Source organism: Ixodes scapularis, unplaced genomic scaffold (assembly GCF_016920785.2).
Source record: "Ixodes scapularis isolate PalLabHiFi unplaced genomic scaffold, ASM1692078v2 PGA_scaffold2__306_contigs__length_199485367, whole genome shotgun sequence".
Lineage (NCBI taxonomy): Eukaryota > Metazoa > Arthropoda > Arachnida > Ixodida > Ixodidae > Ixodes > Ixodes scapularis.
Window position 1 is genome coordinate 20,868,456 of NW_024609857.1, and position 72,089 is coordinate 20,940,544.

The 72,089-nt window shown below is 45.7% G+C and overlaps 2 protein-coding genes across 2 annotated transcripts; one reads left to right on the forward strand and one right to left on the reverse strand.

The window, feature by feature from the left end:
- The first annotated feature begins 42,639 nt into the window (after window positions 1-42,639).
- Window positions 42,640-45,669, forward strand: LOC8024595. The gene is made up of 3 exons (XM_002406305.5): window positions 42,640-42,722; window positions 44,238-44,633; window positions 45,474-45,669. The coding sequence occupies exons 1-2, from the start codon at window positions 42,714-42,716 to the stop codon at window positions 44,568-44,570; spliced, it is 342 nt and encodes a 113-aa protein (XP_002406349.1). The 5' UTR covers window positions 42,640-42,713; the 3' UTR covers window positions 44,571-44,633; window positions 45,474-45,669.
- An 11,054-nt stretch (window positions 45,670-56,723) lies between these two features.
- Window positions 56,724-58,893, reverse strand: LOC8024594 (shematrin-like protein 1). Its single transcript, XM_029980696.3, has 2 exons — window positions 58,876-58,893; window positions 56,724-57,899 (listed from the first exon to the last, which is right to left on the reverse strand). The coding sequence occupies exons 1-2, from the start codon at window positions 58,891-58,893 to the stop codon at window positions 56,724-56,726; spliced, it is 1,194 nt and encodes a 397-aa protein (XP_029836556.1).
- Window positions 58,894-72,089: the final 13,196 nt, after the last annotated feature.

The window sequence follows — 72,089 nt, forward strand, 5'->3', positions numbered from 1 at the left end:
TCGTCATGGCAACATACCCCCCCCCCCCCATACACATCCCACACATCTAAACCGCTATTGCATGCCATTATAAATAGGGTGCTATGGCAACTATTTAGGCATCTCTCTTGACTTGTAACATAGCAGACATTGTAACATATCACGGCACAGGCAAGACCGTGAATTTCAAACATTACTAAATCTTAGGCGCAGGAAGACCGAAAGGAGAAGACACAAAAAAGTGACAACACTGAACGGGATGGTGTGTGTGTTGCTCCTCTTTTTTTTTATCTCCTCTCTGTCCCCTTGCACCTAGGTTTACTGATGCTATGACATGTTCCAATCAATATATCAAGACTTAATAATTTCTAAATTGAGAAATATAACATGCAAAGCATACTGCAAGATCATAGGCGTGCACAGGGTCCTCCTATAGGGGGGGCCAAATTCACTGCAGCGCCCCCCCACCCCCGTCTCACCGAGACCCTTACGCCGTAGGGGTAAGGTGTTCTAGTGTACCCTAGTAGGAGTGCTCTAGAACACCATATTTTAACCACGAAATATGACTTCCAAGTTTACTTCAGTGTCACTATAAAACTACCCTTCAGTTTACTTTCCCGCAGATTACTTGGAAGTCTAATTATTGCGGTTTACGAATGGAGCCCGGAGAATAATAAGGCTTCAAATATGTTTGAACCTAAAAATTAAATCTGAGCTGTGACACCGAACATGACGTAATGCCACAAAACGTCATACTTGCCACTGTTACGTGTCATCGTATCCATATCCTCGTAGACCGCAGTAATTGGATTTGCGAGTGCTCTGCGTGAAAGTGGGCTTACTTGCGCTTTGAAGTGTGGGAGAAATGAGAAGATGAGATAACTTTTCTAACAACAAAAACGATTTATTGCCAAACAAAAGTGGAGACCCCCACGATAAAGAAACCACAGCTTGCACTTGTAGGGCACAAGCGCCATCACAAAACACAGAAAGAAAATGAATCGCACGAGGGCTCAGACGATACACAATTTCAATTCACAAACGGTAGACTCTAAAAAAAAAATGTAACACAACACAACAACAGGGGTGGTGCAAATGAAAACAGTAACACACAGTAAAATTAACTACACTATACAAAAGTACTATTCAAGCTAAGCTGTGCAAAAATACTATTGGTGTGAGAGGCGAACCTTAGTTCAGACGGAATCGGCTGTAAAGCACCCTCTTCCGCCGGCTGTCAACCAATTAAGGATGAAGTAGAATTATGTGACATTGTAGGTTAATGCGATAGCATATCCTGCGAAATTAAAACACATTCATAACAAAAGTTTGCGCGTTTCAGTCGTAAAATGCTTTAAGATATTATCAAAACTGATGGATGTTGCTAGGTCCTGCTCCACAAAGGGCAGCATCAGCCAACGAAGCCGTTCCTGCGACATCATGGATCTTAACTTGGTCTTTACATGTGCGAGCTTCGAAAATGTCCTTTCGCACGAGCAACTGGTTACAGGAATCGTGGAAAAAAGTCGAAGAGCGCGAGAAAAGTCCTTGAATACTGACTTGTCCAACCCATTTTCTTTGAGTGAATCCAGCCAGTCATAGGCGGTCATGCTGTTTGTTTTTTCGTCGCTGGTTCGGGACTTCAGGAGTTGCATTTCAGCACCCAAGCTGTCGGGATCTACCTCAAAAAGCTACAAATAAGAGATATTTGTTCGTCGCTCGCAGAGAGGCCCAAAAGGTTCTGGACAGCACACACAAGCTCAAAAGTTTCTTGTGTGAACCTTTCCTCGATCCCTCGAACACAGGAGTCAAGCATCGGAAAGAAAACACCGACACAAAATTCCTCCTCTTTTGTCGCATAGAAACATTCATTCGCCCAGTTTTGGTCAAATCGCTTCGATACCTTTCTTCTTCGAACTTCGGGAATCTCGATTTCATTCATCTCGCAGATCGAAGAAGCTTCCGCAAACATCTTTTTAAAGAATGTCCCATCTTGCCTCATCTCTCGCAGCGCTTTTTGCAGATGCCTGACTTCATTGAGTGCAGTGGTAAGGTTAATTTTAGGGTCCTGAAGAGCTCGGCTAACCTTCAAAATAAGCTGTAGAATAGGGTGAGCTATTTCCATGCTGCAGACAAAGTCAAAGCTGATCACCTGGGAAAGGAGTCCCTTGCCTTTTGCTTTCGTCTCCGGGTGCTTTGTGGAGTCCACAATCGTTCTTACTGCACTCGACAGTTCGCTGTAGCTCTCACAGCGAACTGGCCTTTACTGCTTCAGCACGACATGCCCATCTGGTTGTAGACAAAGACTTCAAAGTTTTCAGCTGTGTGCCGACAGTTTGGAAAATTCGCTCAAAAACAGCATGGCGCACAACACTGTTTTCAATAAAGTTGTACGCAAGTTGCACAACGCCAAAGAAATCAAACATCATTCTGTTTTCTGCTCAAGACAAGCATGCATCGACAAGCACCAGGTTTAAGCTGTGGGCATAGCAGTGAACGTAGACGAGCTTGTTGTTCTGCTCTTTGCACTTTGCTTGAACGCCAGCAACGTGCCCTGACATAGTAGAAGCCCCGTCAAAGCAGACGGAACTCACAGAATTCCAGGAAACATTGATGGTGATGAGAACTGCTTGCAATGTGGAAAACACAGAGTCGCTGTCTAAATTTTTAAGCCTGTCGAGAGTAAGGAAGACCTCCACTGGCCTGTTCTTAATTTCGCAGAAGTACCTAATAACAACGGAGAGTTGTTCATGATGACTGCAGTCACTTGTTTCGTCGCACATGAGCGAGACTCTTTTACCTTCTATGCGGTGGACAATCGAAGAAAAAATGGCTGCATGCAGTGACTCTAGGATGTCATTTTGTATTCTGTTGCTGATGTAGGAGGTGTTTTTTGGGCCTGACTCTAAGTGGCCCCGTAAAACGGGGTCGTACTTCTTTAAGATATTAACTATCTCTAAATATAGACCTTGCTCTGCGCTTTCCTTATTTTCACTGTGCCCTCTGAATGGCCTTCCTCCCTTTGAGAGAAGAACAACAATGTCAGTAAGGCGCTTTAGCACCTCAAGATTTTGTTTTCGTTTTTCTTCAACTTGAGACGCTCGTCGTTCAAAGCTTTCATCCAGCATTGAAGCAATCGATCTGTTTGCTTTGGAGCAATTCCATGACACAACACTGCTAAGATGGCCCTGAGACTTTTCATGCTGATTAAACCTTTCTATCGCTTTCTTCCAAGTTCGAAACCCAGTTGAAACAAAGGATGGGTCTAAATGTGCTTTGTATATACCACTGCCCGGCGGAAACGCCCGACAACAAAAGCAAAAGGCTGCATCTTTTGCTGAACTGTATTCAAGCCAGCTGAACTTTGCAAACCAGTGTTCACAAAAGCTGCGCTTTCGATTATTCGTTTCTGTTTGGGCATAGCTGCCCAGATGAGGCTGAAAGGGACCCCGTGTTTGCCTGGCTTGCTTGTCCAGGTCGTTAGTCGGCATTGGCAGCGACGGGTCGTCGTCAGACATTTGGTTCTGGTTGGTGGAAAGCGTTGAGCAAAATCTCGGAGGCTCATCTGGTGCATCAGCAATGTGGCTTGGCGTCGTGGCACAGCTTGGCGTCGTGGCACAGCATGGTGAAGTGGCGCAGTCGTCAGCTTGCTGGTGGCTGGACATCTTTTCCGGTTCATTTTGTTCATGCTGCTCTTTGCAGCTTGTTGACTGTGCTGCAAACAAATAAGAGAAGTATAACTTTTTAGTTTTCTTTTTACCTGTTAACATGGCTCTTAGAACACGCTCGAAAAGAAGTCTGAGTAAACAATTACAGAACCAACTGGACCAATAATAAATATATATTTTTGGAAATTTCACGACAGCTTTCTCATCGACAGCTCAGCATAGTCTCTCCAAGCTAACAACAGCAACCGCTGCTCGGAGGCGAGCCAAACACGGCCTGCTGATTGTGTTTTCTACGTTTTAACGTAAACAACCTTTTTGAAAAAACTAGGTTGCTAAAAAGCTAGTTTTTTTTTTTATGTCGGTGATGTTAGTCGCGCTAGAGTTGCTAGTCTGGCCGAGGAGCACTACCTTCTTTGTTCATCGCGACAGAAGTTCGCGCCCTTCTCGTATAGTTAATAATTTCTAGAGAGATAATCCTGCACAGAGCGAATACCCGACTCAAACATTTTAAGACTGCGTTTTATTAATGGGGAGCACTGGCGCTGGGCACGGAAATGCCCAGAGTTGCTGAGTACGTCAGTGAAGACAGACGGGGCTCTAATAGAAACGTTGCTAAATTCGTTAGACACATTTTCCTTTGTGAGGACTTAAACATTCGTGAGTGGGTGCGTCTCTCACTCTCACTGTTGCCTTCGTTCATGAGGCACTTCATTCACCTCAACAAGATCAGTCATTTTGCTCAACGAGGTCCTGTTGAGGTGCCACGCTATCGACTACGAAAAGACTTCATAGAATGATACCGACACGTGCTGCTATATAGAGACCTTTAATGAAAAGGATATGAATAATTTAACCAACTAAACTGAGCTCTGGAATGAATTTAATTGTGCCTTCAACAACGAAGAAAAATACTACAAGGTCAGTTTACTCGTTTTTTTCTTGGAAGGATCACATTATGTGAATGAAACTGCCTCTAGGAAGCCTTCATACAAGCACTGAACGTCCCTGAAGTGACGCATCCAATCACCAAACCAGTACCGATGTGCACGGTGGACCCCTTCTTTCGTTTCTAATAAATTGCACTGTTCTCTCTTTCTATACTGCTCCGGCAATTTATGGGGTTCTAAAATAGCGGTGTCGTTTGCATGGGCACCGACAGGACCTTCTTTCTAACATTTGTCACACATTCAGTTTTAATATCCAGCCACTAAACTACCAGTATATACCATGGAAAAGATCAAAATATTTTCACAATTTGGACACTCAAAAAAACTTCAAATTAATTAATCAGATAGCATGAATGATGTGAAATGACAGAAATCTGATCTTCGTCCACCCGAGTAAGTTACCAAGCTTTCACCTAATTACGAAAGATAAAGGCAATGTCACTGATGGGTCCGGCTACCAGAGGGCCAGTACTTCTGAGGACTTTCCTGCGAGCTTGGATGCAAGCAAGTCAGTCGTTCAGCTCGATCACTAGGTAGATAGACTTACCTACTTATCTCAACAAGCTGAAAGCCAACCTGAAGGTTCCTGCTCCATGGAATTGCCATGCACTTTGTTATTTCTCAGGATTCATCATCTATAGCATGCAAGCTGCCTGCCTCAAATGTTTCAGCTATTGGCTCCATTCAACCACCTGCACCGGAAAAATGTGAAATAGAGGTGTGTATTAAAGGAAGACGACGGCTTTAACAAGGCAAAGCAGACACTGCTGCGTCAGGCTCCTGGTGTATCGCAACCACACTGAGGAACTGATCCTGAATGTGCCACACCTCCAGAGGCAGTTGGACCGGTGTCGTCACACAACATCCACGGAGTCAAAAGGCCCATAGGAGGTTAACCTTCTTCCAAGAATTCCATGACACACGCATGGGTATCGACGCAATGAGGTAAGGCAATGGTTGATGCCGTACAACCTTGAACAATATGCCAACAGGCTGCATTAATGCCACCAGAAGCAGAGCCACAAGCTTGGCCAGAACCCACGGCTCCATGGACAAGAATTTACATGGACTGCACTGCACCTATCGAAGGTAAAACGGTGCTAATTGTGGTAAACAGTTACCAAGATTGAAAGAAACCACTGGCATCTGCAGCCAGCCAACTCCACTGCAACAGTCGAATATCTGAGGAACACGGTCGCCTGGTTAGGACTTCCTGTTTGCTTGGTGTCCAATAATGGAACACCATTCCCCGGCATGCTGTTTACCGACTTCATTACTCAGAATGGAATTGGCCACCTAAGGACTGCACCTAACTATCCACAGTCAAACAGACTTCCCGAGAGAGCTGTCAGAACGATCAAGGACAGTCTAAAGAAACTCTCGGGTGGTTCTTTGGCCGCATACTTGCCAAGATGGCTCCTTGTGTACCGTCGCACACCGCCTACCACAGGAAGACAATCTCCAACAGAGCTCGTGTTCAACTTTTGTCCTAGAGTTTGCTGCATGGACCTCATCACTGAGACCCAGGAGCCAAAGGTAAACCTGGAAAGACCTAGCAACCTCAAAGAAAGCAGCCCTGTTTTTGAAAGAAACATGGGAGCTGTAGAACAATGGGGACCAAGATCATCTTCCAGGTTGTCGAAAACTGCATGACTTCCAGGAACTGAGCAGGCATTTTAAGCAGTGCAAGGATGCCCCACTCAGGCACGGGGGACACCAACCAAGATGAACCTTTAGCTTGTGCGGCAAAGTGTTGGATCAGGCCACCACCAGGGGTCAGTGTTTCTGGGGGCTTCCCTGTGCAATGGCCATGGGCTTTCTCTCTTTTCCCAAACTTTCCAGTGACCATGTAACAAACATGTATGACACGGCCATGCCAATTATTCCCTAATAAACAAATAGGTATGATCCTTGCACTCCATGGATGAAGCAGCCACCAACAATTTCAACATTGGTCTGTATGGAGTCAAAAAACAAGGAAATAAAGGAACTTCTGACACACAACTATTCTTGATGCATGCACACAATAGACTACTTCCATAAAGCCCTGCATGCAACACGGCGCGGGTTGCACTCTGGGAACTAGTTGGCCAGGGAGGAGAGTGGCATGGTTTCGGTTTCGATCGACACGTCGACCAGAGATTACACACAGAGCGTGGACTATAAACGGCCATTATCTCATGTTTTCTGGTCCCGAGAGCGTCATTTGTGGTCTATAAACTAACCTAAATGGCCAGACCTCGAAGCTTTAGCACAAGCCCGAGACGTATATAGCTTCTCTTAACACATGCTTGTTCTATTTTTGTACTTTAGCCTTTTTGTTAGCGTTTCGAGGTATCTGGACGAGCCAGTGCTGGGAATCTCGACGCTGCGAAGCTCGGGGATCTTGCTTATGTACGAATCAACAGGCTGTAGCAACCAATAAGTATGCATACATCGAGCTCGCGCCTTTACATTTTATGTTGTTGATCAGGAAGTTTGTTCGTTTCGTGCGTCCATAGAAGAAATATTACTTTTTGCAATTACTGTTTTCTTAATACGCCTGCGAAGTAAAACTCGGAGGTGCCATTGAAAAGCTCAATTATAACACACTTCTTATCTCTTATCTGTACTGACCCGCAGCGCTGCACGAAGCGAAGTCCCCACCCACTTGCATTTTACTAATATTCAACATCGCGTATGCACGTAAAGTTGTCCTGCAATCGTATAGGCACATTCGCGCATACAAACCGTTTTAAGAAAGCAAAAGTCGAGCACTTGTGTGAAAAATGTTGCACCATTCGCCAGAAGTACGCCGGACGGGTATGAACCCTTATGCGGTGCGCCAAACGAACGAAATTATTCAAAGTGCATTTGACGGTTGCTAATGGCCATAATATTTGTCATGTGTTAGCTTTCTTCCTGCCTGAGTATGCCGCGATAATTTCGGACACACCGTTCAGGCACAGATCTTGGGCGTCAGTAAAAGCTCGTCCAAAAAGGCTTAGCGAGGAGTAGGGGACGCTTGTTAGGGCCTCCGTCGTAGCTAGCCCATCTCCGCGTTTGCGAAAACTTAATCTTCTATCAGCATAAAATTTGAGTGGGAGATATATGATGACACGAGGAAGACATCATAGTAACTTTGGTGCAGTAGTGAGGTCGAATTTATTGCGTTTCCTTAAAAGTTTACGCGTCAACGCTGGGCTCAACTTTGATACTCCTGTGAGAATGCGGCTTGCTTTTTGCCCAATGAAGTAACAAGAAGCGGACGTTTGGCAAACAAAATAGGTGAAAGGCTCCAGGTGAACAAATTTCAGTTCTACTTCACTGGTACTAGACGGGATTATTGAAATTGAACTCAAAGATGCACTCGTTAAGGTGACTAAGCCACGTCTTACTACGTTTGCATACGCACTCAAATATCCGGTGTTTCGGGTACCAAAAAAAGTGCCCCGGCCTTCGTTTTGTATCGCTCGAGAATGAGTATATTGTACATTCGTAAAAAAGTCAGATAATCGAAAACGCAAGCAGTGCGTTCGGTGGCGGCGTGATAGCATGAGATGAATCTGCTCAGTCGAAACCGAAACTGAGTGGCCAACTAGTTCCCAGAATGCACTGCATGGTATTTCGCCGCAATGGGGCGCGTCGGTTTTGGAAGAAGTCCATTGGCCAGCAGTCTCCTTGCAACATCCTGGACACAGCAACAAAACCCAGCCCTTGCACCTGTTACACTGAGTACGAGCGTCCGACAAAAACTAACTCACGGAAAGGAAATGGCGGCAGTTAGGTCTACTGCAAACGAACTAACACACAGATACCTGACAATAATTAAGTCTGCAACTACAATGAAATAAAATGAGACAGACCCAAAAGCTGCAGCCGATGACCATGGAGGGGACATGGGTCTCGTGCCTCTGCAAGAAAAAACACAGAAACTGCAAAATTAAAATAGGCAAGTGGATAAACCAAAAGGGTCGGAGGCAAAGCATAGGCTCCCAGAAGCGTAAAGGTGCTGCACGGTGAAGGCTCACATGGAAAGCTCATGAAGTAAAGGGATGGCTTGCAAATGTCTTAAGCAAGTGCAGAAGTGAAAAACTTGAGGATACAGAGAGAGTGCATATTTCGAGGTGTGCGAATGACACGAGGAAAGTGAACAGAAGAATGACAGGGGAAAAGACAAGCTAACATGGGCAGGAAGTCTCTGCATAGGCTTTCATGCAAGACACCAGGAAGGAAAGTGTAGGCTACAAACATCCACATGAAGCAAAAAGGGATGAGTGAAACATAAGCAGTGCACAGCACAAGGAGGAGGACAAGAAAAAAAAAACATGATACAGAAGAGCAAGATTGCATGACAGCGAAAGCTTCACATAGGCCTACACGTAGAGCAGAAGAAAAATTGCTCCCCACAAAGAACCGTAGCAAGCGTAAAAAAATTCAGAGGCTTCATGCAGCCATACGCACAGAGCACAATAAAAAAAAAAGCTTCCCACAAACATCCGAAGCAAGCGTAAAAGTAAAAGAATATTCTGGGACCTCACTCAGGCTTACATGCAGAGCATAAGAAAAAGCAAGCTTCCCACAAAGAGCTGAAGAAAGTGTGAAAAAAATTTAGATGCTTCACGCAAACTTACACGCAGAGCACAAGAAAAAGAAAGGGTTCCCACAAACATCTGAAGCAAGCATGAAAAAAATCCAGAGGCTTCATGCAGGCTTGCACATAGAGCATAAGAAAAAGAGCTTCCCACAAACATCTCTAGTAAGCGTAAAAAAAATTCAGAGGCGTCACACAGGTTTACAGGCAGAGCCTAACAAAAAAAGCGTTCCGCAAAGACCCATAGCAAGCGTAAAAAAAATTCAGAGGCCTCAGGCAGAGCACAAAAAAATGGGCTTCTCACAGACCCGTAGCAAGCATAAAAAAGTACAGATGCTTACAAGCACAGCACAAGAAACTTCCCACAAACATGTGTAGCAAGCATAAAAAAAAATGCAGAGGCTTCACGTAGGCTTACATGGAGATCACAAGAAAAAGGGCCTCGCACAGACAACCGTTGCAAGAGTAAAAAAAATTCAGAAGTGCCTCGGTAAACAAGGAACGCAAAAAATGAAAGCTGCCCTTAACACAAAGAAGAAAGCAAAGTAAAAACAAAATGAGAACAGGACAACAGTTTCATCAACTAAGGCAATCTAAAACACTAATTAGTTTTCCGAGGTCCTGCCATCGACTGCCGAAGTCCCTGCGTTCAGCTGCCCCAGCCGCCAACTCGCGACTTTTTTCCCGCAGGAACAGTTGCAGCCGTGCATGGCAGAATCGCCTGATGAGCTTCATTTTGATTTCATGGCGGTCGGGCAGCTGAACACATTGGCTCTCTGCAGCCATCCTCGCCGATAGGCCGTCCAAGATGCCCCGTGCATGCATCAAATCCGCAATGAGGCTGCGAAAGACACTTTCACAAATTGTGAAGGGGGCGCGTGCAGCTTCAGAGGGGCAGGTCAGAGCGTCAGGGACATAACTCTTTAGCCTGAGGAGGCTATTTGCAGGTGCCATGGGGACTTGAACAGCTGCAGCACACGTGTCACATGTAGCATTATGTTTTACAACTCTTCGTACCACATACCCGCGTAATAGTCAAAGCTATTCTCCTCAGGTTGTGACATGGTGAGTTCTACCTCCTCAAGAAAAATGTCGGTGGCCACAGCAGGTTGTACATCCAAGTCTGCGAGGTCAGCCAGGTAAAAGGAGGCATCGTCCAGTTCGTAGGACCCTGCCTTGGACGCCTTCAGGTACTGCGAGTGTGTGATGATTTTCAAGGTCATCTTAAACTCCAAGAAGTTGGGATAGGGTTGTCCTGTCGCATTACCGAAAACAAGTTTTCATGGCAGTCCTGCGTGAATCTGGATGTGAGCACAAATGAAAAAGAATGTCCCTCAATGAGACTTTGCTGCAGGTCTAGAATGGACTTGGTAGAGAGGATTACCCCCGCCTGCACTGGCTTGAACGCCCCATCCCCAATAGTGAGGTGGAGAAAAAGATCCTTAAATTTGACCAAAAAGTCAAGGGTGTTCTTGTAGCAGGCCTCATTTTGCCTGCTGATCGCAAGGACTGGGTGCCTGCTGCTCATAAGATCAAACCATTTGTTGACCTGTTCCAAGAACCAAGCCGTGGTGAGGAAGTTGGTGCTCCAGCCATGTTTCTCCACCAGGAAGCGTAGGGCAGTGGCCGTGGAGTGACTGAGGACCCGTAGGGCAGTGCTCACCTACAAACACAGAACTGCTTTAGATCATCAAGTGTATGCAATGTTTGGTAAACTCGACTGAAGGAATCAATGATTTGAAACTTCCCCCTCAGTCAATAAAAGAACAGCATGGGCACTAAACGAAGAAAAGGCTGCTAACTTCCATTATTGTTGTCCATACGAATGGTTTTTGCTGGTTTTTTACGAGTTTTTGCCACTCTCTTAAAGTTGGCAGTTCCACTTCATGAGCAAAGGTGATGAATGCCAGCACTGAAGTAAAGTACACTCCATGGTTACTTTGGTAGCTGTGCGTTGCTAAAAGTGTCACAGACTCCGATTTGTGAACCACTGACTGATTTTGTTGAAAACACTTTAAGGGAAGCTAAAGAGGTTCTCCAAAAAAAAATGAGTTAGAGGTAAATTCTTCCGTATTTGTATCCTGCAAATTTGAATATGCACTATTTGCTCAAGAAGTATCACCCAACGCAAAGAAATATTTAAAAAATTCACTCGGCATGATGTCACGTCAAGAACTTTCACCTGGCCACCGAAGCTCAAGCACCATCTCTCGTGCAGTGTTCCGGCACATGTGACCAGCCTTGCCCAATGCAGCGTTTTTTTTCTCTCGTCAAATGGTGCGTCATCTGCTACAGACGCCTAGTTCCCGCTACAATCTTTCACGCCTGACCAACATCCGCTAAATCTTTTATGGAAGTCTATAGGTGTACTAAACTTACGTCAAAACAAACAGGCGAGTGAAAATCGTGAGCATGAGGTGAATCGCACACAATTTGTCGACCACTCAAATAAGCTTGCAATAGCTGCAGAGATTCCGAGGATCCTTGTTGCGACGCTGCTGTCTCTCAGAAATTTCCTCCTAGCTTCTTACACCTCGGGAGGGCGGGGCTTCAGCGCTATGGTCAAAATGCTTTGATGGCTACTCCGGGCCTCAAATTGACAAATAATTTTAATATTCGTGATACTGGAGGCCATATGAAGATGATGCAAGTGTTTTTTAAAGGTACAAAACCGCTTTAGTTTCCCCTTAAGCAGGCACGTGCGAATAGCGAATTTTATGTTTCAAGCGAATAAGAAGCTAATAGTGACTTGGGTCGAATAATTTCGAATCGCATATTGAATACTTGCTGTGCCTTTCTGATACTGCCATTGCGCTCAGCTTCCGCCATCTTGACAGTGTTGATGTCAAGATGGCGGAAGGTAGCTTAGCTTAATGGAAGCTAACCTAAGTTAGCTTCCAGTCGTGTGTAACTAGCTTAGCTAGCTACAAACAAGCTAAGCTACATGCTAACTTAGCTTAGCACTCTTACCTTAGTACACATTTTTCAAAACATTATAGTATTTGGGTGATGGATAAGTGTGAACGAGTATAAATAAAAAGTCATTTTAGATATGATATAAAGACTATCATACCTAAAACACCTAATATCAAGGGGCACACAGTAATCCACTGAAATGAGGTTAGACAAGAGTAATTTTGAGTATGTTTTGTTCACGTTCTCAAGGATGTGCGTAAATTCTGCAGTTGCTAATCGAAGCAACAAATGAAGCTTGTCATTTAGTTCTCCTTGTCAACAGCATTTTTCCTGTAGATATAGCTTTCTAGTGCACAAACTCAGCATGTGAGCAATGATTATACTTTGTAAAGGAAAATCTAGCTGGTTTCATTTAGGTTATTCTCAAGTATCTGCCTACCCACTGCCAAGGCTCAGTTAATTCTGATCTAAATTACTGAATGACTCTCGCTTCAAATAAATCAAGCCCTACATAGAGATTGTAAGTAGATGAGAGATTTGTCAGTCCTCTTGCTATACCCAAATATTCGTTTTAAATCTTAGACTAAAGAAATGATGAGCAATGATGCACACTGCTTGACGGCACCTCAATTGTAGAGTAACACATATTCATGGTAAAAGCCAGTTTTTTTTTTTTTTTGGCTGTAGGTAAGCACTCATATTGACCAGGAACATGAACAATCATTACGCTACATTACAATGTTTTCCTGAATTCGTCGCACATGCGCGTGACCTCTTCTTCTCTGGAGGTGTGCCTTCCACTCAATGCACAATCGCAGTGCCTGCGAAATAAGCACAATCACGGTGTTTTCTCTGTAAGTGTCGCTTCTGCACAGCACACCGGTGCTCGTTAAGAAGCGCACTCAACTGCGCTAACTCGCTGCAATCGCGACTTTGCCAGCACTTAGAAAGTGTGCACATCACCGAATGAACGGCACGCGGCCAACTCATCGCGAGTCCCAAGGGCAACTGATAAGAGCGCTAGAGCGATATCGACATCACAGGACACAGGACACACACGATTGGTAGGTGAGATGATGACGTTTCATTCTAGTAGGGCCGCGCCAATCACAGGGTGCAGATTAGACCTACCTTCCACTACATTAATGGGACGCTTAGTACCTGGGAATGGTGACTAGAATGACGTCACGTGAGAACTGTGTATAGCCATAGGCTGGGGATGGCAACATGTGCAGCATGTGCTGAGCTGTAAACAATGTTTAATTTTGGTCATTCGTGTGCAGAGATTAGTCATGAGCTGCCCAAATGTTTGCCGAGGCACTTATTGTCACGAACCCAAGTCAAGTGTTCATGCAGTGCTCGTATGGAATCCATAAGCCTCATTCGACCATCATCACCACAGGGTGCTCTCCTAGACACCGTCAGCATAATTACCTCCATGGTCGCATCAGCAAGGTTACAAAAATTGGGAGTGAAGGAAACACTCCCCCTCTAAACTTGAATTCACATCTCGACGAGTGCAAGATACTGAGGTCAAAGTAGTGCTGTATGCCTGCGATGAGAGAATCATTCCAACACAATATCAATAATCTACCCCTTCATACCACACTGCAACTAAGTGAAAAAGGAACCATGACACCAACTTACCATTTAAAAATAAATTGTGTAAAATACAAAAACACTACAGTTACTAACAAGGATATTATACCTGCAAATAATCAACAGGGAGCTTTGAAGCATTTGAGTAGCCTGACAACAAACTTGCCTTCAAGCCGCCGCCCTAGAGTTCTAGACGACGGCAATGGGAAGCTCCCCTCCAGTAGCAAGTCGTAGCCCAAGCTGCCACATGCAGATCGCATCTGCAGCGACTTCTTCACCGTCTCATTAGACCACTTGGACCCCCTGTTGCTGGATCTCGATAGAGCTGCCAGTTGGTCCACAGTGAAGAACTCGTGCAAGTGAAACCGAAATGTTGCTTCCCTTGTCTTTTGTAAGGCAGCCAAGTGCCTTACAAAAGCCTCACCAAGTGATGATTCTCGTTCTCCAGCTGCTTGATCTTCCGACTCATCTGAAGAAAGACATCTTCAGTGAGCCTAGGTGAAACGGGTGATGGAGAAAGAGGCTGTAGGGTTCGCTCAGAGGTCTTGGCCGCTGGTTGCCACAAACACGGTACAAGAATTGGGTGTCGCCCACCTCATGAGATCACTCCAAGCAGTGCAAGAACCATGACACATACCCAGCTGGTGGAGGCCGCCGACACCAAGGTGCCGAGGGCAGCTGCGCTGGCCTGGCCGCGCTGGTTGTCACTGGTCACCTGCAGCGAAGGGTGCGGTGGTATTGCTACACGAGGGTACGCAGGACCTTGGAAGATGCTTACGAAGCACGCCCCGCTGGTGGTGGGGAGCGGCTGCGTCAGCAGACCGCCCTGCAGGGCCGCTCCAGAGGTCCTGGCTGCTGGTTGCTGCAAACACGGTACGAGAATCGGGTGATTCCCACCTCACAAGATCACTCCAAGCCGTGCAAGAACCACATACCCAGCTGATGGTGTCTGCCGACACCAAGGTGCCGAGGGCAGCTGCGCTGGACTGGCCGCGCTGGTTGTCACTGGTCACCTGCAGCGAAGGGTGCGGTGGTATTGCTACACGGGGGTACGCAGGACCCTGGAAGATGCTTACGAAGCACGCCCCGCTGGTGGTGGGGAGCGGCTGCGTTAGCAGGCCGCCCTGCAGGGCCGCTCCAGAGGTCCTGGCTGCTGGTTGCTGCAAACACGGTATGAGAATCGGGTGATTCCCACCTCACAAGATCACTCCAAGCCGTGCAAGAACCACATACCCAGCTGGTGGAGTCTGCCGACACCAAGGTGCCGCGGGCAGCTGAGCTGGCCTGGCCGCGCTGGTTGTCACTGGTCACCTGCGGCGAAGAGCGTGGTGGTATTGCTACACGGGGGTACGCAGGACCCTGGAAGATGCTTACGAAGCACGCCCCGCTGGTGGTGGGGAGCGGCTGCGTTAGCAGGCCGCCCTGCAGGGCCGCTCCAGAGGTCCTGGCTGCTGGTTGCTGCAAACACGGTACGAGAATCGGGTGATTCCCACCTCACAAGATCACTCCAAGCCGTGCAAGAACCACATACCCAGCTGATGGTGTCTGCCGACACCAAGGTGCCGCGGGCAGCTGAGCTGGCCTGGCTGCGCTGGTTGTCACTGGTCACCTGCGGCGAAGAGCGTGGTGGTATTGCTACACGGGGGTACGCAGGACCCTGGAAGATGCTTACGAAGCACGCCCCACTGGTGGTGGGGAGCGGCTGCGTTAGCAGGCCGACCTGCAGGGTCGCTCCGGAGGTCCTGGCCGCTGGTTGCTGCAAACACGGTACGAGAATCCTCAATTTGCAGAAATATGGGTTCGAGAATAAATGGATTTGTCGCCCTTTCTCTCTTCATGCTGGCCGAGCGGAGAGGGACGAAGGCTTCTTTGTATTTACCTCGGGGTGAAAGATAATCCCCAAGGGGGACAAAAGTGGTTTTGGGGGAGCTCTATCTAAGTCAATGCGACACAATAAGCCAACGGGACGCAGTGGACGTGCCTGCGGCCAGGGAACTCTCGTCTTTTAGCCATGCACTCTCGAACCACTAATTCTGCAAATGGTCCACTGGGTGTTGCCCACCTCACGAGATCACTCCAAGCCATGCAAGAACCATGACAGATACTTAGCTGGTGAGGCTGTCATAACATTACAAGGCAGCTGAGAGTGATGAATGCCTCATGCATTAACTTAATAGAAGCAACAGAATGAGTTATTGGGTTTTGACTTACATTTCCATGAGGCGGGGTTTTGTGCCGTGTCAGGCTGCAACACTGAATGATGGTGTCTCATGCACTCTTGCACAAGGACCATTCCGATTTAAAAAAAAAAGAAAAGGTCTCTGACATGGAACAGAGATGTCAACAGCCTACCAAGTCCACATTATTATAGGTCACCTGTGCCTCTTTCAAATCATATCAGTAAAAACATCTTAACACAAGATAAATTATTGCTTTTAATTCACTCTCATAATCTAGGTGAATACCAAAAGAACAAAAATCTCACTTATCCTCGTTACACACACTCACTTGACTTTCAGAATGCAGAAACAAGCTCGGAACAGCTGTGGCTTTTAGTCTCCTCCAGCCGTCAGAGCACCTCCTCTGGAACTGGGAGGGCTCGAAGTGGTCCTGCAGCGAATAACGTTTTGGTAGACGCCAAAACTGTGTATTCAGCCGCTCGCGTCACAGTACAGTTATTCCGCTGACGAGAGGCTCAAGCTTTCAAAATACGCGATCTTACAAATCCATCATCGCACGACCGCCACAGGCCTGAACCACTCGTCTTTCTGCGGTGAAGCGAAAGCGCACAGGACGCTTCCGCGGCAGTAGAGAATAGATCACAAAATACACGGTTTCGTCACAGTGCACTCGCGTCCACCGTGCTCGCGTCACAATATTAACAATGAACAATACCTCACCTCGCAAAGGTACGTTCTGTCGGGAGGTTTCCACCCCGCGCCACGCCTGATTCCTGAAAGCCACAGTTTCCGTCTCCTCGGGGATTTCGGCAGCTTGAACAAGCGAATTCCCCTGGAAGCTCTGTTCCGGCACTTCAAAGCACAACAACGACCCATTTTTCAAACAAGACCGGAACGGCGGAACTCCCGCGGCTACACAAACTTTTGTTTACGTTATTTCAACGCACGTGTCCGCGTGCGCATTCGTTTATTCTACCATTAAAGAAGGCTATGACGAAAAGCTCACATGCACCAAGTTTTCAGTCACCAAGCGTTAACTTTTTTAACTCTAGCGACGCTAAAATGAAATTACCGAACCCTGCTTTACTTTTGAGGCTCACGACCACCGCTAGGGGAGGTTTTGCGGCTTGTGATTGGCCACGAGCGGCCTGTCAATCAACTATTCGACCAATAGATTTTCGCCCCATTGATACCAATGAATGGCCAAACTCTCCCAATATACGGCTCTGATCAGGGGGGTAAAGGTGGGTGAGGAGGAGTGGCAAATCCCGTGCGCCGACACCCGGGGTCCCGAGTGAAAGATCGCGAAAGAGAGCGACAGAACACGAGAGAAAGACAGCAACGTTGCCATGGTAAACGCGAAGAGTGAAAACTCTCAGCAATATAAACAGTAATAATTTAACGTTGTAAACTAAAAATGAGCTATTCTAACGCTTATAAAAAGCAATAAAGTCATTACGCTGCATTAACTTCCCTTCTGTCGAAATCTCGGAAATCTGGTGGTTGCAAGTTTCGTATTCCTCAACCGCGCCCAGCCGCGCCCCACCGGCGAAGCCGGGTATATGGTTTAGTTTAGCGTTAACGCGAGGCCGTACATCTGCGCGCTATGCAAAAAGAAAGCTTCGAAAGGAACGCGAATATCTTTCCACCGGTAAGTTCGTGGATTGTTGAAGTTCACGAAACTGCTCTGATGATGTAACCGTGTTTGGGACCCCGAGGGTCTGCCTGCATGATCCGCCGCTTGCGGCAGCCAGAATGTATGGGAAAATGGCGGACCTTTTCCTCTAGAGTTAGTATGTATGATCTCTATGGTTTCCATAGGAGCTAAGCCTTTTTCTTTCTTTACTTTTTCCTCAGGTAACTTCGCACTTTGCAAACTTTACAAAAAAAAAAGAAAAAAAAAAAAGCACCATCTGTGGGCAATGCTGCACAAAGTCGTAGCACGATAGGTTAAAAAACCGAATTTTGCGGTCGATTTAAAGAGCCTGGCGTCTCTTTGAATCACCCTGTATATATATATATTTATATATATATATATATATGTTTATACAACCGGAAGTTAGTCAGCCTCAATGGCCGTCTGGCGTCTCAGCTGTAGATGAGAAATTTCGCCAATGCAATGCAACCGCTAGCCTGGGTTCTTTAACATGCACCACGCAGTAGTGACACACAACCGCACGCCGGTACGATGCTCATCCAGATCAAAACGGGCAGGGGTGGGGATCGAACCCATAAGCCGTGGGTCCTGCAACGCAAGCTTTCGCTCCACGCTGCATATATAATGTAAATTCCATAATGAGCTGCTTCTTTTTTCTTCTTCTGCCCGAGGCTTTGTCCCACCCTTCCTATTTGCATTTGAACCCTCAGCTACCGGAGGACTCTGCCGGCTCCTAAAAAAAGCACAACGCTGCCAGGTGAAGGGTTCCAGAATTCTACGGGTGTTAATTGCCACCATTTTATGGCGCTGCGAGAATTTTACTTGCAGTCCACGGCTGTTGTTTTTGATGAACAGTTCTACGTACAGAAGAATGGAATTTGTATTGGTTCTTTGGCGGTACCCGTTTTTTGTGACATTTATCTTTCTGCTATGGACCAGTGAATATCGGGGGAAATTGACGAAATCAATGTGATCAAGATTTTTCGCTATGTGGATGATGTTTCGGTTATTTTTAGGGAATGTACAGTAAATTGTGCAGAGCCTACTGTGGCATAAATTGATAATTTGTTTAGATCACTGTCGTGCCGACTAAGCGTCTCTTAAGAAATGCCTAATGATGGCAGTATTTAGCTTCTGGACTTGCAGCTCATTTTTACTAAGGATCATTTGTACTGGAGCTATTACTGGCAAGATGTTTTGGTGGCGCCCTCCAACCGCTCCCTCTCGTGACGTCATTACCTTCCGAATAACAAGTTCGATGGTGTTTGTAATTAGCATGGTGGAATCTTGAAATCATTGCACTCTCAAAGCAAGACTGCCAACACCGTCAAAATTTAATTTTAATCATTCCTCTTATTTCCGTCGATGAGAAATTTGTTGCTAACGTTATTGTCAGCATTCGACCAATCGTGGCAGGCTGACCCCAGCGACGGTTTCGATCGCGCTTGTCGCCAATACTCTTCGATGAACAAAAAAATAAATAAATTGGGAGCCATTCAACTTAGTGAAGGTGGATAACCAGCGAAGCTGTTCAGCACACGACACAGACGTGACCCAAAATTTTTAACAAAGGTACGAACACATTTATTGTCTTAATCAGGGGTCATCGTGACGAAAGGTACGCACACACGTGCCACCCGCCGTCGCCGCTGACATTCTCATGGCGCTTCCCGCCGTTGCTCTTCACAGGCGCGTTGCTCTTCGGGATTCCGAACTATACGCGGCCTCCCCATTGCGAAGAGAGAAGGGAAATTGAAAATGGAGAACGGCAACCACCCTCACAAGAGCCTCCCTAGAAGGGACTCGATTCTTTGGCGCCATCTATCCCTTGCGAGTGAAGCGCTCGGTGCGCCGAACATAATGGGGTCGCCGCGTCGGACAGAGAGTCATCACCTGAATGCATTTCTTTCACCGTGCTCCCTGTCTGACCTGGGGTGCTATGTTGCGCTTTTTGCACTCCCAGGAGACTTGGAAGAGGGAAGTGACGTCAACGACACAGCAAACGCAGATTGGATATTGACAGAAGAAAACGAAATCAACACCCAATCTGCGTTTGCCGTGTCGTTGACGTCACTTCCCTCTCCCTAGTCTCCTGGGAGTGCAAAAAGCGCAACATAGCCCCCCTGGCCACCACATTACGTTCACGGCACCGAGCGCTTCACTCGCACGGGGATAGATAGCGCCAAAGTATCGGTAAGTATCGGGTCCCTCCCAAACCGACCGTTCCGATTGTTTCTCCCAGCAATGGTCCCGCATTCCCTCGATCACCGCTTCTTGTTGTACCCACGGTGGAAGAAACACTTTTAGGTGATGACTCCCTGTCCGACGCGGCGGCAACATTATGTTTTGCGCACCGAACGCGCTTCACTCGCACGGGGATAGATGGCGCCCACGTATGGAATCCCCCCCAACCGACCGCTCCATTTATTGCTCCCAGCGGTGATCACCCCATTCCCTCGCTCACCGCTTCTTGTAGTACCTCACCGCCGCCACCAAGTCGCCAGAGTCCGTAAATCTGTGTTCTCTTCCTTCTTCTTCTTCTTCTGGGGGGTAAGGCTCACTATCGTGCACGATGGCGGCACCTGTGATCGACACAGCACCAAAGCAAAACACGAGGCCAGCCACTGGCCGCACACCACCACCACACCGCGAAAAAGGTGAGCACGCTACGCCGCCGACACCGTGGCCGCCGAGGAGGGACCTCACACCCAGGATACCTCAGCGCCCTTCGCGGAGGCGCAGAACTAACTACTCCTGGTTCGAGGCTAGCACTGAACACGATGTGGTCGCCTGCTCCCTGCGGGAACAGTGTCCAGTGTCATCACCTGAATGTACAGGGTGTCACAAAAAAAAGATTACCCGATTTTTTTTTTTACCGCAAAAATAAATTAGGCATAGCCGAACGCCCATTCTCCACCCAAAGGTAGCGCCCGAGGTCACAATCAGATGCCAAGTTTTCAGCCCGATCCAATACCTTATTCCAAAGTTAAAGTGATTTTCTGAAAAGTTCAGTGCGAAAATGACGGCCGGCGGAGTTTTTGAATACATGGGGCTCTATGGGGGGGATGGGGGGGGGGGGGGCACCAGAAACCGAAAACGGGCAAAAATGTGCTCCATTTTCCCGTTGAAATTTTCAGAAAATCACTTATAAGTTTTGATTAAGTTATCGGATCAGGCTGAAACTTTGGCATCTGGTTGTGACCTCTAGCGCTACCTTTGGGCGGAGAATTAGCGTTCGGCGATGCCTATGTATATAGTTTATTTTTGCGGTAAAAAAAACACCTGTAAATTTGTTTTTCTTTTTTTTTTGTGACACCCTGTGTTTCTTCCACAGTGGCTCAACAGACGGATCTTACTAAGCGTTCCACGCATGCGTGATGCTGCCATAAATGTTGTTTACATGGGTACAGTGTAACATGGGACAGCAGCCAGTGCACTAGACGGCCCGTGCCGTCTCGTGCCCGCCTCGCGCAGAGCTTCAGCGGTGTTGTCGCGCGCGCAGAAAGACTACAGTTCCCATGATTCATGCCCGAAGCGGCGGCGCATCGAAACTAAACTCCGTTTCACTTTAAGTCTGAGCGTAGCAGAAGCTACAAGAGTGAGCTCCAGGCTTTCAGCGTCCCTGCGAAGCACGGTGCCGTCGTGTAGTGCAAGCACTGTTCAGGGCCACATGCTCGCGCTTGCAGTATCGGCTACGTCTGTACTTAAGGTGAAACAAAGTATAACTGGTGAGATCGGTCTGTTGCTGCACTGACGCCATCCCAATATGGTGCTTTTCTCTAAGAAAATAGAAGAAAGTTTAAAGTGGACACACCTTTATAAGATAATTAAAGAAAATGAGCATGTAAAAATGTAATGGGCCAACCAAAGCGCTGGTCAGTCCTAGGAGCTCGTTCACAAAGACAACAAAAATGACTGAGTACTATAGCTCACACTGATGAGCGAGACTAGCGAGACTAAGTTCATGGACGTACACCCTGTGCTGTGATTGAGTGAGACAGTAAAATGTAATGGCCGAGTCCCCATGGAGCGACAAGCATACACAACTGACACCGACAAGCCGCAAACACGTGCAGCAGGCACGGGATAGTATCTTTGGCAGACTTGCAGTCACTCGTGCTTACTACACGGGCATGCGTGTGAACCGAAAGACTGCGAGAGACTGCAAGCCTCTCGGCTCTGGGGCAACGAGAGACTGCAAAACTGCCAAAGTTGCCTTCCCCGCGTATGCCGCGTGTGCTTTCGACTTGCTGGTGTCTATTGTTTTTGCTTGTCGCTCTAGTGGGAATCAGCCATAAAGGTTCCTTACCAATAGTGAGAGAGGCAAACGAATCATTAGAATTCACTTCTTCAACCACTAGTCGATACTCTCACTAGAAGTTATAGTTCTCAGAATGTCACCATCGCCTAGTGAGATATCAAACCTGCAAGCGCAAGAAGTCGTAGAACTGGTGGCGACATCTCGCTACGATCGTTGGAAGGAGCAGCGCGACCTCGATTAAATGCAACGCCAGGGAATGCCGCAACTTGCGCCCAGGTGGGGCTAGCATAAAGTAGCCGCGGGTAAGAAAAGAATGTTTAATACGCGTTGTCACATAAAAATTTATTCATTGCGAATGTTATACGCGGCAGCTGTAGATTATAAGACAAAAACTAAACAAAAAAAAATAAAAAAAAGGTTATTGGAGTTTACTTTTGAAGGCTTGATCTAACCGATGGATTGCATCCAATAAGTTAATTGCTGTAACACAAATCGAGCCTATGGATACTGAATTTTTTTTCCTGAAATATTGGAGATCCCCAAATCCTGGATGAATATATGAACTTTATATGTATGTCAAAGCTAGTATTTATCAGCTTTGACAGGAGAATAAAATGAAGATATCCTGCCAGTATCTTCGAAGGAGCTCAGAGGACGCCGCACCAACGACTTTAGAGCGAAAGGTTATCATCAGGTAGCCTCTCTAGCCCCGGTGTGTTCGAGTGAATCCTTCCAGTTGGTGACTAATGGTTCATGAGGATCGGGTGATGACGTAGAAATAAAATGTTGATGAATGTCACATATTAAACTTTATATATGGGGAAGCACGCGGAGAGTCTCGGGTATCAGGAAGTTCATTGTACAAAGCACTTTGACCTGAAAATGCGATCTGTGCCGGTTTCCTGAGCGTGGCAACACTTGGTCTACCAACGAAGAAATATACGTTCGGGGAAGATTATCGCTGAGTCGCTCTATTCTCAATATTTATTCGGTACGTCGAAATGATTGTTTCCTCACGTGCTCAGTGAGGACGTGAAGCAGACTATAAAAGTGCTTTTATTTTTTTAACGGATAGAGAATTTTACAGTAAACAAAATCTTACTCCAAATTGCGAGCTAAAAGCGTGCTTTTCATGTGAAGCTCGTAAAAATTTAAGGCGCGTGAACGTCTGCCTAGCAGACGCTTCGTTTCCTGAAGGACAGTGACCATAGCAGACGAACTTTATCCCGCGGAAGGAAACGGCAGTGTGGCGAGATCAGGTGCATGCTTGGGCTCTTTCGCCGAGCATTTCAATGTGCAGAACTCGAAAATAAAATGTTTAAATAATTACTTAATGCATATGGTTGATTTCCTCCAGCGCCTAATATTTGGACGGGTCTTAGACAAAAATCATGTATTTTTGCTAGTCGCCGGCCAGTTAAAGACCTTTAGGTCTGAGGGATGTGGAATGAGGCGATGCAAATTGCTCAAGGTCGTGAAGTTTAGACGAAACAATAAAAGTAAAAATAAAAAGCAACAATTATTGACAATCCAGCCGTACATACCGCTAAACATCGCGGAAGCGCCCACTTCGTTCAAGCGTCCACTATTAACATTTCCCAAACCTGGGAATTCTGCAAATTCTATGTTAAGCGCCCGATCTGACCGGACAACCGCCCATATGTCTATGTTAACCCAGTTTTCAGTGAAGGTTGGGGTGACGCTTCCTAGGTATTTTACGGTAGGCAGAGCGATAGGTATACCCCCCCAAGAGTTTTTGTTTTGTGCCTTTTTTGTTTTTGTTTTATAATTGCGGTCACATAGGAGCTAGCGTATTGCCTCTATCAGGACAAGGTGTTTCTGTTTCAAACGCAGATTGAGATAGAAAGTAGTGTCGTACCGGCGGATGTCAAATAAAGCGCACTGAAGGCGTTAATATGTTATGATAGTTTTTTCAAGCATTACCTTCGGGTAACAAGTAACCTATTGTCTACTCAGAAACAAGGTTCAACTAAATTAAACTAAAAGGAGTCTTTTTACGTGACACCAATTATCCTATCGCAATTTCCCATTAAAATAACGGGGCAAACACGATCAGAATATTGGACACACACAAAAGGCCGACGGGGTGTCGTAACCCACGAAAGAAAGAAGTAAACCCCGCAGTATTCTAACAGACCCCAGGCTTATTGTCCACAGACAAGACGAACCAAGTAAAAAAGCCGAGCGGCACGAGCTCCAAAGAGAATGCAAATAAGCCGGAAAAGAGACCCGATTACAATAACAATCGCAACGAGACCGCGTTCCGTTGCGACCGACCATGACCTTATGACTTGGTCAAAGAAAGTTTAGGCCAACGAGCGGGCGACGTGCGGCCTACTTCGGAAACGATCTTGACAACAATGTCGAAGCGATGAATGCAACTACTGTCCGGCGGTTCCCACCTCCAGCCTTGACGACGTTATCAAAGTGTTTGAACAATAGGCGGGAGAAAGTGCACCGAATCCCAAAGCGCTCGTGCCGCCGGTGCTGTTACCGTCTGTCTGGGATCGAGGTTGAGTGAAAGGCCACTTGTGGAACGGTGGCACGTCGGGTGCATTCTGTTTCGCCTTGCGAAGAACTGCCCAGCAGGCGCTACACTCCATCTTAATAAAGTCACCGACTGCCTAAGAAGCACAAGGTGTCACGTGCATCTCATTATCGCTACTCAGCCAATGAGGTCGTCTCATTTTCCGATAAGACCACCTAAGTACCAATCACGAAGCAAGGGGCTTGAACGTAGTAAATTGAATTATAGCGCTGCATCATTCCTAACCTTCACAGTAGTTGAAGTGAGAGATGACGCTTTGGGCTGTTCGATTCTAAGCAGTATTCATACACGCCTAATCCCCAAACCTATCCGGCGCTTCACGCCGGCTACGTTACTTTGTGCTCCGAGCGTCGCTCCGCCTAACAAGAAGGTCACGTGACGTGTTCCAGACTACGGATTGGCTCTGGTGGCCCGTATACCGTCGGCTGCGCGCTCCATCGTATACAGGTGCAACGGAATAGAGACGTGGACGGTTGCTTGACAATGGGCTTGAGAACGTGCGGTGTGTCAACGCGGCTGCCTGCCGTCCATTGTCTCCGTGGGTAACGCGGTTTGGGAAACGCGCGCTTGTTCTGACTATTTTTTTTAAGGCGAAAGCTTTACTTGTTTTGTTACGCGAAAAGGCGTCGGCGCTGTGCCCGAAAAATGGTCATAAAAATACGTCATCAAGCAGTCGCCGCTCGAGGTCAAAGCGGACGCGCCTCTGAAATAAAACCCAAAGAAAAGCACAGCAACGCTGATGCTTTCGTCACACGGAAGCCTTCGTGAAGCCTGTGGGGTTCGCCGCGCCTATGCACTGGAGGAGCGTGATGTCACCGCCGGAGCGCCGTGTGAAAAAGAAAGGTGTAGCGCGCTGCTTGTAAGAATGCTTTTGCATTCCTACACGTACGCAGTTTTAAGCGTCTCTGCCGAATTTTTTATCTTTTTTTTTTTTTATTGTGGGCTCAGTTCGGGTTTTTTTTTGGCTTAGGAATGGCCAGAATCGAAAGACTACCTAAACAAATGCGGCGAGGTCATTGCTCATGTTTTGCGATTTAAGTGAGGTAAGGCAAAGCGAAAGCCTCCTGCACCATTCGTTGCTGCCTAACGCACCCGATATTGCAGCTACAACGACATATCTATTTTAAAGCGAGCGGCGCTCACTCACCGGGGCACCGCCATGTTTTCCCTCATCCCTACCGAGCCCAGTCACGTGATTTCAAAATCCCTCTCCTAGGTACTGCACGCGGCTAACTTTAGCCGCGGTTAGCGCTTCGAGCAAACGGGCCCAGATGAGAAAGATGTGTGAAAGCAGTCCACCGTGGCTAAAATCTGCAGAAGTGAGCTAGTCAGCATGGTGAAGTTTGTAGTTCGCCATGTCGAGATTGTTCATACGATCCGATTCATATGGTTCGACTTTGGTGGCGGTTTCACAGTTGCCACGTTGAGTACCGCAGCCTCCGCCACACACTTTTGATTGCACGGGCGACGTCGCAACTGCGAAATCGCAAGTACGACTTTCATAGGGTTGTGTGATCAATGACGTAAGTTCCTTGGAGGACGGATAAGAGCAGCTGTGCACCTGATTTCAATTTTTATAAAGAAAAAATTGCGGAAGGAATGGGGAACAAGGGGGAGGGTGGGTGGGCGAGACGATTAAAATTACGCCTTTTGGGACGTGCCGGTGCCGACTTTGAATTCCCGAGCCGGCTAGGTTTGTCTATAAGTACCAATGGCTGACTATTTTCATTATAACACACAAAATACACTAAAATGTGTGTCGTTCTACGTCTTTTCAATTTTTTGTCAGATTCTTCTTAAAGTCAAACAAAAACTAGACGTAGCTAGATCCTTGCGCACCTTTTAGCACGAGCACCACTTGCATGTACTAAATGCAACATTACATTGAAACGCAGCTGATTAATCGCGATGCTTAATAATGATCCACAATAAAATCTGAGCCTGCGCAACTTTTGTTTTCAATATTTCTAAATTCGGTGTGTGTGAACATCACAAAGTTACCTGCCCATGTCTGTGCACGAGTCTACACCACCAATACAAGTAGTTCGCACCTCACGACACGCAGCCGCGAACAGACACACACGCACAAAAACACACACACACACACACAGACACGCGCGCGCACTTACACATACACACACACACACACAAAGAACACCATACAGAGCGGAAGATAAAAGTCTTTCCGAATTGCAGGGTCCGCCCCATCCTGCTTGTTGCTTGTCCGAGAAGCGGAACTAACCGCTATACTCCCTTCAGCCCTACGCTGACAATGCGGTGGGAGCTACGTGCTCGCGCTGAACCAATCAACCACCTCCGTTTTATCACCTGACCAACTCTCCGCCCGCGGGTACGGGCGGGAGTGTGATCACGCGGCGAAAGACAGACACGTGGCGGTTTCAACGAGCACGCAGCTTCCACCCCACTGCCAGCTTAAGGGGTGAACGGAGTCTAATGCCAGCAGCGGACGTGCCTTCGCTATGTGGGCCAAGCGCTCTCGAAGGGCGTCCACAAGATCGTGCTTTGACGCCTCCCATCGCGAGCCTCCCAGTCGGCGTGGCAGCTCGAGCAGTCAAAGCTAAGCGACTGTCAGCGCCCCGGATGACACAACGCCGTCGGGTCGGGAAATTCGGAGGCACGAATTGTCCGCCAGACTGCCAGTCGCGTTGCGAAGTGGCATGGCTATGTTTCTCGTGCGTGCGACGCATACTTCAGCGAATTCACGCAGATCTGGATTATTGGGCATGGCGCGCCTGTCGCTTGTGTCACGCTACAAATTCTTAAACGGTGTGGACAAAAAAAAAAAAGAAGAAAAGAGGATAAGAACTAGTAGTGACGTCGAGAGCCCGTAAGATGGGACGGTATGCAGGAAGACTAAGTGCACAAGGCAGCTGTGGCTAATATGCCAATGCAAGTTTGATGACGACGAACGAGTGGGGTCACGGTAGGGATAACTGTCACTTTCTGATTGAAGTCCCTGACGGCTGACGGAATACGCTCAGTTGTGATCGAGGCTTCCGTGGTGTTCTCATCCACCCTGTTTGAGATTTTTTTTTATTATATAATATCGCAACCAGTTTGTCACTCTGGAGTTTGTTTACCTGTGCGTTACAATACGTTTGTATACTGAGTATATAATGTGAGCAAATAGATATAAATACAGAAAGAAAAAAAAGGTCAGAAAACCGGCCTGCTTCATGTATTAAAAAGTAACAGATGATGAATGAGCTCCAACGTAAAAAAATAACCATAATTGTGTTAATAATTCATAACTATAAATTAAAAAAAAAGAACGTTGGTTGAAATTTTTTTAACGCATATATGATGTCAACATGGTACTGCAGTGGCGCTGTTATGGAACGGGTGTGACAGCCCATCACGAGTTTTCCACACTTCTATAACTATTAAACTAACCCGTATGAGTTGCAAATTGCATCTGCCACGATGACCACGCCTAATGCGGAGATTCATTTTACCGAATAAAATCTCTAGTTGCATCACTCGCGCAAAATTAAACAAAACACAACAGTAAGTTTCAGAAGCGCCCTAAACATTTTCAAATCTTTGCAGCTGCGCTACTTTCGAACATTTCGTTGTTTCTCGACTTACACAGTCCACAAACACAGTTGGTCGGTTCAAGCTGCGGATATATGTGCACCGTGTCGCATTATTAGAACACACATTGGTGACAGTAATAATAATAATAGTATATCTACAGTAGGCACACATCGACAGTCATTTAAAGTGCACTCTAAAGCCGCGATGGCGCTGCGAATACACCGTACAAAAGACAGTCGGCAGACATTAGAGAGTTTTGGGAGAACCGTTTTTGCACAACCCATACGGTACGATGGGCCTTCCGGTACGCACTGCGCATGCGCGAGTCCTCTGTGGTAACACATGTGCAGTTTGTACCGGAGGGCCGACCGTACCGTAGCGGATGTGCAAAAACGGTTCCCCCAAAACTCCCTAAAATTCCCTAATAGGAACCGTTTTTGCCCATTCGATACGGTACGATGGGCCTTCCGGTATGCACTGCGCGTGCGCGAGTCTTCTGCAGTAGCGCATGCGCAGCTTGTATCGGAGGGCCCATTGTACCGCATCGGATGTGCACAAACAGATCACCAAAACTCTCTACTGTCTGAGGCGTGTGTTTCTCCCTTATGGGATGACAATCCTCTCAAGTCGGTCATACAAAACACTGTCTGCATACAAATTCGAAGCGTAAACATGTACGATGCAAAGATGCTTCGTATGTGCTTGAGGATAACTCTGTCATTATGTCTCTAGAGAAACTCTGTGTCTTTTGTATAATTAAGTACGGGTACTTAATCCATTAACCTAGCGATTTATCGATTGATGCTTCAATCGTGATTGCATTTTTTTTCAACCGGTTAATCAATTAAAATTTGACTAACAAAAAAAAAAGTAAAAATCTAACGCTTTCATTACGCAGACGTGGACGAGTAGAGTACACTTGTATGAAGGTACAATTTAGGAGACATTTTGACCTAAAGTAAGCTGTATTATGTGGGGTGAGATTCGTAGCTCCAAACAAGTAGAGAATATTGTAGTATACGTCCCTTGGCCAGTTCAACGCTGTGCGAATGTCCATTTAGCGCAGCAACGACTGTTATGGATGATCAAGGCAGTTCGCTACTGCCGGAGAATATTGACGAACCTTTTGCTTCTTCCGCGGCTGATGTAATAATTTGTAAATTTAGGTGTCTTCTTTTTTTTTTTTTGAGCTCAGTTTTTAGGCGCTTGTTTCCGGTTTGAGCAGTGTCGGCGTCGCCGTCAGCGTAACCGCGGGAAAATTTTTCCGCTAAATTTAGCGGAAAATTTTTCCCTAAATGAGAGGCGAGCAGGAGAGGAGGAGGAGCATAGCCTCTTCTGCGTACCTTCCCCTCCTCCTCCTCAAGAGCTGCGCTCTAATTCGGCGTTACAGGGTGTTGCATACGTCTGTCATTTTTTTACTGTGTTCAACTACACTCTTTACTGCACATCAAGGCGGATTTAAAATACGAAATTGAACATTGCGGCGCTTATCACATATTCAACAAAAACAAAACAAAAAAAAAAGGAAAAAGGTGATTTTTACTTCTTATAATATTATGCTTGAAATTGATTTAAACCGATTAATCCATTAAATAATCGATTAAACGGTGGCGATTAGTCGGGTTGAAATTTTTAATCGACGCCCTGCCCTGCAGTGTGACCGTGGCTTTAAGGAACGGCGGAAGAAACGCACAAAACAAAGGCAATGTAGGAAGCCCCCAAGTACTTATTCCTTACGATTTCGTAGCATTGCAGGAAACTATCTGCCCCTCTCGGAGAGAACGTGAAACGAGTCGAATTGCTGCTCTTAATCCGGCGTCTTCCGCATCACGAAGTAAAGGGAAATTCCGTCTGGATCGATTCTCGTTAATCGCGGCCAGGTAGGATTCTTTGTTGCTATCATCCGCTCTCACGGCCGGCCGGTAATGCAGTAAAACTTTCAAATCTGGACCGGCGTCTGGGTCCAGTGAACTTCTGTGTCGTAGTGATGGCCCCGATTAAGAGCGCGGTTAGTATGCCCGCATGCTAGTTCGATAAGTATCGGTAGTATTCTGCACAGATGAATCGTTGTAACTAGCTTCTTCGTTTAAACTAATGGATCATGGGGTCGTTTTGTGTCACTATTACACTTCCTTCATTATTCAGAAGGAATGGCAACGTTATTGAAGGCATTTACCACAAATGTTTCAACGGTTATCGTTTTTAATGAAACTAACTGCTAATTGATTTTTTAACGTGCCTGAAAAGTGATTAAGGAACATTTGAATTAGGGCAAGAAACATAAAATTACAATAATCTTAGAAAAAAAGGTGTATCTCTTTAAAGCACATTAACTATTACTTAAGGGGTACAGAGCGATCGGCAACTACGACCTTGTTGCACGGCATACGATGCGGTGCTTTGGAATTATTTTTTGTACAATAGGCTGGAAACAATTCCTTCCGCGCAATCGGGACCTTTGAAGCAATCTCGTTGAAATAATCAAAATGGGTTAATTTGAGTACTTTGCTAGATATAGAGCTTTTAAAGTAATCTAAAAAGTTAGCTTTTCTTATAAAATAACTAAATTGAAGTAAAGTTTTTACCGTCATCTCTAGCAAAATAAAATTAAACTCTAGATTGTGGACTCCAGCTCTAGGAATTCGGCCGGGGTGATCACGTCTTTCAATAAGCAAGGAAGAGATCAGAACACCGTAGTGCTTAAGTTCAGAAGCAGTTGCACGCGTCCATCCGACGATCGAGTGTCTTTGCCTTTTCTGATTGTTTTGATATTTTTGCAGTAAAAATTCGTCAATGTTTTCGCAGTATTGAGGACCGCGACAATTGACACCGAAATTACGTATAATCGTGTTTAATTCTCAGAACAACATGTATGCAGTGAATACTGCCAGTCAAACTAATATATGCAAACCGCTATAAGGCTTTGTGCAGACAGAGTGGAGAATAAAAATCAATATAACTTAAATCAATATTAAAATGATAACTTAAGTCAAACCAGTCTTACTATAATCGTTTAAATCAAACGTTTCCGACCAAAATAATCCCAAAACTATTTCTTATTTATCGTTTGTTTATCATTTAATGTTTTCTATGAGCATTTGTGTTGTATTTAAACGAAGAATCACTCAGATTGTTTTTATTTCAAAGGGTGAAGGCTGAGCACGAGCAATAGGAAGTGTTTCTCTGAGCAAATCGGAGCGTTGAGCTTGGCTTCTATCTTCCACTTCGTCAGCAACGTGACATTCGTTTGTAATAAAATCAGAACTAAAAAGAAGGAAACGAAAACTAGAAAATTAATGTCCATTTGTAATTAAGTAAAAACAAATAGCTAATTAAAGTGTTAAGCTACCTATGTTCTAGTATGGCGGAGTTTACATTAATAACTTTTTTTATTAAACTGAACTTTACATTTACACTAATTTTTTCCTCCGCATTGATATCTGCGTTTGAACAAATTGATCAATCAATCTGCCTTGCTGAGAAATACATCTAGTGGTAAAGAATCGCTATTTTCCACCTAATTTGATTAAAAGCAAATTAATCTGCTTTAAATCGAGCGAACCTGAATAACTTGATTAATTTTTTATAATTTTTTTTTTATCTTGTTGCCAGATAAACGCAACTGATCATGTTCTGACCCCGGGGTTAAGCAGAAGACAAAAGTAACACAATGGACCTTTTCCGAGAAGCGTTCTGCGCACGCGCGAGCGCCCGATGCCAAGTGGTGGAAGTCGGCACGAAAAATCGAGGAAATTCGGAATGAGGCTGTAGATCGACGGGTAGAACACGTAATTGCAGCATATATATAGTTGTGTTACACAAAAAAAGAAAGTGGACGGAAGGAAAAACACGACGTTTGGGTGGACGCTACGGATTTCCCTCTTTAAAGTCGCGTTGGGCACGCGACGCAGCTCGGAGAGCGAAGCAACTGGTAGCGTAGCTCCCAATATCGATTGGTAGCGCAGGTAGGTCACTTCCTCGATTTTTAGTTCGTGCAGCCACCGCCTGGTGCCGTCGGTATTTGGAAAATGTCCATTATGCGGAGCGCAAGTTCGTCTGCTTCTTGAACAGGCGTTGCGATGATGTCAAAACGCCGAGCTCTTATTGGCTGATTGGGAAAAAATAGTGGGTAGACGTTGAGGCATCTAGCATTGAGGTCTACCCACTATCCTTTCAGGCAAAGCCAATCAGAACTCGGCGTCGTTCTGACGTCACCGAAACTCCTGCGCGAGAAGCAGACGACCTGCTCTCTGCATACTCACTGACAGCTGAAGAAACGCAGGGCGTGGCTTATTATGTTAATGAGTCCTAATTGATTTGTGACTGGCTGTTCGGCGTTCTTATCGGCTAATGCGGCACTCTGATTGGCTGTGGAGAGATAATGAGATGCGTTTCTTAAGCCGTCAGTGACTATAGTATGCATCCCTTGTTACGTGTAGTCGCCCACTCAATTTCTCTATTGTCCGATAAATCAGGAACAGATATTTGCACAGGGAGTTCCAGATAAAAGGGATCTGCGTTTTACGGCCCGCGGGTAAATCAACTATGCATCAAAGAAAGCTCAAACTTCGTGAGACTGTAATGCTAGCGGTTGGGACAGAACGCGAGAGTTTGAGAACATGACGTGATAAAAAGAAGATCAAGCAAAACGAAATTTTTCTATGAGCCGACGTCAACCTCAGCCTGATGTCGTCAAAACAAGAACTTACATTGTGGTCCCCTGTAGCATCTATTTCGGTGAGAAAAAAGCTTGTCAGCAAGAAAGAAAACAACACCCGCTTTCTTGCCGACAAAATTTTCCACTGAAATAGATGCAACAGTCGCCCGCAGTGTCATTTCTTGTTTTGACGATATTAAGCTTCGGTGGACGTTGGCTCATAAAGAAATTTTAGTTTTCAATTATATTTCGATTCAGGTAACATCATGTTCTTAAAATTTCGTGTTTTATCTCAACAGCCAGGGTAACATTCTTATGAAATTCGAGCTTTCTACGATATATAGTTTATTTACACGAGCCGAAAAGCACGGTTCTAATTTCTCAGGAACGCCCTTTATATATATATATATATATATAGGGTGTCTCAAGTCACCAGGCTCGATCTAAAATGGACCGTAAAAATCGAAGCCTGCACGTAGCAATCTAAACTTTTCGTCAAAGGTGTATTTCACATGTCGCTTTTTTTTTTTTGTAAAATTACAAAGCGCATCTCCTTTTCTTTTAAAAAATAGGGTTAAGAAACTTGCCAGGGTCAACGGCGGGCTGCGACGCAGACGACGAAGTCGACTGGCGAGGCGCCAGTCGACTTCGTCTGCGTCGTCGTCGTCTACCTCCTTATCAAGACTGCTCGCAACCACCGTGGCTTATTAAAATGAACATAATCTTTCTTAAAATACCTTTAATTTAAAACTTAATGCGGACAATAAAAGCAAAACGTAAATTAAAAAAAAAAAAAAAAAACGCGTTTGCATAACGACGGCGTTTTTGCTGCCAACGGATTTCGTCTGCGTGTCGTCTGCTTTCTTTGGCTGGTCGGCTGCACCTTCGGACGCTGATCCCGACGCCATCTATCAATACGCACGCCAAACGCGCCCCGCAACTCGACTCGGTCGTCTGCGTCGCCGTCCTCCGTTGACCAGGGCAAGTTTCTTGGCCCTATCTTTTACAGAAAGGGAGCTACGCTTTGTAATTTTACAAGAAAAAACCTACCTGTGAAATACATCTTTAATGAAAAGTTTAGGTTGCTTAGTTCAGGCGTCGATTTTTATGATCCATTTCAGATTGAGCCTGGTGACTTGGGACACCCTATATATACAGCATACTCTATATATGCATAAAGAATATTAGAGAGGGAGAGTTTACGTTGATGCGGCTGCCACGCGGATGCGGCTGGCGGAGGCTTTCATGCGGGTCACGCATATTCATTCTTACATCTGACATATCGTCGTCACTCGCGTACACCAATATCTTTGAGCGCGCAGCGGTGCCTCGACACTCGACGTCAAAGAAAGTTTCGCAAGCGTCGCTGCGCCAAGAATAAAATCACTTCCAGTACACTGCCGCTTCGAAAATTAATAATTGCGCTTGGGTGTTCGCTTCACGCAGCGTATCAAAAGACAGGCGGAGGAGAGAATAATATGAATGACTTTATTCTTTGTTTCTTGCGTATTAAGCTAGACGAGTAACGCAATTGATCGTATTCCCCAATCAGTTCAAGGCCTCGCTGTCACACGCGTAACGAATCCTCTCCGTCGGCGGTGATAAAATGGACAGCTGTGACGGGTCGTCTCGGACACCGTTCTCGACCCAGCTGTCTTTTCGTCTGACCGGCAGACTTGGGGCGAGCAGGAAAATAATCAGCCCTGAACGGGAAGCGAAGCTAAGAGTGAAACACGAAGGCGTGAACGAGCTGCAGCGACGCGATTTTCGTTCGCGTGCTTTCAGGCAGTGTAGTTTTTCTTTGTCTTTATACTACGGCGACTGTAGTCGGACAGGGGGGCAGAGGGCAGCAGATAACAAGATTAAAGTGAAGAGTTAATAGAGAAAAAAAAAATAAAGGACACTGTATCTAAATTTATACATGTATCTATGCTCAAGATAAACGTTTCTTACAGCGCAATTAAAATAACAAAGGTAAGCGTGTCGGCGTGCGTAGCAGTGGAAGTAATTAGACAGCATCAGCATCATCAGTACTTAGGAGCATCATCACACATGCTCTTTATTTAAACGTCCGGTTGTTTCATTCAATTTAGTTCCTGATACAAAAGAACGTCAGCTGATGTATGCTAGAAAAACAAACAAAAACACGAAAAACAGAGTGATATTATGTGTTGCCCCTTAGTGGTAAAACACGTTAGAATCCTTGAGAAAAAAAGGGGAGAAGTGGGTGGGGTTCGCCTAACTACGCAAAAAAGTGGTAAATGTGCGTGTGCATGTTATTCGGCGTATTAGGGGGAAGACCGGAAACAGACAATCGGTTAGGTGATAAAAAGTCGACCATCGACTGCCCAACATGCAAAACAAGCGTCTTACCGAATTTTTGTTCCGCGTGCACGCACAACTCATGTTGCATAATTGGAGCTTATTCGCATCTCAGTTAGAATCCAAGGAACTCATTGCGGAAGAGGCATATCAACCGGCTAGCATGCTCATACGCGGTTCGTGCACAGTTTGGTTGCTTCAAGTTTTTGACTCAAATTGTGTTATATCTACGCTTTTACAGCCGAAGTTAGTCAGCCCCCAATGGGTGTCGGGTGTCTCAGCCGTGGATGAGCTATTTAGCCAGTGCAATAAAACCGTTAGCTCGGGGTCTTTCAAGGGCATCGCGAAGTGGTGATACACGACAAAGCGCAGGTACGATGCTCATCCAGATCGAAACAGGCATGGGTGGGGATAGATCCCTGGACCCCAAGGTTCTGCAGCGCGAGGTTTATCTCCCCGGGTTTCGATAAATCGACCTCTGTACATTTTTGACGAGAGGATCGCCATCTAATACGCTTCGATTCTTTAAGAATTTCCTCGCGAAATAATGTAGTTCAGTAAAAACGGGCGTAACGCACACTGCTTAGTCTTTATGGGTTTAGTTCAGGGATAGCGAAAGGTCACACTCTGTTCAATTTGCTAGATTTTAAAGCAACAGCAGCACGCTTTAACAGGATATCGTCATGAAGCCTTCGCACTCATTAATTATCAAGGCGCCCAGAACAAGGGTGTGCCGCGTGCGCGAACTTGATGTTAACAACTGTGGGCTTTTGCGGGACACGCTGTCTATACTCTCCACGTATAAAAGATCTACAGCTCGCCAAAGATTAATGACGCCAAAGTAACTACGGCGGCGGAGCTGCCGTTCATGTACGGACGGGCGATCTGTTCCGAAATTGCGCAACGTCAAAAGAGTTGACAAGCCAAGGCTTCCCAAAAGCGCGTTGCTTATTTTTTGTTTTCTTTCAGGTTCCGCGGAAGTCTTGGCCATTTCTCAAAACCCCTGGCGTTTCGAATAATTTTATTGCGTTTTTGTGAATGTGGGATGTGTGGGTGGGCCTTTGACAAAGGGAAGGACAAGAGATGGGGGAGAGGTGGTTAGGTGCTTGTGGAATGCTCCGGTCGCTTGCATATACATACGTAAACAGCGCGCACTGTTAAGCAAAACACGACATCGGCGCATTAGGCTTTAGCGTTTTGCTCAGACAGAGGGTGGACACCGAACGCTACCACTTGGACTACAGCCGTGGTCGAGAACTTCCCGGAACACAAAGAAATTTTATGGCAGTGGTTAAATGTTTTAGAGGAAATGATAAGAAAAGATTGTCGATCATTCTTTCGCTTTAACTGTGTCGCTCTGTGCTCGCGATGTTCTACAAAAGAAGTATCATTGGAATCATTGCTGGAGCGGCTCCACTTTTTCTTTTTCTCTCACTGCTTAGCATATATGTTATATAATAGTAAAATTAATTATCTCATTTCAACCAATATTGGTCGGTTGGAGAGAACAGCCTTAGTTGCTATTTAGTGCTATTAGGGGGTTTATTTTGTAATTTGTAATCAAATATACTGGACATTGTTGGCGTGCACAGTACGTGACCAGATACTCAATTACGTTTAGTCTGTTATTTTTATACCTGATAGACAACTATCATTACAAAAAAAAAAGTCTCGATGATCATTGCAGCAAACTATGGCCACTGACGTTCCCCACCCCACCCCTTCTCCTCCCCGCCCTCTCCCTCATGCCTGAACCCTCAATGACGCGAATTGTTGACGCTCTTCACTTTGCTGCCTTCGGGAGTAGTTTGAACAGGGATCGGGAGCAAGCTTCTGTGGAGAAATCACAGGTAAACGGGTCGTATTTACCAACTGCGGTTTCATTTCTACGGCTGTCTTCGGTGAGTACGTCGCCTAACGAAGCGCCGCCTCCGAGCAAGGCCATGCGCATACCTCTAAAGCGTAGATCAACTTGGCCTTCACGAGGCCCCGTTACACGGGAGGTGATCGACAGCTAACCTTGGGGACGATTGTTCAAAGGCGGGAGCTCCGATGTGGGTTTGAATCGTGTCATTACGTGATAGTTCGGCTGGTTGACGGTCTGGACACATGACACGTAGTGCGGAGATCTTGGTTTCAGAGAAACTTCGCTCTAGGCTATTTGAGAAGTTTGTACCGAAGGTAAGGGTTTGACCTGCGCGTGTGTGTAATCGCCTTTCTGTCCCTCGGTATCGGGTTTTCGAGATGTTAAACGTTCACTATTTAGGCGTATAGAATAGCGCAAACGAAAAATATGTTTAACTAAGAGAAAACCAACTAACCCGAAAACGTACCCTACCAAACGTTCACTAGCTTGCCTGCATGTTCTTTGTTATTTCTTTAATTTAGTATCGGGAAACAGACATATACACATACGAACAAGCGCACACGCAAACCACTCGCTCACGCTCAGGCGCACGCGCGTACGCACGCACATTTAAAACAATTTATTTAAGGCGTTTAAGTAACAAGACATATTGCATGTATTAAATAGACAGCAGGTGACCTAAACCACGATTAACAAGAGCAAACACGGTTTCTTAGGTAAACATTGGATGCCTACGTCGCCATTGATGTAACGTTTAGGTAGCTCATTATTGTCCTTTTTTGTGTTACTGAAAAAAAAACAACCCTCATGAGCCAATATTTCCCTAGTCATATAACAAAATAACGGTCTACGTAGTTTTGTAATGGGATGACTGAAATGATTTTCACATATACTATATGTCTCTCACACAGACAAGGTGGGACTCTCGACTTCCAGAGGCGGTCTACATCTATACGTTTCCTACCGCAAGGCCGCGGAGGACCAGGCTTCGTAGCACTGGTAACCTAGTCAAAGAGACGCGAATCGCTAAGTCGTCCACGTGCCGGCAAGAATGACTCTAGATCGCGAGCCTGATTGCAGCGCCGCGCACACCTCCCGTTATGCGGTCAAGCAGACCGACGACGTTTCTTCATGCCACGTGTAAGTCATGAGAGAGACCGAAAATATCAAGAAAACGAGGTACAGACCGGAGAACCCACGGCGGAGTCGTTTGTCAACAATAGAAAGAGAAATCACTGCCGTATAGCTGCGCAGAGATAAGAGCTGTAACCCGGTTCCCCGGAACAAAAAGACTTCTTTGCATACGCGAAGCGACCGGGACAACGAAACTTTTCTTTCGAGATCTACAAAGAAAATGTCGCTCGCTTTGTGCGGTTGTTCAATGGCCCACTGCCGGGCTAACGGTTCAGTCCTGAACGTAGCTCGGCGATGTTCTTTGTCTGAACTCCCGTGTAGCGTTATAAGGGCGACAGCTCGTTACAGCCAATTGGAACGATGAGTACACGGAGGAAGTTGTTGGCTCCGCGACACTACGTTTTCTCATTCGGGATGGTACCAACACATTTTTACGCGCTTTTTTTTTTGTCCATGCCGGCTAGAGCTTTTAGCTTTCGTACTATACTGCACGTAACTCATGATGTTACGACCGGAGAAACGACACAACGTCAATCGCTGAATCATTTCTCGCTAGTGACAGAGCAGGTCTTCTTGAAGGATAGACAAGTGCGAAATGTTCAATGATAATAGAAACAAATAACAGAAAGCGTACCCCTCATTGTTTTCTGGCTGTAGAAGTCTCTGTGTTCAAAGACGTCCACTGACTGGGTACTATTTTGAGATGTGCAACGTTTGTCGGACTTTGTGCGACCGGGCCACCGGTCTCCGTGTTTGTTTTCGACCGTGTCCGCCTTGTTTATTTTTAGGTTACGCTTCTTTGCTTACCGCTTCGATGGCTCCTTGTTGCAAACAAGTTGAAGTGCCCATTGAAACATAATCGTTTCGAACATTGCGTTTTGAAGCAGTTTATTGAACGCTGTGGGATTGATTAGATTCAGCAACAATCCTCGTGTTCATTCAGGATTTGCTATCTAAGGCTTGTTGTGACCTTCGCCTACTTGTATCACTCGGAAAAGTATTTCAAGAGGCGTTGGAGAACAATCTGTCCCTTCTGGTTCGCATCCTTTACCTTGTCTTGCTTTTGCATTGTACTTAGGGGCGTCCTATCATTGAATGGCGCAATACTATACAACAATACCTTACTTTCAGCGGTGTGTTTCCTCAAATAGGGTTAGCCACGTGCCCTTAGCAGCACGGCACAGAGTATATAGCGTTCGTTTGTGAGAGTTTTGATGCAAATAGATTTCTGTTTTTAACAATAAAAGAAAGTTGTTCTGACTCTACAAATATTGTTTCCGCGATTTTCAGTATATTGGCAGAACCCAATAAAATGAGGCATTCGTCCAATACCGATGTTGCCCAGTTATAAAGAAGGGAGGGAAGGAAGGACAGAACAGGAAGGCAAAAAAGTTAATCTGGGGAGCCTGTTCCGGTTGGCTACTTTGTACTGGTGCAGAGGGATGCTTAGATTAAAAAAAATAACAGGTTTGAAGTGGTGAGCAAGCAGAGAATATAAAGGGTAAAAGCTCCAAGATCTGAGCACTAAAACACGGCACTGTTCGCAAACACCGAAGTTCATCATTTAAAGCCAGAAGTCCAGGCTTGTTTCTCCAAGAAAACAAACCAGCTTTTACGACCCTTTCTCCTTTCCATGGTTCGTCTCAGGCACCAAGAGAGGCCACCAAAGAGAAGGGCCGGTTATCCAGCACGCGAGGGTGCTTTCACATTTACTTCTTTTTGGATTGTGGATGATAGAGTTACAAAAAAATATTATGAATTGTTTCAAATCACAGCTTGGCCACTACGGCGTTGTGACTTGTCCAATCCGGTGAAAGGATATTCCCGTATATGGTAAACCAGGTGCACCAAGTCTTATTTCATATATGGCTGTCCTTATCCGCCTTGGCATATAGTCTGGAAGGTGGCATTAAAGAGGTAAGTTTAATGTATCGAAAGGTGTGTACTGATATGAAGTAGTATGCCACAATTGTCTTGTTTTACTGATGACGTGATCAACGAAAGTATGTCGTTTTTACCATACGACACTTTGATACCCCGAGGCATGAAATGGGGATTATAATATGTTGTAATGTTTTATAAAATGACATATTACATTACTTAGCTGAAGACACCAACATGAAGCATTGTACGTAAGAGAAATTAAAAAAAAAACTCGAGCAAGGTACAGACTGTTTATTAAAGTATCTGAAGTGAACATATATAGTAGAACATTTAGTATACAACTTCAATGTAGTATCTAAGCAAAAATAATGGGTTTCCCCCGCTTCATATAGCCTGCACCCGGTTTAGTTCTAGTTATATAAATTCGGACAAGGTATTTCTTTAACAATATGAATCTTAGCAGAAATTTTGTTAATTCAAAACCTTCATTTTCTAGTCGAGTAATAGTTCTTTGTATTTCTATAAGCAAGAAAAAAGGAGACAAAATACGCGATCTCCCGAATGTTTTGTCGGTGTTGCAACGCACTCCTAGAAGTATTTCCCCAAATTTCACAGGCTGCAACCAACGAACGCCCAATTGCAGTTACCGGAGGAATGAATCATGCCTTCCCCATCAGAGAAGGTACATCTAATCACGTTTCTCCGCCGGTGTGATGTGTTGGCTAACGGGCAGTCGCACGACTCAGGCCTCCGAGCGCCAGCACTGGGGCAAATTAGGTCGTGCAAGACCGTTAACCTGAAAAACGTAACACGCGGGAAGTTTTCCATTCATTCTATTGTCTGCAGCTGTCGAAAAGTGAAGAGCATGTCTTGTTGTGAGAGCGAAATTTCCCAACTCGACAAGCCCAGATACGAAAGAAAGGTGTTACGCCCCGGCGTACGCGTCATGCATTGAAATGATCAGAAAGAGACGCCTCCGAATGTTCCTTACATTCCGTCCTCTCTCGTATTCTCGCCCAGAATCCACCAAAAACAAAAAGGAACATCAAAATTCTCCAACGTTCGAACAAAAGAGCGGTGGCGACTTACCCCAATCAAACGTCACGATTACTGAACAATCACGCAAAGGTTTCACTGCGTAAACGTTTGTTTTTCAAACGGCGCTCCTGATTCTCCATGGATCAGTTCAAATCATTCTTTCTTCTTTATCTTTATCTTTCTTTATCTTTATTCAGGTACCCACTTCGCCATCAGGCAGTACAGTGGGGGGAAAGCAAACAATATACAGACACAAAAAACTCACACATTCAGTGCGTGAAAAACGGCGTCATTGGAAGCTATTGAGACAGCCCGGCATGGAAAGGAGCTCCAATCGCCCGTGGTCTCCACAAACAAGGAGTGTCGCAGTACGTCGCCCTTAAAAGAAATTTCTCTAATTCTTAAAGCATGGTCGTTCCTACTGGATACGTAAAAAGGCAGTTTCATATATTTATCCTTGTCTATACCGATTTTACCATAATAAATATTGTGAAAAAATTTGAGACGGAGGTGCTTTCTGCGATCTTTTAATAATTGCCACTTAAGTTTATATTTCCACTCAGTCATACTTAGTCGCCGATTATAATTACTTAAAACAAACCTCAAAGCTAGATTTTGTATTTTTTCAAGTTTTGTATAGAAAATGTGGTATAAGGGTCCCAGACAACGCAAGCATATTCCAGTATAGAACGAACATGTGAAAAGTAAATTGTTTCTCTGAGCGACTGAGGTACAGTTTTGAAATTTCGTCGCAAAAAAACCTAGCATCCGTGAGGCCTTCGAAAAAATATGGTCAACATGCGCATTCCAACGCAGATCGGATGTAAAGTATGCACCGAGATATTTAAATTCATTTAGGGTTTCTAGAACTTTTCCAGTTAGCGAATAACGAACTGCTGGCGGTAAAACATACCTTGTAAAAGTGACATGTACATAAAAAAAAAGAGCACTGCCCAGTGTGACGAAATTCAGTAAATTGCGTAAGAACAAATCCGAGAAAAATGTATTGAACTGACTATTGAAAATGGCCACTTAATTGTTGACCTCAAAATGTGGACGCATGTGCGGTGGCGGCTGATATTCAAAGAAGACAGCTACTGAGCATACTCAAAACGCCACTACTGGAATGGTTTATATATATCAATCAATTAATAATGTGTTGTATTCCAAAAGAATGTAAGAGTATAAGGACAAATGCCAGAATGGTAGCTTGAAAAGCCTCCAATGAATGTTTTTTTTTTTTAAATCTTATTGTTCCTCTATTATTTCTGATGATGGTCTTTAGATGCCTCTCATTGGAAGATACCACATCAAGGAACGCACAAAGCTCCACAAAGATAAATTTCTTGGTTTGCCTCCTGTTCCGTAAAATTTGACTTAAGTTTATAATAATAATAAAAAATTCAAACTAACAAAAAATAAAACAAAACGAAGTTCACTTTGACACTTCGCATTCCGACGGCCTTCGCCGAGAGCGAGGTGGCAAAGCCCCACCCAGAACCTCCTGGAAGAGGGTGTTATGGTAACGGCGTTCCGACGATGGCTTGCTCGACCGCGAAGGACGGTAGTACAGTTCCTTGGTGTCATTTTTTTCTGTTTGTCTTCTTAGGCCACGTTGATTTCGTGACGAGGGACAAGCGGTCCTATATCCCTCGCACACGGCTCCACACCTTCTCGCTTTCCGCTTTCCCGCTCAGCCGTTGTTTTCTCTTTCTCGTGGACCGCGTAAGCGAGGAGGTCCGTCGGAAGAGGAGCGTCAACGGTCACTTGGGTCCCGCGCTGGGCGAGAACGACGCCAGAGAAAGGGGGAAGCTGTCACTTGACCGCGTATAAAAGAACGCCGCCCAGGATTGACCGGACGTCGCCCGAACGAGTCGGAGTCGCCACAGCTGACCAGCGTCGTCATGAACACTGTGAGTACGCCAGAGAGATCCTGAAGCGTCGAGAGCAGTTCCGTTTAAAAGTTAGAGTCATCGACAGCTTAATAAAGGCGGGGCGCGGCGAGTCCCGTTCGTCGTATTATAGCTCCACAGCCATTGAGATTGCGACCTTAGCCGATACCCGTGAACGATTCACGCTTAAGCAAGAAGCGTGAACATAGTAAAAAAGCCCTGCGTTTCTTGTGTTATCGGTGACTTTAGATCCCGGAAGTGCTCATAGATAAGTCAGTTTTTTTTTGGGGGGAGGGGGGTTAGGAGCGAAATTAACGAAAGGAAGTTGACACGCTCCAGCGGAGGACCGAGGGTTTATTTCGACCACCTAGGGATCTTTTGTCGTTCAGCCATAACCTCGGTTACGCGGCGACTTTGCAATAAGCATCCCTCAGATCGCGGGCACCACGGCTGGGATTTGAGCCTGCCAGCTGAGGATCGGCGTAGGATGGGCGCTTTGCCTCTGAGTCCCCCAGGCTGCCCTTATAGATTACTTATAGTCTGTTTCACCAATAGATCAGAGCGCAGTCAGGGGATAGAGGGCACCCTAACACCGAAGCACCGACTAAAAGCGCAGCGTCACGGTGAGTTTATTGGGTTTGATGGGTTTAGCAAATGATGACACAAGCCCAGAAAGACGGCAAAAGTCGTGACGCTGGTCTGTTGGCATTGCCTCAACTACCCCGTCGGTTCATAGCATCGCCTGCGCTCTGATTTAAGGTAAAAGAAAGGTATTGTCGGCCATTTTTTATTTCCTAGGTCACGAGTTTAATACCCATGAACTTAAATTTGCTGAACGGTTCTTGTACCTCTGTTGCACTGGAAATTGAACTGTCGTTTTGTGTTATCCCCGCGGCAGGTAATATTATATTTATAAATATCCCATACGGTGCTTCAAGGATTTGTCCGCTTTTTTAGACTATAAGCTAAACACGCGTAGTCTTTAGTCTTTATAGTCTTTATATAGGAGTCTTATATAGGACATATGAAGTCTTTATATAGGACAAGAGAGGTGTCAGATTGTGTTGGCTTCGAACATGTAAAATGCTCAGGCTAATCTACCGATAAGTATCGACGTATAAAACGCGGTCACTTGATGATACTACTTGAACTCGTCTTTCGCTTCACGATAAGGTTATCCGTCATTCTAAAAAAAAGCTTGTGAGTTCACTGTTCTGCAGAACATGGAGACAGCCAATCACGGCTAACAATAAAAGGATCCCAGTAGATGACGATGATGATGACAGGCGCAGGGACAGTCAGCGGGTGAAACGTCATAGTAAATCTCTTTTAATTCACTGCTTTGATTTTGTTTCATAATATTCCGAGATTTGCAATTTGCTGGGATCCTTCCAGTGTTCCCCGTAATAGACGTCTCGTGTTCTTCACGAAAGTGAACTTACAGACTTTTTTAGAGTTGTGCGCAATGATGCCATTGTCTGCAAAAAGCAAACCTGCCAGATGTCATTATGAAATCTATTACCGGGCGTTTCCCAGTTCTTCGCAGTCGTTCTGCTGGCCACAGCGTGCGCTGTCCAGGCGGGCTACTTCGGTGCCGGTCCTGCATTCTTCGCGGCGCCCTACGGCTACGGTCACCATTTCGGTCCGGCGCCCCTGATTGCCCACGCCCCAGTCGTCGCCAAGGTCCCTGCGCCGGTGTTCGCCGCTCCCGTGGTGGCAAAGGTGGCTGCCCCCTTGTACCACCCCGTGGTGGCTAAGGTGCCCACGGCAGTGAGCTACTCCTACTTCCATTCCGCCCACCCGGTTCCGCTGTTGAAGGTGGCGGCTCCCGTGTTCGCCAAGGTTCCCTACGGTCACTACTACCACTGAGCTGGACGTCGACGACGATGATATCAGGCCACTTCATCATCAGGGGCTAGGGATTCTCTACATGTAAGTGTGATCAATGCTACGCTTCCTATCGTTATAAGTATTCAGAAACAACTCTGGGGGCTTGTTGTGCTTCTAGAACATACCTAGGCAAACCCTTCTTGATTTTTCTGTCCTCATTTTGCTTTATTCCATTAGGGATAGCTGTCATGAACTTATCACCGAGAAAAGGACGGTTAGCCATGTTCATTCTTGGGAACATCCCGCAATATACAGATAACTTCTCTTGTGCAGAGCGACTGAGAATTAGTTTAAAATTATTTAGAGACACAAAACAGTTGGATGCTGTATCCCCGCGTGCGCTAACAATAACGAGACGCGGACAATTCTGGCTATGGTACGCGCGCCTCCGACTGATCATCTGTGTTTGGAGAGATGATTAACTTTCTATTGAAACGAGGTTGTGACTTTAAATTACTTTTTTCCGTGATGTTCCCGTGATACGTAGTTGTTACGCAGTGTGAGATTCACATTGTAATGTTTACTAGAAATACATATAAAGAACGCAGTATTCATATTTTTCGTTTCGAGTTCCGAAAATCGCAGAAGTTTTGTCTATAAACTTTTCAATATTATTTTACACCGTGATTCAGGAAAAAAAAATTCCTGATTTAGCAGTAGCATCCGTGAACATACGATGTAAAAATGTATGTAAAAATGCAGTCATGCAGTCTATAACGCAGATCCAGAATACCACCATCATAAGCTCGTCATTAGTGCACTTTCGATATTTTCCTCGTCTTTACGGTAATATACTAAGGTGCCGTAACAAATGAGTTTTGCGTTCACCAATCAATGCTCTGGATGTGCTCAAGAACTAGGTACTGCTATTCGGTTTTCCAGGCTTCCGAGGGAGGCGCTAACACGGCGAAAGAGAAGAAACCCAGCTAACGAACGAGCACCACATCTGACCGTCTTTGGAGGTTTCAAGTTCGAAGGGCAACAAACAAGAAGGACGCAACCATTGCTGCAGGGAAATACCAACGCGCCAAACATGTACAAAGCAGTCACGCCAATAAACTGCCAGCATCCACTCGCACCACACTGCACCGCTAAATGGGGACGCTCTTTTTTTTCTCCCAGACTTACCATGCAACCACGCCAACAACAACGAAAACCATTCCCAACTCTATAGTGCGCCTAGATTTCAGAGAGTTTCCAACTGCTCTATCGTGGTCACGTGGTGTACGGGGCGCGTTTGCACTGATGATGATGATGATGATGATGATAATAATAATAACAATAATAACAATAATAACAATAAAATAATCTATATTTGCACGAGTACGAGCTATCTCCTGGGAGGCGGGACTGCTGGCCTGCCTCCCAGGAAACAAAACAAACAAGTTACAAACACTACATGACAACATAAAGTCTAAAACAGGCAACACCGTCTAAACTCGCAATGGCGCCCAGCCGAAGCCACGAGCCGAAGGGAAACCACGTGACCACGAAGCACATCGCCCCTACATGCGCCCAAGTAGTAGCATTGCGTCGGGAGGTGAGGACCGACGCGGATGGCTGGGAATGGATGCTTTTGCTCACAGCCTCGATCGGCCCGCAACTCCGACCGCCAACCACTACAGGGCGAGACGTTCTGAGCGCGGTAGACAATGCCGTAGAGGCCCCCGATTCTAAATAAACGCGCCACCCCATGGCTTCTCCAGGACCAGACACACTGGCGGGCACGCCTGACGTAGCCGTGTTCCCCACGACACCACCCCCCCCCCCCCCCCCATGTAAAAACGCAACCTGTCTGTTCTAATGGTTTCTAGCTCTCGAAAACACGCGGCACAGAAAAGAGCACAGAGCCTGCCCCGTCTACGGGAATGGGGGAGCGCACATCCACTGGTGTCGAACAGAAGGCCTTAGCCGCAGCTGAGGAAGGAATGACCGTGACGTTGTGTGCGTGCCTGTAGCCGGTCTGGCTGCCCAGAACGCTTGTTCAGGCGGAGGGCGCTGTTAAGGTATACGTATCGTGGAGCGAGCCGTCCGGGAGTCGGCACAAGAGCCTCACGCACGCCACAACCCGCCGGTGGTCAAGCGAGTGCCAGGCCAGACGCATCAGTCGGTCTTCGGATGACTGCGGCGTGATGAGTGGGCGGTTAGTACGCGCCAAAAAGCGTTTTCGTGTTGCGTGTCGTTGAACTCAGTCCAGACGCTTCATGAGGTGTGCCTGATGGGGACTCCAGAGGACGTACGGAATTCAAGGCGCAGAATCACCAGGGCAATCTACAGGACTCGAAAAGCCTCTCGGCCACAGAAGCGAGATATACTAGTAATGAGCCCAAGTGTCCGACGGGCCTACGCCATGACGATCGGTATGTGGATGTTAAAATAGAGGGTAGGTGTCAAAGTAACTCCTACTATCTTCAGGCATTTATTCACCGACAGGGGTGCTCCAGATAGAGTATAGCATTGGGGATCCACCTTTTTGTTTTCATACTGAAGCGCAAAGCGGCACTTTTCGTATGACTGAATCTTATGCAGATCGTCTAGGGCATCACCTGGAATCGGATAGTTGTTATCCCACCAGCCAACATGAGAGTTGAAATCTCCAATGAGGAGGACGTCCCAGTATGGTTTCAGCAGAGCACGGGTGAGAGAAGCATCAAGCAGCTTGTAGGCGGTGTCACGCGTCGAGGGTGAGCAGTATACGCACCCGAGCAGGACAGTATACCATGAGGAAAGTGCAGCTCGAGAAAGAGTGCCTCCAAGTCAGGCTGGTCCAGATCAGGCCTCCAGTTGACCATGAGGCCGGACGGGGCAGCGACTAGCACCCCTCCGCCCCTGCGTCCCCTGTACCTGTGGTAGATGGTGTGCGACGTGCTCAGAAATGTACTGTCGTGCACGCTGGGGTCCAGCCAGGTCTCCGTCGGCAGAAAAATCGCGTTATTTGTCAGTTAGGTTGCGGTGGTGTCAACATCTTGTGTCTTGGTCTTTAGGCTACGACAAGTGGTATACCAGAGGTTAAAGGGCTTATTGAGGCTGCACTTCGGCATGTGATTGACCGCACTGTTATCGAAAGAGCGGAGGACGCCGCTATCAACTAGCTTTGCCCAGAGGCGCGCCGGTTACAACAGGTGCAGGAGGCTAGAAAATATCATCTGAGATTCGAAGCAGCGAGCAGACTAAACAGAACCACGGGTTTTCGCAAGAGCTCAACCGGTGGTACTGAGCTAGCGACATATGGACGCAACCACCCAGGCTTTCTTTCTTTTCAACACTTCTCTCTCTCTCTCTGGACGCAACCGCGATGAAACCACCCCCCGCAGGAGTCACAGCAGAGAGCTGCCTGGTTATCGCGCACTCGTCTTGTGCAGCAAGCACAGCCAGGACGCTGAGGACCGGGGTTAACCGGGACATCACCGGCGAAGAGAAGACACCACCAGAGAATGTTATGACAACGAGCGCTAGTCGCGAGGTCCGCTGCGGTAGATTGAAGGCATACCTTAGTGGCCGACAGAGAGCTAACGGCTGTTCCGGTGGAAAAGGAGGCGGGAACGCCGGTCAGACCTTGGGTGGAGCTGCCGTGTAGATGGCTGCTGGAGCAGTTGAAGTCACCATGAGTCTAGGTAAAAGTTAAATTGTCAGTTCTCAACTTTAGGAGCGTAGCGAAAATCAAAAGTATGTGGAACCACGAAAACAGGAGTACGGCCGCCAGTTTTCTTCACCAACACAAGCTGCGATGAGGAACCGAGTGCGTCGGTCGTTTGCAAGCGATTCGGCCTCGCTCCATCTCCACTACCATTGTCCTCCTTGGCTCGCGACAACGCACACGTGGGCACGTAAACCCAATATGACAAATCTGCGCACGAGATGTTCGTCATTAAACTGCAGACGCTCTCCACGATTTGAGTTGCTCACTTGTTCAAATCTACCAAGCTGAACAGGAGGCCACGCCCCCAGCAAAAAAGACGGAAAGAAGAGAAGTGGGGAGTTACGGCCTATCCAAGTCCGCTGCAAAAACTGGCGCAGCCTGGCGTCCGAGCTCCGAAGAGAGGAGATAATATTAAATATGCGTTGTTGACGTGACAACTCGAGTTGTGGACGTTTAAAATTCGCCGGGGTATGGGGGCAGTAAAAGTTAGTAAAAAGGATTTAAAGAAAAAAAGATATTAGTGTGTGAAATAAAGGTTTATTTGAACATTGCTCTTTAATTGCAGTTTCTATTTTTACAATGAACTTGCCGAAATTCTAAGCTTTAAGTAACTATGTGCTTCGATATAGGTTTAACTTAGATTAGAGTCAAATAAGCAATGGCGGAAATGTGCCAGACTCAGATTGAATTCACTTAAATGCACAATAAAAAAGTGCTGCACCAATAAGCATACAAATAAAAATAAAATTGATTAAAAAGAAACACATCCATTTCTCTTAAAAGGGCACTGAAGTCGATTCTGAGATCGTCCTTTTGTGATGACAACTCAGTCTCGATGCTCTAAGCATCCCAACAAACCCAAAATCGCAACCGTGCGTAGCTTCTTTTCTCGTTAAGAGCTTCTTCCAAGATCGCGACACGTTCTTTTCGGGAAGGATTTTCTTCCGAGTGAAGTGGTCGACGAAGGGCGCTTGTCGGCGAGTTGGAAGCGATGGCTTCGCCCGCGGAGAAAAAGATGACTCTTGTCTTGAGTCTTATCCAAATGCGTACCTATCAGGCTCTCTTAGAAACAAGTTATAATAAAATCATTCAGAACCTGCGCGTTTTGTAGGGCTTTCATTAGTCCACACAATGTAGTCCGCGAGAAAAAAAGGGTCCATATGTTTTTCGCTTGCCCTGAGATGAATAGGCGGTATTGTAATATACGACTTGGTATATGCGGGAACTAACAGCTTTTAAACAATATAAGATCAAAAACGACCTTTTTCAAAAAGGACTTCAGTGCCCCTTTAAGCGTAGAACGCTTGTATGCGGGGCGGGGCAGTGACTTTACTCGCCTCAATTTGTAGTCATAAACAAAAAATAATTAAACAGTTTTGGCACTTAACAATATAAAACAAGAAACAATACAATCAAAAGTACAGACCTACTTCGTGTTGAACCTTTTCAACAGTATAATTCAGTTAAGCACATTTCAAGAGTGTAATGACAAAGATCGCCATACAATAACAAGCGGCAATGAAGAATACGGACGTTCACACAAAGTTTCATCGTTCAACTCACCGATCTAGTTAGACCTGTTGGGGAAAACACAACTATTTGATCTTTTGAGAGCGCAGCTCTTAGGCGCCCGTTTCCGGCTCGAGCGGCGTCGGCGTCGCCGTCGGCGTAACTGCGCGTTGCAATATGGGACACGTGATGTCACTGGTGACGTCAAGTGTGACGTCACCAGTGACAATGACGATGACGTCATCACGATGACGATGACGTCATCGTCATAGTCATCGTCACGTGACGCCAGGGGGTCACGTGATTCCCGTGAGGACACGAGGGTCACGCGACGTCACGAGGGCCACATGACATCACGGTTACGCTGACGGCGACGCCCGCGCCGCTCGGAGGGAGGAGTTGCAGGCAAGATGAGGAGGTGAGGAGGAGGGAGGAGGGGCATACCCTCCCCTCAGTACCCTTCCCTCCTCCTCAAGAGCTGCGCTCTAATTCGGCGTTACATGGAATTGTAAACGGCTTTCATTTTTTTTCATCTGCTTCTTGGACGATAGGTGAAGAAGATCTCCAGGCAGACTATTAGATATAGTGGTAACATAATGCTAACATTGCCTTTTTATATAGTTATTGTATATTTATGGAATAGCATAGGTTTCTGTTTGTCGATATTTTAGTGTGCTGGGGTACTTCTCTGAAATCCTTGGAAAAATAGTTACTGCTTCAAACAAGTTTAAAATATTTTCAAATTACAATATTCCGACTGCATTCATTTTCTCTCTATTTTTGTTAAGTTTCATATTTTGATGCTTACACTATATTAGTGATACATCTGCAAATAATTATATAAATATTTTGTTTATATTTAGTATATATTGCATATTGTATAACAGATACTCCCATCGATTTGTATCCTTTGCACGTCCAATTGATGTCACAACCATTTTTAAATCTACAGAGATAAACTGGAACAACACGACGTTTTTCTATAACATTATCGACGTGATCACCCAAGAAAGATGTTCGTCAAAATGCAGTCCAAGATAACATGCTGCGTTAACATTCACCAATGTCCTGCAGTTACATGGACAACAATGACCAGCATGAAAAAAATAGAGGGATATCAAATGTAATCTGTTTATGAGGATTTCGAAAGCACATAAGTTGAGTCTTATTATAATTGACAAAAGTATAGTTATTAGCGAAGCACCTAATTATTTCAGCCATATAATTTTGAAAAATAGGGGCTGCAATATTTTGTTGTTCGCATGGTAGTATTACTGCCGTGTCGTCTGCGTATTGAAATAGTTTTGATTTTAGTTTCAGGCGGGCTGTTTCATTATTTTATATACTCAAGCGTAAAGGACCAAAGGTAGAGCCTTGTGGAACACCAAACTTCATTTGAATTGGATAACTTGGTTGATCGTTAATCTTCAGCACTTGCTATCTGTTCATAAAGTAGTTTTTAAAAACTGTAAAGCGGCCCCCTGAAACCAATTCTACATAGCTCATCTAACATAATTGGATAATCTATGGTATAAAATGCTATAGAGAAGTCGAGAAAGAGCGCTAGAGCGATTTGATTATTAAATGAATAATTTTACATTAGCAACGTCCTGTTTTTTCTTTACAAATTCCATATTGCAATGAGTGTATTAGCCAATTACATGTCACAAAATGAGTTCATCATTTTTGCTAAATACTTTTTTATAAATTGTGTGACGACTGGAAGTATGGATATTGGCCGATAATTTTTAAGATCTCTTTTAGACCCACTCTTGTGCACAGGCTTAATGATAGAAAATTTCATACCGTCTGGGATTTTCCCGATTTCAAAAATGTCACTGAGAATGCTAAGCAACACACCATTTAATGTGTCAAAATTACAATAAATATTTGGCATTCGTATCAGATCATATCCTGCTGATTTCACCAAAGACATATTAAAGATAATTTCCTATAGGTCTCGCTCCGACATCATTGGTAAGTATGCTGAATTCAAACTAGTTATCGTCGTTCCCATAGTTTTGTCTTTATTGATTTCGTTTCTCAAACCCTGTAGAGTGCTAACAAACGTATGATTAAAAGAGTTTTCAAGCTCTCGGAAGTCCGTAGCTTCATCAAACTTTTTAATAATTGTTTAATTAATGTTTTGTTTAGCCGCATGATTTGTTTATTGTCGTGCGAGCTGCTAATTTCTTCTAGAATTACCTTCGTTGTTTTTTTTAAATTCCCTCAAGTAATATATCTTTTTTACTAGTCTTATCGTACCTTATTTCTCATTTTTCGTATTTCTTCCTTTAGTTGTAAGTTGCCAGTATTCTGCTTACATCTGTCCCATAAGTTGACCTTAGAGTAGCATAGTTTCATTATATCTTAATACAAATATTTTTACATTTTCTTTCTTTTTTGAGTAAGAGTATATTTTTTAATTTTATCCACTAGGGGCTGGTAAATAGTTATATGATCATATTCTGCAAAGCGATTCCAATCGTGCGCCTGGATTAACCTCTCCATATTTTTATTATCCAAAATAAATAAAATTTCATTAAGTCTCAAGGTTTTCAATGCATCCGTCATGCACAGGTCGTGTTATTGTTACGAAGTAACGATCTTCAACATTTTGTTTAATTGCGCCGGATAATGTTGCAAATTCATTACTTCTCACTATGATGTGATCAATGCAGCTTTGCGACATATGGTCTCCTAAACATTCTTCTCTTGTACAGTCGGTGATACTGTTTACCAAACCAAATTCTTCTAATATATTTAGGTATTCAGATGATCCCTACTTATACTAATTTTTACAGTCGATGTAAAAACCATACTCCAAAATCAGGTGGGGTTATTATTGAACTTCCTTAAAAAAAAACAGCCGAATTCCTCGCGAAGGAAGCTACGTTGAGGGCGGGATGCCTGTAAACGACACAAATTGTAAATGACGCGTTTTGTCCAAATATTTGCACTGCTATGACTTCCGCAGAAGTGAATGTTATCTCCTGACGTTCTGACACACAGTCATTCATAATAAACATAAATATGCCAGCACCTTTTATTTTTTTCACGGCACAAAGAATGAATGACAAGGGAAAATATTAAATTTAAAATCGGGACAAGCAGCTTTATCAACATCGATATTCGTCAATACTAACACTTATAGGTTACTGAACCTGCGTGATAAATAAACATTTAACTGATCCCAGTGTTTTTGCAGACTTCTAACGTTAAACATGCAAGAGGTAAATCGAATACCGTGTTTTGGTGCGCTCAGCAAAAACCTCCCATTCGGAAAACGATTGAAATGAGCTTTCCATTTTAATGCATTTTGTTCAGATCTCCTGCATTATTAAATCTAATAGAAGCCGCACCTTCTCTCTGTCTTACGAAGATTTTATTATTACGCATCCATACATACTTGTATACCTTTTCTCTGGCAGCATTCCTTGTCTCCCAGAACAGTCCTCGAATTCTGGTTAGATTTTAATTAATGAAGATTCCATCAGTTCTAAGTCCAGTTCGTTTTTCCGTCCACGCATTCCTGTTCGTTAACTCCGTGAACCTAACCAAGATCGGAAGTATAATGCCCTCCCTGGCTTTTAGCCTGTGCAAGGCCTCAATGTGTTAAGTTTTGGGCACGGGGAGACCAAGACTGGGTGCCAGATCCTGAACAAGTTTCGTTACATCTTAATCTGGTTGCTGTATTGTGCCATGAATCTCTATTTTCTTTCGACGAAAGTACATTTCTGCCTCGTTTAGTGAAGTTCTGAGTACCTGAATTTCTAGGTCACTTGCCCCCCATCCTGGCTTCTAGTTCATCTGATTTCTTTTTCCGTTGATTAGTTGTGATTTCGTGAGTCTTTCACGTTGCGAGAACCTCGTCGTTCTTGGTGGAAAGCTGATTTAAGCTCCTTTCTCTACTTTTTATTGCTTGCGTCTGGTTTCCTTTTTACTCAGCGTGACATCGGATTGGCTTGATTGTTCGCTGAGCGATTTCTTCACACTCGCCCCTAATTTTCCCCAGTACTTCAATCTACTTTTGTCAATCTCTGACAGTCTTGTCAAAATAGCTACCAAACTGCACTCCTGGGAGCCCTGCGTCAAGAGATCATCCTCGGTTACCCTGCCTGTCTCCAAAAAAGACAAACTGTGTGAACGTCTAGCGGGCGTTTTACATGTGACGGAGTGCCAAGAGCTGCTGTTCCTCCGCCGTCATGTATTTAAGCAAGTTTTTTTTCGTACCGGTCTATTTCCCTACGTGATAACTTTTTGTGCACTCAACGCACGCAATAGTCGCATTATCATTGGAGAAGGCCTAAAGCGTGCAAAACAATCAGTTGACTCATTCATTTTGATCTCTAACAAAACCAATAAAGGTAACCCAGCAAACAGGGAGTCAGGCAAACCACCACCGTGACAACGATAGCTTAACGCAATTAGCGCTCTCTTACCTACAAGTTGAAAGGCAAACGGTTATGATCGGCATCGGTACATCGCCGAACTGAGAATATTCCACTAATGCATTAATACGCTGCCAGTCTCCTTCGCCGTAGTCAATGTCATGTTGCCGCAGTCATAGGCTTTGTGGAGACGACATAATGTCACTTGTTAGCCATTAAAGGTATATTAAGAAATAAAAGAAAGAGGTAGTGCACAACGTCACCGAACACAGCTTTGTACTTTGATCATGTGTGGTGTCCCTCCCTTTTATCCGTCTGTCTTTTCCTTCCCTGTCCCCGGCTGTTATGTCAACTTTTTACCTGCTCGCCTGCCCGCCTTCTTTAAATGAGCGTTTTCTGTATTTTATCACTTTTACGGACCTAGTTGCTTAAAAATATTTTGGGTGGAATTCGGTCACGTCCAGCACCTAGGTGCATGGTGTGGCATATGGTATTGTGTATACCATGTGATGATTCTTATAACTCCTCAGGTTTCTAACATTTCCAATGGTAAAAAAAAAATCTAAAGAATATTTGCATCGAGTTTATCGCAGCGCCTAAGAACGGTACTGACCGAGGGCGAAATTAATTATATATATATAAAGCACTTTGGTTGAAATGAATAATAATGAAGGAAGAGACAACTATGCATTTGACTAATTCGCAGAATATTGATCCTGTCTATACTTATATTTCTAACGTCATTGTGATTGTCACAAGAAAACAAACAAACAACCAAACAACGCTTTTGATAGAATATATTTTGAGAAAAAAAAATCACAAACATAAAAATTGTAGGTTTTGATGCTCATTAGTATTTTTAAGAAACGCCGGCACTCAATGAGGGATTTGAGGAAACTTATCATTTCGAATGTTTGTCATTTTTTTTACCATACTCAACCTATTGAGAAACAATTATTTAGTTAAGTTGATATATTATATTGCTTTCGCATAGTCGAGAAATTTCCATACTTTCAAGGTGAATTAAAAAAAAAATTATTTATATCTTATTCCTTCGTGCTGAATATATGAGCTGCGTCCGAGTTACTCTCAAATGATTCTCAAAAAGCCAAAACACTGAGACCTAAACTTAACTTTGAGTTCCAGTTTTGGTGCGAACCGGAGCTTTTTTGAGCACTGGCAGTAAGGTATACGCCACTAAAACTTGGCGGGCAGTTCATGCTCATGTTGTTCGTGGCATCACCTAAATACACAGGTTGTTTCACGGAACGCAGACCAAAACCTTTCTGCAAGAACTACCCTTCCAACAAAGGAGATGACGTATTTGCTAATTACCGAAAGTCCCACCTAGATAATTTGCAAGTAGATAGCGTTTTAGTTAGTAGAATACGGTTGACACTGCAAACTTGCATGACATCATCAAAGACCACTAAGTAGGTAACATTTCCAAATATTTAGGATGTTTAGAGCGTTTTCAAAGAATCCAACATTTCCCAAGAATCCAAGATTTGAAGGCGACGCCATGGTTGCGGTGTCCTATTGGCTGTTTGCGGTAGCTTGCAGTCACAAGAATGCCGGTGCGGTTATCAAAGTAAACACATTTATGGCATTAAGATGCAGCCAGTAGATAACAAAAACCACGTAATTGCGTCCGATTTTTTTTGTATGTAGGATAATGCTGCCGTGTCCTAAAAATTCCTAAAAGTGACTCTTAGTGACTTTTCATAATGCCCAGCAAGTTTCAGGTACAAACAATACATTAGTTGTTAGCGACTAGGTGATAATTACTGAAAACGAATAAACACGAAACTCTATCTGACAATATACAAATTTCTAAACAAGTCTTTTGATAGTGGCCTATTACGTCATTAACTTTCGTCCTGCGCATTGCGTTTTTCTTAGCATGAAACCCGGTCTGCGTTTTATGAGACATCGTGTATTGAAACGAATAAAAACGCAAAAAGTTTAATGGCAACTTTGAGTGTACCGTTTGTAGGTCTAATATATGGCATATATGTTGAAAATATATATTTTTTTTAAATAAAACTGTGACATAAAGCAATACATGTAAAGATTTGTACAGGGTTTGTGCGTGAACTATCGTCATTAAAAATACGTTTGTTTTATTGGGCAGGATCAAAACTCAACAACACGCTCAATTAGTGCAAAGAGTTTATTAATCACGAAGATAAATAAAGTTAAAAAAGAGGTACAGAACCAGACATTAAAATATTAACGTCACCCTGCACTCCCAGGGACATTTCCTTCGGTGTTGTAATGAAGCGAAATCGGTGGAGCGTCTCTCGTTTCGCAAAAACATGATGACCTGAACCTTCCATGATAGCAGGCATCGTAATATACATGACTCGCCCGTAAACTACACATGAACAGCGGACCTGCCTTGAACCCCGTTAAGAAACAAGAACAAAAAAATCCTTCGTTTCATTTCATCTTGTCCTCCTTCAGAGGTCTTCCTTGACAAGAAACCAACCCTTCCAGCGGCTGTTAGGTGCCTCTCTTCCAGAATCTTTTTCGAAATCCAGCACCCTACTCACTTCTTTCCTCCCATCCATCTTCAACCCTAAGGCCTTCTTATTTCTTAAGCCGGCCGAGGATAGAGCCATCAGGACCAACCAGCTTGTGGTGGACTTCACCTCCGGCGTGTACGACGGCAGCGGGCGCCGCGTGGACTACAGCAGCGGGTGCAGCCTGCACCACAGCGGCAGCAGCGGGTGCTGCGTGCACCGCGAACCTCTGGGAGTAGACGGCGGCCGCAGCGGGCTGAACGACGGACACTCCAACCGGAGCCGCCGCCACCTGGACAGCTGGGGCATGAGCGACGACGCCGTAGCCCCCTCCGTAGCCTCCGTAGGCTCCGTAGGCTCCGAAGGTCGGAGGATGAACGGTGTCGTGCTCGTGGTGGTGGTACTCGTGGTGTGGGACGTGGACCTCGCCGAAGGCCGTCGGGATCCTCCTGTTACCGATGTAGGGGCCCCTCTGGAAGGACGTGCGGGAGTAGCCGTAGCCGCCGCCGTAACCGCCGCCGTAGCCAAAACCTCCGTAGCCGAGACCCACGCCGTAGCCAACGCCGCCGCCGTAGCCGAGACCGACGCCGTAGCCGGCACCGCCATAGCGAAGGCCGCCGTAACCGCCATAGCCGAAGCCTCCGTAGCCGTAGCCGGCGGGGTAGACGGCGCCGAAACCTCCGTGGCTGACAACGGAGGTTGTCGCGGGAGCCACTACCTGAGTAACGGCGGGGCGGGCAACTACCTGCGTGACCGCCGGTTGGGCGACCACCTGAGTGACGGCCGGTTGGGCGACCACCTGAGTGACCGCTGGCCGGGACAGGTAAGCCCCCCCGTATGCCGCGCCGCCGTAGAGCGCCCTTCCGCCGTAGAGCGCCCCTCCGCCGTAGAGCGCCCCTCCGCCGTAGAGCGCCCCTCCGCCGTAGAGCGCCCCACCGCCGTAGAGCGCCGCGCCCGCCGGCCTTGCAGCTACGACATGGGAACCACCGTAGCCTCCTCCGTACGCGCCGACTCCGTGGGGTCCCGTGGAGTGGACCGACACCACGTGTCCCGAGGAGTGGTCGTAAACGCTGGAGTCGTGATCGCGAGGCACAACGTCAGTGTTGTGCTTTATGAAGGTCGAGTGGTGTGTCGAGCCGTCCGGGTGGTGGATCTGGTGCGAGTAACCCTCGGTGTGCGGGTGCAGGCCTCCGGCGTTGACGGCGCACCAGAGGGCCAGGGAGTGCAGAAGCAGCAGCTGGATCTGCCGGAATTTTCGAAAGTTTTTGGAGGATTCATCTATAGAACGGGCTACACTGATATGGCTGTAATCTTTCCTGTTGGAAACTCATACCTGAGTTGGTAATATTTCACATTTCGTGCCTTAAATCAAGCCATAAGTCTATAATCTAGTGTAGCGGTAGCAGGGACCATTTAATCGTCGTCTTTGAATCCAGAAGGCGGGTGCTCATAGAAGTAAACTTACAACATCCCGCCTTTCGTTATAGTGTACGTCTGTATAATGTGCTATATTTGTATGCTTGTCACGAACATGACAAGTTAATAGTACCATAAGTCCCAGGCACATAGGGCCCCCACATTTGTCCCCCACATCCCACATTTGTCTGCAGTACAGCCAAAGGCAAAGGCGCGTGAGCCTAGTTCAGCAGAATGTTTTTGTTTGTACGATAACTCGTGTATAACTTTCCAAAGCGACGCGTTCTTGCCTTAGCTTTTACTACAGACGCTTGTGAGATGGAGTATAGGTTTAGGTGTGGCGCTGGTCTTCACTCTAAGAAATGCCTGCGCTTCTACTTACCCGCAAAACACTCAAAGAGCCAATCACTGCAATCTATGAAATCAGCTCATCCAGTGATGAGGCGGGACATCCGTTTGGACCTAAAAATGAAGTCTGCGCTGTGGCATTACGCAATGCAAAGCGTCATGCTTGCAGTGCGTAATGCCACAACGCAGACTTCATTTTGAGGTCTTAACAGATGTTCCGCCTCATTGTTCGCTGAGCTGATTTCATAGATCGCAGAGATTGGTTCTTCGAGTGTATTGCAGGTAAGTAGACGCGTAGGCATTGGTTAGAGTGTTGTGCCTGAACTTTCTTTTTCTTTGGCTAGTAAAATGACCAAAGAGCTGATATCATTTAATTTAAATAGCTGCTCGAACAGTCACGAGCGAAACGAACTTTGAAACGCTGAGAATTTAAGAAGCGTAGTGGGTACACTCACCCGGTTGAACCCAGCCATTTCTAGTAGAGATCCGAGTACTTTCGACGCAAAGTTGTGTTTGTGCAAGAGAAAGTCAGCCAAGATCACTTTTATACCAGCCTACAGACGAACGGAGAGGGGAAAGCGAAGAGCGAAATGTGTCGGAAAATGCCGGTGAAAAGAGAGGGAACGTCAACACTATCTCTTTATCTGGGATAATCCTCGGTTGGATTAAGTGATCACCGAGAGATGAGCGCCGTGCTGCACGGTGGCTCCTTAGCAGGCTCTTCACGCTTCCCACCAAGAAACCAGGCTGTCCCGAGGAGGGGCGTACCAGGCCGCCCCCGGTGCCGCAGGGCCACGGAACCCCCCTCGCGACCACAACGACGGTGTCATACACTTTTTGTTTTATCTATTCAATGAATTCCCTTTCGTGTCTTTCGCCGATAAAACGTGGTCTTCCCCATCTCGGAGGGGCGGTTTCCGTACACCGAGGCCCGAAGTTTGCAATCGTCGGAGTCGTTGTGCGCTATTTGTTTAAGTGTTTCCACTCTCCAGACGGATCGCCGTTAATGTTCTGAAGCAGCCTGCCGTGCTTGGAGGTGGACTCCGTTATCGATGGCGGGAATCCAAGCCTCAAAGAAGGGGTTGTGTGAGACGCCAAAGAATGGTCGAGGCTAAGACCACGCACGGCGACATAAAGGGAGAGTTGAAGAGCACCGGGTGGTCCTCAGGGGAGAAAGAAGACGGATAAATTCTGTGTTTACGAGGAGGAAGAGCTGACGTCGTAGCGCGATCGGTGCCTTGAATACGAGAACGGGCTCCTGGCGGACGTCGTGACGGTTCCCGATAGAATCTTCCTTGGGATACGTAGCGGTGTTCCTCCGCTTTTTAATGTGGGGTGTCGATAAGGGTTGCGTTGTCCTCGCCGCGGTGGCATTGAGAAACCCGGGCGCGCTGACTGTGTCCAATGCGATATGTCAACTAGACTGGGAGAGTGGTGCGTTAGTGCGTCTGTCTCGTGTGTGTGTTTCTGTGTCGCTGTCTGTGCGGCGGGAACAGAGAAAGGGTTAAAAGCTTTTAGATGTTTCTTCGTTAGCAAAAAAAAAAAAAAAAGACTTCTTTAGTCTAATATAGATCGCGACCTTGTTGATGATGACTTTTGTTTGCGCGTGAGAGTCTCTCTTATCCCCGGGAAGAATCTGTCCCAAAACGCTCACGTGTATGGAAATGTGCACTTGAGCGTCCAAGTCGGTCGCACCGGTGATGCGTCTCTCGGCGCGATAAAAAAGGTCCGTAAATTTAAGCGTAATTCGCGGCGATTGCCACCTTAGTTGACGGGTTAAGTGTCCAAAAGGTAGAAAAAATACAAAAAAGTGCGATGTTATTTTAACCGCTAAAGAAGTACTTTCCGAATGAGAATGACTGTGTGTAAAAATGCGATACGACAAACAGGAGCTGGCGTTATAGATGAGTTAACACTAAAAATATTTAAGTAAACTAATTATGCCAGCAAGCAATAATAATAATAAAAAAATATGCATTAGGAACAATGCAAGCACCCCGAATCGATTCGACCATTGAGATAACCACGTAAGGTGATCTCAATGGCCCAGAAGCGAAGGAACTATTCTGGAGAAAGTGTGGGTGGTGGGCGTGGGACGGTGAAAACAAACGCGGATAGTAAAAACAACGCTAAACTTAATGACCAATTTCATCGAGCAAAGCTCTGTTTCTGTGGCAGCCAGTATTTAAAATGGGCAGTGATGAATGCCCCCCCCCCCCTTCCCGTGACGTCAGAAAAAAAAAGTAATGCATTTACAATGAGCGACAACGTTACGTAATCTCTTCCTGAATATTTGGGGCGGCTCCTACAGTTATTATCTTGAAACAAACTGCGCAATAGTTTGTATAGTTAAATATAAGGGCTTGGGTGCGAAACAATTGAAAAATGCATTTTTAACGACGCAGTGCAGAAAAGAAAGAAAAGAAAAGAAGAACACTAATTGACTATAATCACTGACAGCTTGAGAAACTCGGACGTAACTTATTTTGGTCACGCTTGTTGCTTACGCGTGAATCGTTCACGGGTATCGGCTATGACGCAATCTCATTGACCGGGGAGCGATAATAATCCCTTGGAACTCAAACGAAAGGTGTTTAATAGGTACTTTTTATAAAGATTCAAATAAACAAGATGTGTAGGCAGACATAGTACACGGCAGTTTATTCTTGGTACATAGCATATTGGAAATTCAGATCGAAGATGTTTACTATAAACGTTCCAGATTAAGGTACATTGTAGCTTGCTATAGACTGCGAAACGACGTCGCTTCTCGCTGGCGTCGAGGACGGGATGACACTATTGAATGACCGTTCGGTTTTTAGTGACTGGATGATCCGCCTGAAAAGAAAAAAAAACAAAAAACAAAAAAAAAAAAACGAGACATGTGAATTATATCTTTTACGAAGCACACTTCTGATTCAAGAAAAGGTGTCCCACAACCAGTATTTGATTAAGTGCGATTACTTCGAGTCAACTGCGGATACCTGTAATGCCAATCTCTCACTTAGAAATGCTATAATCCCTAACAAGAATCGACAGCATCTTGAAATAAAGAAATAAAGGCGACTTCGCTAACGTAAATTAACGAGCACAAGTCGCGAAGTGAAGGACTTTTCTGAAACAGGTCCCACGACGCGTCTCTTTGGTGATCCGCAGGAACACATGACTTAATATATAAAGAAGCAGCAGCGCCAGCTATCTTTGCTTCAGTGTTACAGCAGAGCTTTGCTATCATGAACGCTATTAACTTCGATTATCAGAAAAACATGCTCTCCTAACGACGTATGTTAAATGTAATTGGAAGGATAAACGATCAGTCTACATTCGCAGTGAAAGGTACCACAGTCTTAAAGCACAATTTAATAAATAGTCGATATTTTTATGCGATAGAAGGCCGAAATTAAGATGTCGTTTTCTTTTATCGATATAAACAATTACATTAAGGTTTAACCGTTTTTTTTCGTTTGTTTTGTTACCGAATTAAAAAAAAATTTCGGCTTAAATTGAGAATTATAAGACCAAAACAAAGTGCACAACGTGTAAATGGCGCGAAGCGTTCTGAGTATGAATAAAGGAATGAATGGAAGTATCAGCACCGCTTGCCTTATTTGTTTATTTTTTTCTGAGTATCGTTACGATAAGCTAAAATCCAGTCAGTGTTCTGGCGAGCAGGTAAAACTTTACCGTGATGAATTAACACCGGGGCCGATACCTCCTTCCGCGCGAGTCTAGGGTCAAATTCATAATGGTGTCCTTACGAGTTCTACCTAGACGAGCTGGTGAAATTCGTTTAAAGGTGTCTCGGATTATATCCCCCGCGTGCTTCGCAGTCCTCGTCTTGAAGGCGGCAAGTTACCCGACACACTTCGTAATCGCTTCCTATACCCCTTGTATCACAAATGGTTGAAAACAGGTTTCTAAGAGTAACTTTTCGGATAGTATACCGTAACGCAAGTCCTCGTTCGCAACCTTGTTTCCGACCGCACGAAATTGCTCGGGTCGCCGCCCAGGCTGCGTCGAGGATAGATAGCGTGTCCCAGCAACAATAACCCGAGGGACGGTAAGGTACGTCCGCGGGCAGATAAGACGAGGTCAATAGGAGACTGATACGTTGGCTCGCATCTCGAATGCAAAGTAGAACAAAACGCGGAAAGAAGGGGAGAAAAGAATCGAGTCACGGGGGAGAGCAAGAAGGTCGAGGAGGGAGGAGGTCGAAGAAAGAGAATAACCTTAAAACAAAACAAAAACATATTTTTTAATGGTGGAGTTGCGTTTACAGTTACAGTAGAGTCTTTATAAAGCGGCTGGATTCACACTGCTTAACACATCATAGAAAAGATCGTCTGCAGAAACTGTCTGAGGCGGCCTTCTTTTTTGTTATGACTTGCCCTGTCAGATAGGTCATACAAAACTTGTCTGCAGACGTGCTCGAGTATATATATATATATATATATATATATATATATTTATATATGTGTGTGTGTGTGTGTGTGTGTGTGTGTGCGTGTGTGTGTGGTGTGTATTTCCATCCCTCTCCCGCAGCTCAGGGACCCTGACAATTACTCAGATTAAATTTTCTGCCTTTTGTTTTGTTATTCCTTCCTTCCACAACTTTTTTTTTCATCATATCTTTCTTTGCTTTATTTCTTGAACAACTTCCTGCGCGAGACAGTATCTGAGCCTGTCCTTTCTCTTTTTTCTTTGTGTGTGCGTTTTCTCAGTCAGTCTCACGTAGGCTTTTTTTAATGTTGTTTTTCTTAATCTCTTATTCAGCATGCATTCAAATCATTTGTCGCTTTCGACTTAGTGAAGGTCAAACATACGGGAAAGAGGTCTTAGCAGCTCGAAGTTCACCGACCCGGAAGAGAATTTCAATCCTTCAGAAGCACATGGTGAAAGATCAACGTTCGAGCCCATTCTTTGGAGTAGCTCTGACCACAGGATAGCTCGTACCAGACGAGAAGCATCATTACGAACCAGCGCACAGGTAGACAGGTAGACCTTTTCCTTGGCGTCGAAGAAGAGGAAGTTTGAAATACAAATCAGTTGATAATTCAGCGCTTTGTGAGTGTATTTTTCTGTGTGTTTGGATTTTGAGTAACTGTCTACTCGTGCGCTGGTTCGTAATGATGCCTTACCAACTCGCCCAATCTGCAGTATTAGCAGACGAGAAGCTCCTCTATAAGACACTGACGTTCGTAGGGCATTGACTCGAGCGCGCATGTTTATTTCAGCCTGTACGAGGCATGGTGGAGGCATATCATGACGCATCATTGAATGATCCTAAAGCAGTTAGAAAATATTATAAAAGTACCAAAGGTAATGAAACATAAGATATCAGTCCAAGTTAGTCCCTCATTGAGGAAGCTTTGGCGGAAGTGGCGATTAAAAATACGCAAGGGAAAAACGAGGGAACAAAAAAAAAAAAACCGTTGAAATAACGGTAAAAAAAAGTTTCGAAAATAAACGGTTGTATCAATGAATGATCTGAATCTACTGAAAAGCAAGCATCTATTTTTTTTCCACCGACATAACAAAATCAACTTTCCAGCGATATGAGAAATCTATCCCGGCACGGCATATTCGCCACCATGTTATTTGGCGGTCAGTTAGTGATTTTCAGATGCAAATAAAGCTGGCTAAAGGTTTATTATATGTCAGTGAGCAGTAGTTAATGCTTGCCTCTCTAGTCGAACCACTCTTCCCTGGAATGAGGAGGCGAAGGCGAAGTGTAAAAAACCACGTTTTTTTGGAAGTAACAGTCAGAACAACTGCCTGACCTGCGGCGGCGATATCCACCGGATTGTTCGTCCGGCCCTCATTTTCCTATGTAGGCGGCGGCCACGGGGTGCGTCTGTGCCAGGGACGAGTAGGAGTAGGAGAAAGCGGGTGCCGCCACCACGGGCGCCGGAGCGGCAGCGTACACGGGGGCCGGGTGGGCCACCAGTGGTGCCGGGTGGGCCGCGACCAAGGGTGCCGGGGCGTGGTGGTACAGGGGTGCCGGGGCGGCGAGCAGCGGCGCGTGGGGTGCGTACACCGGAGCGGCGGCGTAGTATGGCGCCGGCAGCACTGCGGCGTGGACGAACGTCGCCAGGGCCAGGAATGTCACGAGGGCAGCGTGCTGCGCAAGAGTTTTGGTTTGTGGTCACGGCACGAGTCACTAGGGGGTTTCAGTGTACGAAGGTGTTCACGCATTGCAGCTCGGAGCACGGGGAACGAAAGCTCGCACTGCATAAACCAGCGAACCCGGGTTCGATCATCACTCCCGCCCGTTTTGATCTGGATGAGCATCGTTCCCGCGTGTGGTCGTGCATCACTACCGCGCGATGAACGTTATTGAAGAAAGACCACAGGATACGGAACTAGCTGAGACATGAGGCGCCCACCAACCTCCCGTTGTCTAATCAAACACACGAGTCACTTGTGAATGTCACAATGCACGGAGCAGCAGTATAAGCCTCGCTTTACTGAGAGTGTTCGAGCAGCACAAGAAAAAGCTTCTATCAAAGAGTGACACTCGTTTTTCTGTGCAAAAAATTCACATCAGTATAGAATCCAGGCATTGAGTTTCATACTAATAACCTAGAGGCAGTACAAAATCGCAGTGTTCGTTTCATTTTCTCTAACTATACTCTCGTTTATCAAGCGCATCCATCAATGAAAACTAACCTAAATCTCCCTCACCGTGTCCTACGTAAAAAACTGTCACAGTTCTATTTCACAAAATTTACCGTTATAATCAGTCACCGAAATGTGAGCCTCTTTCTAAGTCGTCATACTTCTCTCTTACGCTGATCCCCGCAATGAAGTGTATGTCCCTCATTTTCGTACTGACATTTTTTTTTTGTTTTAATTTATTCATACCAAAGACCAGCGCTGAATGTAACTACTTGCCCACCCACCCTAATCGCCACAATCACCGTCGCCTCAGTTTTCAAACTCGCCATTGAAGATTATTTGTTTTTCCTTATAAACCTACATTTGTTGTTCCTTTGTTTGTTGTTTGTATTCTTGCCAATTTCGTGCATTTTTTGTCTACATTCCGCTCTTTTCTGTAGCGCCCTCTGGACCTTGTAGGTAATAAAATAAATAAATAAAACATAAACGTCAATTCTACCGAGGAACCACAGAATGACACACAATGTTTCGCTAAAATATCATAGGGTCGGCAACAAGCTATAGACCTTTCCAATGTTTACAAATCCACAGCTCAGAGTGCGATCTCCACAGCTCAGCACGCGCGTGTGCGCCGCTTCGGAAAGCGAGCAAATCACGCGCCATACGCACGAACACTGGAAATGAAACCGGCCAGCAGCCCTTTTCTGGAAAGGTCTATAAGAACCTAGAAGCTCTGCCTCCAGCACGCGCTCGCTACCTTCTGCCGTGCTTTGGCTGAGAGCGCGACGAAGTATCATGAGAGACAGAAATCTCGGGCTCAGAAGCGGCGCACCAACCGTGTTCTTTACCTGTTGCCGGCTATAGACTTTTTCTCGACTTAGCATCTCATTTCTTTTTATTAATTTATTCTGCGACCCACGAGGTTGCACCTGTCACATTCAGGAGAAGCTGAATGTGTTATACCCCAGTTACACTAGCGCTCTCAACTGTCATTAAGCCAACGATTGTTGACATGTCCCAATTGTCATTGAGCTCAACTAAGTTGACCGGTGCTACACGGTGCATAGGCCTAACAACCCTGCAGTTGAGATGCGCGTCAAGGGACGCAGCTGAAACCGAAATGAAACCAAAACTGATGTCACATTATTCTTTTTTTAAGAGAGCAATGCAAATGAATTATATGCACACTTTTCCTTCGTTATAAACGCTTAAAATAAATAAAAAAAATTTTAGAGTAAAGAGACGACAATTAGAACTTTTTCCACAAATTCAAACAAGAGATACAGAACGAAAGTCTTGTAGGCACCGACATTACAATGGCCGCCCTCGCCGTGCTTTGGCTTCCGCTACGTGCCGTGATCGTTCTAGTAGCTGCTCTGGCCCCGAATCGACAATATTTGCTGCTACAATACTTTAAGATACCTCCCCAAAGCTTTCGCAGTAGTAAGTGCTTCGCTGGCGCTGGCCATGGGCGGCGAGGCGGTGGACGCCGCCATCTTTAGCTCTATTGGGGCGAACCCCCATCAGTCTCCGTTTCACCTTATGGTGTACGGCAGCGATGGCGATAGGCCCGAGCTCAAAGCGTTAGCAGCGAGAGGTGTCCGAACAGTCACGCCTCTAGTGGTACACTCCAGATGTGAGGACAACTAACCGTATTTTCTTGTTTGTTTTTGATCCGAGAAATCGAAGATGATGATTTGAAGGCCGCTTCTGGTGCGACTGTAGCACTGGTCAATCCGAAGCGCTCGTACCCAGACCGTGCTCGGCGAGGTTCAGTTTTTTTTTTTTTTTGTTATGCTGTGTTCGTAAACACCCGACTGTGGGGACAGCAAGTTCGATAAAGCGCCCCCTACAGTTCCAGCTCCTGCCCAATACTCCGTTCTCCCTTAACCTGAGACTAGAATCTCCGCCTTCAGCGCGAGCTCGCTGACCTCCGCAGTACTTTGGTTGGGCGTGCTTCAGCGTTCATACTTTGTGTTGGCAAGGGCACAAAGTTCGCGCTGAAGGCGGAGCTCCTAGTTTGAGCTTAAGGGTGAACGGAATATAGTTAATGGAGCTCGCGCTTGTAGCCTTTCCTGCGGCACATCATAAGGTGAAATAGGGTATACTGAGGTAGGCCAGCTCAGTTGAACCCAATGATCGTTAGCGGCTCAAAGGCAGTTGGCGGCGCCGAGTAACTCCGGCCGATCTGAGTCAACTGTCGTTGGCTTAATGACAGTTAAAAGCGCTAGTGTAACTAGGGTATTAGAAGAATATCGATGGGCATTTGAAATTTCCGGATAACTTCGTTTAAAAAACTAGCTTTTTTTTGTGGGGTGTTTTAACGAAAAAGAGGAACATCAGTTGGTGGCAGTAAAAGGTGGTGACGGTGTTAAAACGCGTCCTCCCCTCAATAAAAATATGACCCTATGCATATATTATTTTTTATTGTTTTTGATTGACAAGAAATATCGGTCGAATATCTAAAACTTTATCGGTCGAACCTTCATTGGCAAAATTTAAATTTCTGAATAGACGCGGAAATCCGCGCAGAAATATCAACAGAAAAACTTTGGGTCTAGACGTCAAAAAGAAAAGTCTCAGTTTTTCTAAACATTTTGGTTTCCAGTGCCAATAAAGATATTGAAAAAAATAAATGGCGCAATAGATAAACATCTGTTTACGTTCAAGGCTTGACTGACAATCTCCGCTTCAAAAAAAAACAACAAAACAACAACACAGAATTTAAGAAGAACATTAATGATATGCCACCTTTTAAAAATCAACAGAGAGCCGTAAAACGTAACACATTTACGCTTAGTTTTCAGTAAGGCACTCTGTTACTTAAAAAACACGCATCTTCGAAAAAAAAAAACAAAAAAACATTACGAGGATTCAGGTTTGGGTGTCGGAGGCATACGCGTAACCTTGATTCCCGGGAAAGTCGAAAACACTCGGTATTAACACAAACATTTATGGGGCTCCAAAAGCTGGTCCAGCCGCGCTATCTGATCGCGACTTCCTGAAACGGGGCCGAAGGTCGACGTCGTACTGCGCGCGGTAGAGAAGAGCTCGCGCGCGTCGAGCGAGTCGTATCTGTGGCGGACGTCCATTAAAGGCGACACCGGCCGGGACGCGTCGAGCTCCCACCAAGTTGATTTCATCCATCCGCCGATCTGTACGGATTCGCGCCGCGGAGAGTATACGAGAGCCATGAAGCGACGCGCGAAAGCGAGAGGAATGACGTAACTCTATAATGTGGAATTTTCTCGGTGGATTTGAGGCGATCTAAAAGTGTTCTCTGCTCACGATTTTAAATGTGGTAGATGCGAGTGCGCGCTTGTGCACGCCCAAGATAGCGACAATAAAGGGCTCCAATAAGCGGTTCAAATTGTCTGGCTGAAAGTCTATATACTTTTTTTTTTGCAAAATTAGTTAAGCAATAAAAGAATACTGAGAACGTAGGTACACGCGCTGCATGCGTTGTTAATCTTACGTGTATAAAAGATTCGAAGTAAGCACATATCCAGAATAGGGCGTTGAAAAATGCACTTGCACATGGTGATTTGTTTCGGGCTTTTGCTTTAGAATAGTTATTGTTGCAGCAGATTCCAGCACGCCCAACTAGTGTAACTACAGGTGTTCTCGAGAGCTATTCCTGTGCCATTTTTGTTTTATATAAAAATCAATTGACGGAATCCATTGAAACTTTTCACAAACGTGTATTTAGGTAGTGCATTCATCATACTCAATTTTTATTAGCGTAGGTTTCATGAAATATCTTTAGCAGGTAAGTGAACTGAACGAAATTCGGTACTCTGGGATCATTCAGTCGCTCTATTAGCGGCGAGATGTTTTGGTGGCGCCCTCGTTCGGTTCTCTTTCGTGACGTCTTTACCTTGTGAACAACAAGTTCGATGGTGTTTGTAATGGCTTGATGGAAGCCTGAAATCATAGCGCTCTCGAAGCAACACTGCCAGCACTGTCAAAATTGAAGTTCTTACATTCCTCTTATTTCCATCGATGAGACATCCTTTGCTGACGTCATAGTCAGCATTCGGCCAATTGTGGGGGGCCGACCACAGCGACGCTTTCGATCGCTCACGTCGCCAATAGCTGCGCCCATGCACATCTCGTTTGGCTGCGCCACCGCTGCCGCAATGTACTGAGGGTACTTTAGTATGATGCACGTGCGACAACCCCACCTGAGCTGTGCGCGTGCAGAGAAAGACACGGCGCGAACCGTCTCGTGCATTGCCGTTTGCCTCCTGTGCACTAACGTTACGACGGCACCACGCATGCGCCCTTCTATGGTTCCCTTTCGTGACGTCATTACCTTGCGGACTGCAAATTCGATGGTGTTTGCAATGAGCATGGTGAAGGCTCAAAATCATTGCGCTCTCAAAGCAACACTGCCAACACTATCAAAATTAAAGTTCTTACATTCCTCTTATTTCTGTCGATGAGAAAACCTTTGCTGACGTCAGAGTCAGCATTCAGCCAATCCTGGAAGGTCGACCACAGCGACGCTCTCGATCGCGTACGTCGCCAATTCACTGGACGCCATATTTGAGGGCGATGTTTGGAGCGCATGCAAAGAACTAGCTTATATCAATAGGCTGCTAAGACCGGCAATCTTAATGGTGTGGAATGCACGTTGCAAACGAACTGTGGAAGATCGCCGTCAGCACGCGCTCAGCAACCACGCACACAGATATGGCCGCCAGTGAATACTCCCTATAGACCTTTCCAAAAAAAAAGGGCCCCTGCCCAGTTAAATTTTCAGTGTTCGTGCGTATGGCGCGTGATTTGCTAACTTTCCGAAGCGACGAACATGAGCGTGCTGTTCTGAATGGATCGCACGCTAGAGGCTGGGGACTCGTAAATATTGGAAGTGTGTATAGTCCTATCACTAAATTACGGAAGCATCAAGGAGAATGCTTGGAATGTAGTCTACGCGTCGCACGCGCTCACCCTCGCCGTATAAGAGATTCGAAGTAAATAACCAAAACAAGTCGTTGACGACCTCGCGTGCAAGGGGCCATGTTTCAGGCTTTTGCTTTAGAACAGTTACTGCTGCAGAGACCAGCACGTGCGGCACGCAAACCCACATTCCCAGCATTCTCCTTGCTGCTTTGGTAGTTTAGCGATAGTTCTATTATGTATTTTTCTGAAAACAGCGGCGTGCTCGCGCACTCTCTCGCGAACTCGACGGGTTCGCCCCGCTTTTCTCCCCACAAAACCGGTCACGTGACCTGAAAATCCCTCTTATCCCCTCGTTACTCGGCATCGCCGCAAAAGACCGATCTCAACAGCCTCTTTGACTACGCCACCGCCGCCGAAATGCATCGAGGGAACTTTCGTCTTTCTGCACGTGCGACAACCCAGTTGGAGCTCCGCGCGTGTAAAGCACGAGACGACACGAGTCCTGTCCTGCAAGGCCGTCTGCCTTTTGGGGACTAAAGTTATGGAGGCGCCACGCATGCGCCGAACGCTTGGCGAGATCGGTCTATAGGCCAATTGCTATATTACCCAAGCATCAGGGAGAATGCAGGGATTGGTGTTCCACGCGCCGCACGAGCTGGCCTGAGCAGTAGTAACTTTTTAAAGCAAATACCTAAAACAAAGGACATCTTGCACGCGCGTTTCTCAACACTTCATTTTGGTTATTTACTTCGAATCTTTTATACGGGGAAGGCGTGCGCGTGTGGCGCGTGGAACACCAATCCCTGCATTCTCCTTGATACTTGGGTAATATAGCAAATGGTCTATTGCAGTCTATTGTCAAATTTTTTTCGTGAGAGGCAAAAAAAAAAAAAATTAGGCTTCTGTCATTTGCGGTTCGGCTACCTCTATAACGGACCATGTCGCTCGCGAGATCTCTCGTAACATATCCCGAAAAAAGCACGAAAGATCGCGACGATTCCCGTACAAATAGCCAAAACGTCCGCCACTTCCTAGTTGACCCCGGTGAGTTCGTGCATGTGTTGAACTCTCGACGTGTGGGTACTCACGATCTTCATGGCGAATGCGCAAGGTGCCGCTCGATCTGTGTGTACTACGCGATTTTGGTGGGATTCCAAGAAGTGACCTATGCGCGCTCGAACATTATTTATACCGCCTTAGAGATGAGGTAAATTTTCTCGAGTCAGCCAGCCCCTTCCCCTTGTAGTGAACTCCCATGTCAACATGTAGGTCGCCCCCAAACATTTTCCCGTTAACATGAATTGAGCATGCGGGCGCGACGGCGCTTTCGATGACGCCCCAAAGCCTGACGCAAGGAAATAAAAACACATACCGCCGCATGAACAAAACTTATTAAAAAAAAAAAAGTTGTAGGGTGAGAAGTTTGCGTCGCTACGTTTTCACATTCAGTCGGTCTTCTTACACGGACAACTTTCTGTTTCCTTTTAGAGCGTTCGCTGTGGCAGAAAATGAAATTCCGCGGAGGAGAAGACCTCTCTGGAACGGGAGTCGCTTTACGATTCCGGAAGCAGGAAGGCAGGCTGTCGAAGCAGCAAAAAGGCCCGCAGCATGCAACACCCCTACACGAAAACCTGTCTGATGCGACATCGACCCCGTGGGATCATGTGGCAAAAGAAAAAAAAGAAAAGTAAAGCAATGGCGAGAGTTCCCGCAAAGAGCAGCTCAATGGCTCACGGAGTTCAGGCACTTATGCTGAACGAAGTTGGTCTCTGTGTTGTTACCTCACCCAAAGAAACAAAAACTTTGATCTCGAAAGAAAAATTCTTGCTTTATGTTAAGTGGTAGACGTGTTTGTATATTCTGTTGCTTCCTCACAACGAGTTTTCTTCTTCTGCAATCGAGCCCTCAAAGAAACAGCACTCAGGATCGATTTTACTTCATTTCCGCCAAGATAACCTTCTCATCGCGACGGTAAACCTTATGAAAGGCAAATATTCCGGTAGCCTATCGCATCCAATAAAGATACCACGGCTGGAAGCTTCAAGATGGCGGACGTGTGATCTTGAATAACAGCTGTGGTACGCGTCAAGGACTTGGAGGCCAGTCTCCGTTACGTATTCTTACGACGTCAACGGGTGACCGGAGA